General features: G+C 40.8%; 1 protein-coding gene and 1 long non-coding RNA gene across 3 annotated transcripts; both read right to left on the bottom strand.

Annotated features, from left to right (window-relative positions):
* Positions 1 to 27,429: 27,429 nt before the first annotated feature.
* Positions 27,430 to 30,591, bottom strand: LOC112847030 (uncharacterized). 2 transcript variants are annotated; one of them, XR_003220309.1, is made up of 9 exons: positions 30,499 to 30,591; positions 30,283 to 30,372; positions 30,075 to 30,194; positions 29,821 to 29,996; positions 29,456 to 29,527; positions 29,072 to 29,308; positions 28,851 to 28,957; positions 28,541 to 28,709; positions 27,430 to 27,582 (listed from the first exon to the last, which is right to left on the bottom strand). It is a non-coding gene; the product is annotated as an uncharacterized LOC112847030 (long non-coding RNA). The 2 variants fall into 2 exon arrangements; XR_003220310.1 differs by lacking the exon at positions 27,430 to 27,582 and adding an exon at positions 28,326 to 28,422.
* An 18,290-nt stretch (positions 30,592 to 48,881) lies between these two features.
* On the bottom strand, positions 48,882 to 55,211 carry LOC109202400 (C-type lectin domain family 4 member M-like). The gene is made up of 6 exons (XM_025908218.1): positions 54,545 to 55,211; positions 51,205 to 51,306; positions 50,602 to 51,123; positions 49,579 to 49,715; positions 49,355 to 49,455; positions 48,882 to 49,200 (listed from the first exon to the last, which is right to left on the bottom strand). The coding sequence occupies exons 1-6, from the start codon at positions 55,209 to 55,211 to the stop codon at positions 49,059 to 49,061; spliced, it is 1,671 nt and encodes a 556-aa protein (XP_025764003.1). The 3' UTR covers positions 48,882 to 49,058.
* Positions 55,212 to 72,089: the final 16,878 nt, after the last annotated feature.

Genomic DNA, 72,089 nt, shown 5'->3' with positions numbered 1-72,089 from the left:
GAAACTAATCAAAACTAAATTATTAGTATTATCCCACTCAAAATTAACAGCTAAAAAATCCACAACTACAGTAACTCTACAGCAAATTGTGTTTCCTGAAATTAGTCTTTTGTTTTATTCAGACAGTTTATATAAAATTCTCTGGTTTTTTTGTTGTTTTTTTATTTTTGTTTGTGCACAAAACTTCAGCAACATGTAATTGTAATATTTATAGATATGTTTGTGTTTTTTACCTGGGGGTGCAGGTCCAGTTGTTTTAAGTTGCACAGTTTGGATCGCTTCCTGATTCATATATATGTCTTCTGAAGTTCTATGCTCACTTTTGTACTTTCTGTGACAACCTAATACTTCCTCCGTATTCTCATAGACTGCATCCATGATTTTTACCTGTATTGCAGGTTCAGTTGGGTCTTTAAGTCTCTGAGGTGATCAGTGTTTTGTGAGAGTCTCTGAAGTTGTGTGTAGTAGCTCTGAACTACATGAAAATACATTGACACAAGCGGTTCTCTATTTAACAGGAAACTAGAGGACTGGGGGCATGCCTCAAGACTGTGTTTGTGTTATAACTCCATTCGTCTTTGCATTTGACTATGCACACAACACTCACTGCAGCGCTTTATTGAATTGAAAGAATTTATAATATATCATGCATGTAGTATGAATAGAAACAGTAGAGAAGGCCATCTTTTACATTATATATAAAATTAAATTACATCGTATATGTTATAATGTGTTTTTAAGTCCAAACGTCCTGTGGAACATTATTTTATCACATTACTGTAATACAATCTTTATGAGATCTGACACTCTTGTTCAGTTGCTTTGTCTTTGTACCTAAAAGCCTGCTAAATGTCTCATAGTTGTGAAAACTGTCACAACATTGTGTGTTTATGCACAAAACAAGGAGCATTCCTCATAGTTATGTGTCCTGGTTCCTGGGTTATTTGAGCCAGTGTATTGAGTTTCTTTGGGTTCATGATTTATTTCTGAATTTATTATATGTTCTACATTGTTTAGACCTTCATATTATTTTCATGTGAATATATGTCTCAGTGTCCCCTTGTCCATCGTTAAAGTCTTCTAGCTTTACAGTAATTGTGTGAATACTGTAAAGCATTCACACTATTTTGTTCCTGTTTTGTTTTTGTTTTTATCCTTCTTCTTTTTCTTTAAGTTGCCCTTTTACGTCTTTTGGCCTTTAACTACTTCTGCATACTTTGTTCTATTTTAACTATTCTGCTAGTTTTGTTCTCTCCAACTATATCTTCTGCTATTTCTTGCTATTTAACTTTTATACTTTTTAAAATATTCAACTTTTTGTGGATTTTCTGCTCCCATTGATGAATAGAAATGAAAAACTTCCAGAATTCTACCAACACTTTGTTGTTTTTGAAACTCAACTGCTTCCACATAGAAGCACCATTCAAACTAAGAAATGCTCTCAAACCACTGGGCTACTACTGTAAAATTCAGCTTTTTCATGCATTTTACCGTTTTCATAAAATCCCTACTTAAGTTTTTGTTGCATCATGATAATTTTTTGGGAAAATACATGCATTGCTTTGGTTGCAATGCAATTAAGACTGCATTAGTCTTAATTGCTCTAGCTTTCTGAATCTGTTCCTTATGTTCGAAGAAATTCTTCTTACATGATCAATTTCCCCTCTTCCTTCACAAATTATATACAAAAACGTAGGTTTCTATGTTTCTAGTCAGAAACTGTGACTGTCATTGATGTGGGAGTTACTGATTTCTGGTAAATCTCCCCAAAGCAATAAAAATTCTAAGCACTGGCAATAGAGAAGCAATTCAAATTTCACTTAAAACCAGAGCTAGAAGTCTCTAACTGGCCAGGTGTTCGAATCGCAAACGATGCGATGTAGAGACATGAGCCCTTTGCCAATATATCTTCAGATTCTCCTGACGCTCATAAATTTATTTGATACTTTTTACCGTTTTGCTATGAATTACATTTGTTTCAGAATAACAGATCTGTCCTTTCCTCAGATTGCTTCAGATGTCAAAATTTGGAAATGATACCATTTTTTTCTCACGTCCAGTATCCAAGATAGATTATTGTAGAGCCATCAAAATCGCCATCATTGTTCACCAAAACCTGCTGATGCCTGCGGTGGAAGAGTTATATCAATAGCCCAGATACTTTCAGAGTTAGGAAACATTTGAGAGTAAGTCGAAATAGTTTTCACTGTTCACTTTATTATTATTATGTGTGTGTGTGTGTGTGTGTGTGTGTGTGTGTGTGTGTGAGAGAGAGAGAGAGAGAGAGAGAGTTTAGATTCACAATGAGCTTATTTCAGGTCTTTTTCTCTCGTTCAACATTTGTTTCAGGTCTTCTTTATCTTGAGGAGCTTCAGCTCCAGGTTTTGCTTCCTTCTTTGTTTTTGTTTTGTTTTGTTTTGAAAAAAGAAATTTCACCAAAATGAAGCTCAGTTTAGGTACTACTCTATGCCACCAGCACGCTATGCACCCTCTAGTGTCCAGATGTGGAATGGCATTTTAATACCTGAAGCTACCATAATCCCACAAGAATGTTTAAATCATAAAAAAACAAAAACTCTGAACAAGTCTGAACATTTTAAACTGCAAGAAGTGTACTACTTTATTTTCTTAATGTACTGTAAGCTTTTATTTACAATGTTTTGTTAATTTAATCTGTCTTTCTTTTTTGTATGTACCCTTGCCAAAGAAAAAACTGGTGCTTCAGTGAATGCACCGCTTGATCATCTTACAAAGTGCAGTTTTTTTCAAACAGTAATTCAGTTTTATTGAGACAATAAGTTAAATACAAGAAAACCAAACTAAACCATTTCCTACCATTTCATGGTTGTTCGCTTGTACACATATTTGCATCTTCAGTTAATTGGCTTTCTGTCCTCTCCTGATGGCTGTAGGTGTAATCACAAACTAAGAACAGCTTCTAAACTGTGAAGGAGCAGGTGGCACAAATGTCTGTCAAGTGTATCACTAGAATAAATAAATTACAACAACAACAGCCCGACTTTTTTGATGAAAGTCAGAGTTAAGTACATCCATCCATCCATCCATCCATCCATTTTCTTCCGCTTATCCGGGGCCGGGTCGCAGGGGCAGCAGCCCAAGCAGAGAAGCCCAGACCTCCCTCTCCCCAGCCACCTCCTCCAGCTTTTCTGGGGGAACACCAAGGCGTTCCCAGGCCAGCCGAGAGACATAATCTCTCCAGCGTGTCCTGGGTCTGCCCCGGGGCCTCCCCCCGGTGGGACATGCCCAGAAAAAAGCGCCAAGGGGGGCATCCTTGTCAGATGCCCGAACCACCTCAACTGGCTCCTTTCGATGTGGAGGAGCAGCGGCTCTACTCTGAGCCCCTCCCGAATGGCCGAACTTCTCACCCTATCTCTAAGGGACAGGCCAGCCACCCTTCGGAGGAGACCCATTTCCGCCGCTTGTATTCGTGATCTCGTTCTTTCGGTCACTACCCACAGTTCGTGGCCATAGGTCAGGGTAGTGTCATAGATCGACCGGTAAATTGAGAGCTTCGCTTTTACGCTCAGCTCTCTCTTCACCACAACAGACCGGTACAGTGTCCGCATCACTGCAGCCGCTGCACCAATCCGTCTGTCAATCACCTGCTCCCTTCTCCTATCACTTGTGAACAAGACCTCGAGATACTTAAACTCCTCCACTTGGGGAAGGGTCTCGTCCCTGACCCGGAGTGGGCACTCCACCCTTTTCCGGCTGAGGGCCATGGCCTCAGATTTGGAGGTGCTGATTTTCATTCCCACCGCTTCACACTCGGCTGCGAACCATTCCAAGGCGAGCTGGAGGCCATCACCTGATGAAGCCAACAGGACCACATCATCTGCAAAAAGCAGAGATGAGATCCTGAGACCACCGAAGTGAAAGCCTTCCTCCACTTGGCTACGCCTAGAAATTCTGTCCATAAAAATTATGAACAGAATCGGTGACAAAGGGCAGCCCTGGCGGAGCCCATCACCCACCAGGAACGAGTCCGACTTATTGCCGGCTATGCGGACCAAGCTCTTGCAACGGTCGTATAAGGACTGAATGGCCCGTAGCAATGGGCCAGACACCCCATACTCCCGGAGCACCCCCCACAGGACCCCCCGAGGGACACGGTCGAATGCCTTCTCCAAGTCCACAAAACGCATGTAGACTGGTTGGGCAAACTCCCATGCGCCCTCGAGTATCCTCGAGAGGATAAAGAGCTGGTCCAGTGTTCCACGACCAGGAACGAAAACCGCATTGTTCCTCCTGTATCTGAGGTTCGACTAACAGACGAACTCTCCTCTCCAGCACCCTGGCATAGACTTTCCCAGGGAGGCTGAGGAGTGTGATTCCCCTGTAGTTGGAACACACCCTCCGGTCCCCTTTCTTAAAGATGGGGACCACCAGCCCGGTCTGCCAGTCCAGGGGTACTGCCCCTGATCTCCACGCAACATTGTAGAGGCGTGTCAACCAGGACAGCCCTACAACATCCAGAGCCTTCAGGAACTCGAGGCGGACCTCGTCCACCCCGGGGGCTCTGCCACCAAGGAGTTGTTTAACTGCCTCAGTGACCTCGCCCCCAGAGATTTTCGGGTCATCCCCTTCGTCCCCAGACTCTGCTTCCGCCACGGAGGACGTGCCAGTGGGATTGAGGAGGTCCTCGAAGTATTCCTTCCACCGCCTGACGATTTTCTCAGTCAACGTCAGCAGCACTCCACCCACACTATACACAGTGCAGGTAGAACACCGCTTTCCCCTCCTGAGTCGCCTGACGGTTTGCCAGAATCTCTTCGAGGCAGTCCGAAAGTCTTTTTCCATGGCCTCTCCGAACTCCTCCCACACCCGAGTTTTTGCTTCCGCCACCGCCCGCGCCGCATTCTGTTTGACTTGTCGGTACCTATCAGCTGCCTCCGGAGTCCCACAGGCTAACCAAGCCTGGTAGGACTCCTTCTTCAGCTTGGTGGCTCCCCTCACCTCAGGTGTCCACCATTTGGTTCGGGGGTTACCACCACAACAGGCACCAACTACCTTGCGGCCGCAGCTCCGTGCAGCGGCTTCGGCAATGGAGGTGCTGAACATGGTCCATTCGGATTCAATGTCCCCAGTCTCCCTCGGAATGCTGTTGAAGCTCTGCCGGAGGTGTGCATTGAAGATCTCGCGGACCGGGGCCTCTGCTAGACGTTCCCAGCACACCCTCACTGTACGTTTGGGTGTGCCAGGTCTGTCCACCGTCCTCCCTCGCCACCCGATCCAACTCACCACCAGGTGGTGATCAGTTGACAGCTCAGCCCCTCTCTTTACCCGAGTGTCTAAAACATATGGCCTCAGGTCTGGTGATACGATTACAAAATCGATCATCGAACTGTGGCCTAGAGTGTCCTGGTGCCACCTGCACTTATGGACACTCTTATGTTCGAACATGGTGTTCGCTATGGCCAAATTGTGGTTTGCACAGAAGTCCAATAACAAAACACCGCTCGGGTTCAGATCCGGGAGGCCGTTCCTCCCAATCACCCCCTTCCAGGTCTCACTGTCGTTGCCAACGTGAGCATTGAAGTCTCCCAGTAGGACAACAGAGTCCCCAGGAGGAGCACCCTCCAGTGCCCCACTCAGGGACTCCAAGAAGTCTGGGTACTCTGAACTGCCGCTCAGCGCATAAGCACAGACGACAGTCAGGACCTGTTCCCTGACCCGAAGGTGAAGGGAACAGACCCTGTCGTCCACTGGGAGAAACCCCAACATACCAGCAGCAAGCCGAGGGGATACCAAGATACCCACCCCAGCCCGACGCCTCTCACCAGGGGCAACTCCAGACTGAGACAGAGTCCAGCCCCTCTCCAGGAGACTGGTTCCGGAGCCCAGGCCATGCTCTCAACCTCACGCACTAGCTCAGGCTCCTTCCCCACCAGAGAGGTGACATTCCATGTCCCAATTGCCAGTACAGTTAAGTACAGTCAAAGCCTATAATACGATTCAGACCGGCCCTAGGAATTTAGTGGCCCTAATTGAGATTTTATATGTGGCCCAAAAACACAACACAACAAATCACATACACTGCTCATAACTGGTCATAATAATAACATGTCCAAATATGATATAAAAGATCCAATTAAAAATAGCTTGAAAGTTGTCTTTTTATATGTAGATAGAATTGGAATGGAAGATTGTGTGATTTTTGTTATGCTGACTTTTTCTTACTGCGTGCTAGCTAGCATGACGGGGTTTCTATACAGCTGGGTGGGTGCTATGTTACTGATGTTGAACTGTGATTCAATAGTGGTATCATTTCTTATTATGCTGTTATTCATTCTCTTTACAGTTTCATGTTTTATTTAGATTTATATTTTCCTCTCATATATTCTTCTTTTTCCCAGAGTTTTACAGGACAACTGGACAAAGTTTGGCCAAACATATTTTCTTTTCACCATAAAAAAACTGGACGGACAATGAAACATTATGTCAAAATCAGGGTGCGCACCTGGTGAAGATATCTAGTGTTGAGGAAAAGGTGAGCTGGCTTAATAATTTCGTTCTCTTGGACCTGCTGTAATACACTTATCTTATTTTACAAAACAAAACTGGATTAAAATGTTTTATTTCTACCCAAATATAAAAGTTAATTTCTTGAAAGCCCTTCAGAAAGCCTGAGGAACTAAAAATTACAAGAAAGGCTTGCTGGAAAAAAAAATATTGGTGCCTTGAGACAGTGTACGGCTGTGGTGACACACCAATAAGGACAGTAACACCAATGACGGTTTTCATGCAAATAGTTTTTTTTGTTTTAATTGTTGCTAGAGAGCATCAAATCACATGTTGTCAGCCATAAGCACAAGATTAAGTAACTAAATCCATTTTTATTCCTTTTTTAAATTTCCTAACAATAAAGTGACTTCACCTGAGAGCTTTGTATGAAGTTATGAGGTCAAAAAGAAAAATTCTGTCAGTGACGCTAATATAGGACCCAAACGCTGGATTCTCTGAATGAAGACAGTGCGTTTATTTACAGTGAAAATGACAACAAGGTGGAGGATATTTACGGTGCGTGCTGCAGGTGAGATTGTGTGTGTCCTCCTCCCGTGACATGGGTCTGTGTTCTGCTTCTTTGTTCAATGTTCACGGTGCTCCCGCTCTATTCCTCAGATTCTGTAATCCAACAGGAAATGAGAGACGTGTTACTAGGATTAACACACGTGATGACCAACACTTTCAATAATTAGCTGAGGCTGATCAGCTGCAGGTGCGTAATTGCCCTCCAGGTGTGGCAAGTCTCCATGGTGGGGACACCGCTCTCCGGACTTGGGGGAACCCTAAAATCAGTTGTAATGGCTGAGCGTATGGAAAAGAATCACAGCTCACAATCATTTCTATTGAGAGCTCCAGTAGATTTTCCTAATGTACAGGTTTTGATCAGCTGACCTGCTGCTCTTTGTGGATGTACACAGCTGAATTAAACCAAATGCAAACACATGTTTCATGAGTTGTCCTGGCTGATTTCCATCCTCTACACTGACAGTACACTGTTTATGCTGTCTTTGTATTGTACCCTATACAGTTGGTATGAAGGTGGAATTCAATTAATGAATCTAAGCATTATCAGCTAACATTCATATTACCCTCTGCTACGCTTCATGTAACACCACAGCCACTGTGCACCAGTCACACAGGCTTTAAATACATCACATTACAGCAAACTAACCTCTTTATCCTGCACTAACGTGTAACCTCAATAACACAGTCTGCCTAGCATCGACTTACACGTTAGTTTTTCCACTTTATCAAATAGGGTTGAGCAGTTCTTACCTTTAAACCTACCCCTGTCCAATCTTTCGTATCCTTCTCCATCTCTGAGTGACGTTAGCTCTCTTTCTTTGTTCCCTCCTTGAACTGCAGCAGCTGGACCTTTAGCTAACAACACACTTAACCAAAAACTGCACACAAACAGTTTGTGTGTTTGCTGATGTTTGCTGAGCTGATAGAAACATTGCATTTGAAATTACCTGCCACTTAAAAATCATTACTACCTTTATGCTCGCTCGTCTTTAGTAGGGCTAGCTAGATGCTGAAGTACCGCAACTGCAACTTACAGACGGTGTTGTCGCAAAAAAACAAAAAACAAAAACAAAAAAGAGCCCACTTACAAAGCCCTGACTATGCCACACATTTTTTTTCTTGCCTCTTTTTATGCAACATCCTCAGGTGATTACTACATAAGCAGTATTGCCTGTCATGTGTTACTATTTAGGCTCAAAATCAGTTTGATGTTTAAAGGCTCACAGTGACATAAAATAATAACCCCTTCAAATCTTAACCCAATAGGACAGATACCTGAAAATTCTACGTATGTACAATAACAAAGTATTTCTAGTTTGTTACTTCCCACCTCTGTTCCCTACAAGCTGCATGAGCACACAGCAAAGTTAATGGGAGGGGGCCAGTTGCATTAAAAGATTCCAATTCAGTGTCACTAATGAAAATGAGCGAATACGCTTCTGTCAGTGCTTGTATGGCTGGTGCACAACTGGCCCTTCAAGCCAGCCCATCAACCCAAAAGTGCCTAAAGCTTTCCAAAGTTGTATTTATATAATTCACACAAACCATCATTAATCTCAGCACATGATTATGAAGACATTGTTTTGCCCAGGATCGGTTCAAGGACTGTTGAATCTAGCCATAGCAGGGGCGGTCCTTGCCTGTTTGGTGTCCATGGGAGGGAAACACTCCCCTCTGACCCCCACCCCACCCCACACACATACACAAAACATATTAAGGATTGTACATTAACATATGTTATTGTGAAAACTGTTGTCAGAACTATACTGAATTTAAATTTAACTAGATAAATGTTTTACATAGTGAGAGAGAGAGAGTATGGAAATGGCCCACAAACAGCCATTATAATTCATCATACATTGTGAATAGCAGACAAATCAACAATACAACTCTTTCAATTAATGGCTAATTAATATTATGCTGAACACAGTCCAAAAGATTCAATAAGCTACATCAGTGTCTACTATCTTCTACTTTACTATCATAGCCAAGTGGCTAACAAAGGTAAACAGAAGTTTTCCCAATCCCTACTGATGAATGTTATCTTGTTTCAGGATACATAATACCCGCCATTATCCAAAGACACATCTGCTTACCTGTATCTTTTGCTCGTTTCTCTTCGTCTTTTCTCTTTTTTTCTAAACTGAGGACCTGATAGCTTGACCTTTTCTTGTCCATCTTCCATCAGTAATTTTTCACTCCAGTATCAAGGCCCAACCCCACAACATAGACTAATAGACCTCCACCTTTTATAGGGGTTTTTTTCTGGGATTTCACACAACCCAAGAAAAATTAATTGATACATATTGGGCTTGGATTGACAATATTATGAAGGAAATGTGCGCCATATAGAAGCAGCCTGCCCCCTTCCCTTTCGACAGGTTGTATGTGAGATTTCAAGCAACAAAAACAAGTCTCAGAATTCTTGTTCAAGTTCTTTTAATGTGTTCGTGCCCCTGCCTCACATCACCTTTTTTAAAAATTTTTGTTGTGACAACGGTTTATATCATAGCACAGAGCGAAAAGCTCATTTGCTCCTGCCTGATGTGGTGTTAAGGCGATATTTAGTTTTGCCAGTAGGTTCACCAGTAGGTGGCGAAATGAGACTAAATATAAAACTGCCATCTTGACTTCTCATTCACTATTTTAACTTCATGTTAGTCCCTCCTATCCCCTAGATAACACACAACTTCTTCCAACTGACCAGTCAATCCATCTTTCCAAAGTTGTATTTATATCATTCCCACAAACCTTCATTATACTCAGCACATGATTACGAAGACATTGTTTTGCTGTCTCCTATTTCACCACTAGATGTCACTGAAACAAAGCTTTGAATGAATGAACCTATTTTCAATACAATTAATGAAGTGGTTCAGTACTGGTTCATGGCTTCATATTCACATCACTACAGGGATTAAAAAAAACATTCTCTTTCTGTCCTTGATGATTGCTGCACCCAGCAGCACAGCAGAATATAAGCATTGTTTTGGGGAAAAAGTTGTGATAGTTCCTATGTAAAGTACGTATTAGTGATTGGACATGATCGCTACCGCTTATCGTGTCCTTGAGCAACGTGCACTTTAAGTCACGTGCAAAACCTCACAGATTAACAGGCTGACTGCTTCAGTTCCTCTACATTGACTTTTCTACACAGTGTGTTGTTTGTACAAGGGCACTCATTTACACTCTGCCCAACATGGATATACAAAAAATATGATGATCATTACGAGTGGTCATTGCTCTCTGGAATTGCTGCCAGGAGGATGTATCATCTATATAAAGTGCAGAGGATTGTCTCCTTGTCAGGAATAGGCCATTCCTCAGCTTCCAGGTTAGGAAAATGGCACAGAAGTCTTTTCTTGAGTAACAAGTAAGTTTATATTTGGTTTATTTAATTAATTATTGTTATCTAAACAAATAACATTATAACTTTTTGGATTGCAAAGCTGTTTATACAAGAAAAACACAGTACAGCAAATCAATAGTCTGATCACAGGCCCCCTCAGACTGCAAGCTGAAATATCCTTTAGCATGATACTAAACAACAAAATGTTTTAACTTATTTAACAATACCAAGGTTGTGAGTGAAAAGAATATCAGATAAAACTTCATGTTAAATGACAGCACATATTTAGTCACAGTTTTTGTCATGCACCTTTACCATATGAGAAAAAACTGTCACTTCTTCTGAGAGTTAAAGGAGGAACTGGGTAATACATACGTAACTCATTGGTGGCAGAGATTTAAGTGAGGGTGGTGCAAGAAATGTACAGTATAAGGACTGCATGAAAGTGGAGAGGTGTGGAGTAGGAGTGACAGGTAGGATTACATCAGGTATCTGCTCTGAGACTTCTGTGGACTATGATGTTCCCAGAGGACATTGTGATCGGTAGAGAGGTATGAGGTATGCAGTAGCGTGCTCTGGAAAGAAGAGGGATGAAAGGCAGTAGAAGCAAGACAGAATTCATGTGTGTGAATTAGAGGAAGAAAGATGTAACAATGAAGGTAGGTAAGTTTAGTTATCTGGGGTCATCCATCTACAGCATTAGACAGTGCACCAGAGAGGCAAAGAAGAGAGGCAGGCAGGGTGGAGTGGATGGAAACGAGTTTCAGGGGAGATTTCTGACAGAAGGACAGCAGGAAGAGTGAAAGGAAAGATTTCCAAGATGGCAGTGAGACCTGCTCTGATGGTTGGAGATGGAGAGCTCAAGAGTGTATATATCTATATCTATATATAGATATATCTACAGATAGATAGATAAATAGAAATATATATATAGTAAAGCGCTATACAAATACAGGCCATTTACCATTTATATATTTATATATTAATAGTGAGTGGCTTTTTAAAGCACAGGATTGCCTTTGATGTGCTTTGCATTGCATGCCTCTTTAAATGAGTAGGCAACTTTTTAATTAAATATAGTTTCCAATGTAATGTAATAACAAGTCACATTACAGCAGATCCCCAGCTGGTTAAAGATACTGGATATAGTAAAAAACAAAAAATGCTTTGATTTTAAAAGCAATTGCAAAAACCCCTTGTTTAAACTTGTTTCCATGTACAGTGGGTAAAATAAGTATTAAACACATTTCTAGGTAAATATATTTCTAGAGGTGCAATTGGCAGGAAATGTTAACCAGATGTCAGTAACAACCCTTCCAATCCACACATGTAAAGACATCAAACCATAGATATTCATAAATTACATAAGGTGTAATAATGAGAAATCAGACAGGGACAAAGTATTAAACACGCTTACTTAGATGTAATTAATACTTCATACAAAAACCTTTGTCTGGAATGATCACTTTAAGACGCCTTCTGTATGGAAAAACCAGTCGCTTGCATTGCTCAGGTGTGATTTTGGCCCAGTCTTCCACACAAACAGTCTTCAAATCCTGAAAGTTCTGTGGCTGCTTCTTGGAACTCTGAGCTTTAGTTCTTTCCATAGATATTCAGCTCGATTCAGGTCAGGTGATTGGCTGAGCTGTTCCAGCAGCTTTATTTTCTTTTTCTGAATATCTATGGAATTTTCTTTAGCCTTGTGTTTGGGATCATTGTCTTTCTGAAATGTCCACCATTGTTTGATCTTCATCATCCTGCTAGATAGCACCGTTTTGTTTTGTTTTTTTAATCAAAAATGTTTCGGTACATTTTTCCATTCATCTTTCCTTCAATTACATGAAGTGTGCTGAATGTTGAAAAATCACCTCACACTATGATGAACCCAGCTCAAAATTCATTGCTGGTGTGGTGTTTTTGGGGTGAAATGCCTTTTGAACTCCAAACAAGCTGTGTATTAACTTAAGGCACCTAAAGAGTTCAGTTTTGGTCTCATCTGACCAGACTACATTGTCATAGTATGTCACAGAATTGTGAAAATTATGCTCAGAAAACTCTATAGGCGCTTTAACATGCTTTTTCTTCACCAATGGAGTCTTGCATGGTGATCGTCCATACAGTTCATGGCAGTTGAGTGCATTACTTATTGTTTTCTTTGCAACGATTGTATCAGCTAATTTCAGGTTTCTGTAGCTCTCCACAAATGGTCCTTGGCCTTGAACATCTCTTTTAATAATTGTTTTCACTCCTCTGTCTAAATTCTTGTGGAAATCACCAGGTCTTGGTTGGTTTATGGTGAAGTGATGTTCTTTCCACTTCATTTTTTTTTTTTATCCCAACAGTGCTCACTAAAACATTCAGTATGTAGAGGTTCTTCTATTACCAATGCCATCAACATGTGTTGCAACAGTCTCAAGAGACCTCATTGGTTTTATCATGAGATATTTCTTATGTGAAACCTCGATAATGACATAGCTTTTTATAGGCTTAAGTAGAAGGATTGCTTTCTTATTACTGAAAGAGTTCAGCTGGTGGCCTGAATCTCCATGCATTTTTGCACCTTTTAATGTGTTTAATACTCTTTCCCTGTGTAATTTTTCATTATTACACAGGACTTTGTTTACAGACATCTAAGGCTTGATTTCTTTGTATGTGTGGACTAGATGGGTTGTTACTGACATATGGTGAGAATTTCATGTCAATAATTCCTTTAGAAATATGTTTACTCAGAAAATTGGTGACGTGTTCAATACTTATTTTTCCTACTGTAAGTGTCCACTGCTTTCTGTTCAGCTTCATTTCAGCAGTTCATCTCATGGCTCTGTGTTCTGCATTATTTGTTGGGCGTGGATGTTAAGTTATGGAGAAACTCTCTTCTCACATATCCAGAATTGTCTGTTCGAACATGGTGCATCATTCCAGCTGTCTTCTGAATTGTAATTATCTATCTCTCCACAATTTTGCTCTGTGCCACCATTTGGTTCACCATTCCTCCGATTCCAGTAGCTGTAATACAGATAAAATTATAAGAATTAAATTCAACAATTCAGTCAGTCTTTTGTTTTTAGTAACAAATTATTAACCAAATTAAGTTAGTTAATGTACTTAATGAAACAAGAAGATTTTATGGACAAGAGAGGAATTTCATTTGTATTTAAACCTTGTGCTCGATTGAGTCCCATCCACCCATTTCCATGTCCCCTCTGTCTCCAAGTCAGTCAGTCCAATCCACAAATGCTTCTTCAGCTGGTTTACAAAGTTCTTTTTCAGAAAGACAAAAACTAAATATAAACATGCAGAACCTAAAGTGATGCATCAGTGTATCCTGTTTTTTCATTCAGTTTCATTCAAATCTGTATTATGTTTGCACACATACAAACCTGTTCCTCTCGGCTGTTGATAATCATCAGGTCTGAACCTTTTTGAAGACAGTCTTGTCTGCTTTCTTGCCAGGACTTCTGCTCTGAAGAAACTTGGTACAAACTATCACTGAAGGCCACGCAATTTTCACGCCAATCTGTTTAAGAAAAACAGAATCATAATTTGGGCTTTCTGAGGGAAAGGTAGCATCCACATAATCCCAGTCACGAGCCATTCAAAACCATTGCTTTGGAGAAGTAATCAGTGGTATAAAATCAAACCACTTCAGTTAAAAATAAACAAAAACAAAAAACAAACAAACAAAAAGACTGCTTGCAATTCATCCAGTTTCATATAAATTCCTAATCCAAATTCTGTGAAGTTATATGCAATTAAAATCTGTGTACGTGAAAGATTTTTACATTTACATAAAAGTTAACTTTGTTAAAGTGTTAAAGACGCAAAAATTGCTGTTAGAGATAAAATGGCCATCAAGCACTAAGAAATAATTACATTGAAGCTTTCTCTGAAGTTCGTCTCTGTTTGTGGTCATGTTTTCCAATCTTTTCTGGAGCTGGTCTCTCTCTTTAACCAGATGGTTGTAACTGGTCTGTAACTGGTTTCTCTCGCTGGTCACGTTGTCGTAAAGCTTGTGTAGTATCACTGTCTCCGTTTTCCACTGAGATTTGCCTTGGGTGACTGTTGGACAAATCATCATAAAATAAATACATCACCTGTGAGGATTTTAGTATGCTAATTACATTTCTGTTGTACTCACAAAGAAAAACCACAGTTATGAGTCCAATCAGGAGGAAAACACACAGCAGACCCAGAAGAATCACAGCAGCTCTGCAAGAACTCTTCTTTACAAATTCAGCACCTGAAGGTAGAAGTCAATATCTGTTATATGTCTAAACATAACAAATGTTTATATCCTCATACATTATTATAACACATGATTGCTTTTTATTTTAATCTAACTTGTTAAGCCCCAACACCCCCGGGGATAATGGGGCTCAAGAGGTATGCAACCATCCATGATGTCAAGCCTTTTATGTAAATATCAACATGTGTAGAATCCACAGAAACCTTAGAATCATATACAATTTCTACAGCCACCAAACACAGCGAAGACAAGCAATGATTAAAAGAGCAGTTACGTAAATGTGCAAAAGTCTACTAAAGACACATGGATTACTGTAAAAAATAAAACTCACTGTATTTTAAAGAAAATACATTAAAAACAGATCATATTAGATTTATACTTCAAAAATGACAAAGTGCTGATTTATCAAATTCAAATTCAAATTTTATTTGTCACACACACACAACCATACACGGTATGACATAGGGGTGAAATGCTTGTAGCTGTACAATGCCCGACCATTAAATGACAGAAAAAAGTTTTACAGTATTTACAATTTACAGGTTACTACAAAATTTACAAATTAACTTAGAAATTTACAGTAAAAAATGTGCAAATAGGAGAAAGAGATTATAAAGATTATAATTATAGGAAATGTGTGGTGGTGCGTGTGTTAATGTGATGTGTGTGAGAGTCCAGTCTTATAGTGATGTGATGTGTGTGGGAGAGTCCAGTCCTACACCTGGTTCAGGGCCCGAATAGCCTGGGGGAAGAAGCTCCTCCTCATTCTCTCTGTTTTGGCCTTAAGGGAGCGGAAGCGCTTCCCAGACCTCAACAGTGAGAAAAGTCCATTGTTGGGATGGGAGAGGTCCATCATAATCTTCCTAGCTTTGGACTTGCACTGCTTGGTGTAGATGGACAGCAGGTCAGGGAGCTCTGATTGAATGATGCGTTCGGCCGAGCGCACCACTCTTTGCAGATCTCGTTTGCAGATCTCAGCAGCAAATTCATTGTATCTCTACAGTTTAAACATTTAATAAACTTTCTGCCTTGCACAGAGTAGAAAGTCAAACAAACTTAATCATTATAAATACATTATTTTATATCATGGCGAGCTGAGGAATCTTAACAGAAAACCGACACAGAGGTTAAGGCTTTTATTCCACCCCAAGCAGGAAGGGGGAGCTCTTTATTGAATAGTTCACACACTCTACAATAGGATAACCAACCATCCTCTTTTCCCCGGACATGTCCACTTTTCACGTTCTGTCCGGGGCATCCGGGGGGATTTTCGAGATTGATGGAATGTCTGGGTTTTCCTATAGGCCTACAGAGGACCCATATGTGTGACGTCATCACCGAGCTGCTGCTGTGTGGGTGGTTTTTCTGCACTCACAGACAGGACAGACAGCGCGCACTAGCGCGCCTGGTGATGTTTCAAATATGCCAAAGCACAAGTGCATCTTTTCAGAGGAACTGAAAAAGAAATTTCCATCGTACCGTCCCGGTCGGAATAAATGGGAGGCGGAGTGCACCGTGTGCAGAGCTGGCACATACATTTGTGTGTCTAACAAAGGTGCCGGAGATCTTGTCGCTCACATGGACACAGAAAAACATAAAAAGGCTGTGCGAGGCGAAACTTCATCTTGTAAGTTGACTGAGCTCTTTGTTGCACCTGGAAAAAACGAGGATGCTGCTGTATCACAATAGCTACAGATCCATGGATTGCACTAGTGTGTTGCTAAAAAGAGCATTTACAGACTCTAACACAGCTAAAAAGTTCTGCAGTGCTCGCACCAAGACTGAAGCTATTGTCAATGGTGTGATAGCACCACATTCAGTGGAAGTCACTCATGAAGCTCTTAATGAAATCCAGTACTGTGGCATTTCTACTGATGGAAGTAACCATGGAGCAGAGAAAATATTCCCAATCATAATTCAGTACTTTGACTGGAAAAATGGTGGCATGCAAACAAAATGAATTGAGGTTAGGAACACGCCAAATGAGACAGCAGAAACCATTGCACAATACCTCACTGAAACACTGGCAAAAAACAAATTGTCTGAAAAATGTGTTGCGTTTACTGGAGACAACTGCAACACAAATTTTGGAGGAATCCGACATGATGGAGGAAAGAATGTGTTTGCCAATTTAAAGAGGTTACTTCAGAACAAGAATCGGATTGGTGTGGCATGCCCAGCACACCTTTTGAATAACTGTGTTCATCATGGGGTAGACACAATAGACATTGACACTGAGAACATCATATTCAAAATCTATCAGTATTTCCACATTTACACAGTGCGCACTGAGAACCTGAAGGAGTACTGTGAATTTGTTGATACTGAATACAGAGCAGTGCTTTCTCACAGCAAGACGAGGTGGCTGTCATTGCTCCCAGGGATTGAAAAGATGATCCAGATGTTTCCAGCTTTAAAGGCATTCTTTCTCTCTCAGCAAAAGCCACCCATTGTGATCAAGAAGTTTTTGAAAATGACTTCAGTGAGATCTACCTCTGGCACATTCACTCACTCATGTCTGTGTTCCACACAAACATTCAAGAAATGGAAAACGAAAACCTGTCCATTATGTCATGTCCCTTAAAGTTAAGGGACTACTAGCACAAAAGTGTAAAGATGGACTTGGTAAAGAATGTGACCAGTTCTGTGCTGATGCTGATGCACTTTTGCTGTAACAAAACAAATTTCCCACCTGTGGGACTAATAAAGCTCATCTTATCTTATCTTATGTTCAAGGCCTGTACAGTGCATGTCTGGAGTATCTTGAGAAGTGGATGGCTCCCATGGAAGAGGGAGCCATCATTTATGTGGATGGATCTGAGTGAGCCACCAGACTGGAATGATGTTGAAGTCTGTATCAAGTACCTAGGAGAGAAGGGCGTAGAAATTGGTGATGTCAAATGCTTTGACCAGGTCACCAATCTGAAAAAATTCACAGAGAGGTGCATCAGCGATGAGGACTTCAGTGGACTACCAGTGAACCAGAAGTGGATCAAATATTTTGAGAAGGCCAAAAGCATCACATGTTGCTCAGAATTACTGAAGATTGCACAGTTTGTCTTTGCACTTCCCTCACACAACGCAAATGTTGAACGGGTTTTCTCACTAATGCAGAGCCAATGGACTAAGGAGAGGAACCAGCTTTCTGTCGAGTCACTAAAGGTGATTCTATTTGTGCAATATAATTTCGAAGATACTTCTCGCAAAGACTTTCATTCTTATTTGTTGAGCAACCAAAAACTGCTGAGAAAGATCTGCTCCAAAGACAAATATGGATGGCCAGAAAAGGAGGATGAAGAAAACAAATGACTTTTCTTCTTAAATAGATGTCATATGACTGCTGCTTTGTAATATTACTTTGAGAAGAAAGAACAGAATACTAGTGTTGAAAACATATTTCAGATTTTTGTTTGTTCAGTAAAACTTCAAAGGAGAAGGAAATATTTTGTTACTGGTAATTTTTCTTATAGAGATGAGGCATTATTTCTGTACCATTATTTAATTCCAAAGGTTTTTAAGTTATTTTTTTGCACACAGAAGGTATCATTTAAATATGTTAAAATTTTCTTTAAATAAACGGTATTATTAAAATTTTTCATGACTGCACCAAGTGTCCTCTTTTTTGGAAATCAATCAAGTGCTGAAAACCACTAACCCAGTGGTTCTCAGCAGCAGGTGCGTCTGCCTCCCCCGCAGCCAAGCCACAGACCATGCCCCGCCACAGCTCTGTAGTCAAAAACAGGCTCACTGCATCCACTAGGAGTGAATAGTATAAACCCTCACTAAATTATATATTTTTCATCTCTGTTCACAAGTTCCGGGATTTCTTTGTTTTTTATAAGACTAAGACTGAACTTTGTTTTTCCATGTTTGGCAATGTTCACATTCTGTCATTGTTTAATTTAGGTGGGGGTTGAAAATATTTCTTCCTGCCATGTGGGGAATGTAAAAAGTTTGAGAACACTGCACTAACCCATCACTCTGGGGGTGCAGTGCCGTCATCCAGGTCTTCTTGATACCCGGACACTGGCAGACTTCCTTGAGCACCGCAGCCTCGAAATTCTGGCCTTGGTCACTGTGTAGTTTCTCAGGGACCCCAAACCGACAGAACATCTCGTTGACTAGACACTCGGCGGAGGTAACAGCGCTCTGGTTGGGGACCGCATACGCTTCAGGCCCAGGATGTCCACCCCAACCTGCTCCGTAGGAGCCCCCACCTGATACTGTTGCAAGGGGGCATGAGAGCGATGTGAAGGTCCTTTCTGGGCTGTGCAGGCATCTTACTGATGGACATGGAGCTCACCTGGGCCAGTAGAATCGGGACCAAAGTCACCACAGAGTCTTGGTAACTCCAAATTTTTATTTATTTTTTAGAAACTAACGTTAGCCTACTGCAACTACCTTGTTTTAGTTGTGGTAGCTACCTGGGTTAAGTGCCACTAAAGTATCTTTGATGTACTATTGCTGTGTGATTTATTACTATTATTGAAGTAATATCTCAAAGTTTCTGGCTGGCGTCAACCAGTTGGTAGGCAGCTCTGAACACCACATCCAGAACACCCTGGATTTTGTTGAGAAGGTGAGAGATGCCATTATGGAGGCAGATATAACAATGGATTATCCACACTTAACGGATAAGGATCAGTATTTAAGGTTTGACTCTCATCATCCACTGGAGCATAAACTGGGTGTCATCAGGATGCTTCAACACAAAGCGAACACCATCCCCATAGACACAGCGGCCAGGGAGGCAGAGGAACATCACATCAAGAAGGCCCTGAGTAAATGTGGTTATCCCAGCTGGACATTTGTCAAAGCTGGGAAGACACCTAAAGAAAGCTCCAGCCGATCCAGGAGAAGGACAACTGCTGCCTAAGTGAGTATCGGAACAGTTGAGACGCATTTTTTCTAAATACCACGTCTCTGTGGCTTTTAAACCCCCAAAACACACTGCGCCAAAAATTGGTCCACCCGAAGGATGGGGTCCCCCGACACAAACAGAGTAACATAGTGTACGCTGTTAAGTGCCAGGAGGATGGAGATGATTTACACATCAGCGAAACCAAACAACCTCTGGTAAACACTAGTTTGAGCGGGTCAAGGAGGCCATTTACGTGAAAAGGGAAAGACCATCTCTGAATCGAGGAGGGGGCCTAAGGGTACATCTTTTGACATCTTACAATGCCATGAGTACCATTCTCTGTGAATGGTACTCATGGCCACTGATCAGTGGTCTTTGATCAAAGGACTTTGATCAGCAGTCGTTGAGCAATGGTCATGAGAATTTGCATAATTATGATGAAGGAATTGACCTCCCAGTCCATTGTTCATTCAGTGGTGTTAGTTTCAGTCATTGTGCAATCTACTGTTCATAAGATTGGGGAAACCTGCAGGCAGCTGAGACTGAAAAAGTCACTTGGATGAGTGACGAAACTTTTTTCCCACTAAAAAAGGCTACGTCCAGATGAACAGAATCAACTTTTTGGGATCACAAGTGTTAGCTATATTTTGATACCAAGACTGTTTACACAGAGTTTGTAATGTCAGAGAAATGCTCCATTCATTTTGGGCATGTCATTTTCAAACAGGAAATGACAGTGTTATGTGAGATTTTCTGCTCCTAAAAACAGCATCTGAAAATGGGTTTTGTTATCAGTGACACAAAATGCTGTTAGTCAAAAAGTATTAGATTGTATTATTTTCTCTTCTAAACTCCTTCCAGTCAGGCAAACACCAGCAATGGTGTAAACTTAAACTAACACTGAAACCAATTAAAACTAAAGTATATACAAAGATTATTAAACAATAAAAACTAAAGTGAAAAAACCCACACATTCTGGATATCAGCTGAGAGTAAACCAAGATAAAAAACAAAAAAAAAAACATTCTCTCAATCAAAATTAACAGCTAACTAAAAATCCACAACCACAGTAACTCTACAGCAAGTCAGACTCCAGATTACTTTTCCTCAGATTAGTCTTTTGTTTTCTTCAGACAGTTTATATAAAATTCTCAGTTTTATTTTTAGTTTTGTTTGTACACAAAACTCCAGCAACATGTAAATTGTAATATGTAAAATATGTTTGTGTTTTTTACCTGGGTGTGCAGGTCCAGTTGGTTCACGTTGCACAGTTTGAATCACTTCCTGATTCAAATAAATGTCTTCTGAAATCTGAGGCTCCCTTTTGAACTTTCTGTGACAACCTAATATTTCCACTGTATTCTCATAGACTTCATCCATGGTTTTTATCTGTATTGCAGGTTCAGTAGGGTATTTAAGTCTCTGAGGTGATCAGTACTTTGCAAGAGTTTCTGAATTTGTGTAGTAGCTCTGGATTGCATGAAAATACATGCGGTTTTCTATTTAACAGGAAACTGAGGGCTTGTGGCATGCCTCAGGACTATGTTTGGGTCATGACTGCATTCGTCTTTGCATTTGAATATGCACACAACACTTACTTTATCCACTTGAAAGAATTTAATATAAATATCATACATTGAGTATGAATAGAAACAGTAGAATAGGTCACTGCATGGTAATCTTAAAATATGTTATATATTACAATACGATTTTAAATAGTCAATACTTTCCAAGGGACATCCTTTTATCACATTACTGAAATACAGTCTCTATGAGATCTGTAACTCTTGTTCTGTTGCTTTGTTTTTGTACTTAAATGGCGGCTCAATGTTCAGTATCAAGTCTGAAATTGTCCCCTTGTCCACAGTTATGATCTCCATCTTACTGTGCATCTCACTTGTGTTTAAGTCTCATAGTTGATTATTCAATTCAGTATTATTTAAACAGTGCCAACTCACAACAACATTTGCCTAGAGGCACTTTTTTGTAAGGCAAACCCTACAATAATGCATACACAGAAAAAAACCCAACGATCATATGACCCCCTATGAGCAAGCACTTTGGCAACAGTGGGAATAAAAAAAAAACTGCCTTTCAACAGGAAGAAACCTCCGGCAGAACGAGGCTCAGGTGTCATGGCCCTGGGTCATGTGACCCAGTATTCTGAGTTTCTTGGTGTTTTGTTATTCTTTTTAGTCTAGTTTCATTTCAGCTTATCTAGTTACATTCTGCCATGTTTTGTGTCCAAGTTTTCTTTGTTTGTCAAGTTCAAGTCATGGCTGTGTCTCCTTATGTTTCCTGTTTTATTTTGAAAGAGCTTTGTGTTTTGTGTTTATTGTATTTAGTTTCACGTGTCCTGTCATTATGTTAATTGTTATCAGCTGTTTTCCCCATGTGATTCTACTTCCTTTGATCATTCCTTATGTGTATTTAGTCTGTGTGTTTCCACTCAGTCAGTGTCAGATCGTCTGTTAACCGTCTGTTTCATAGGTTTACTCCATTGTTTCTCTGTGTTTCCTAGTTTACTCAGTGTTCATAGTTTGTCATAGTTCTTCACTGAGTGTCACAGCCTTCTGTTAACAGTGTTCATAGCCTCCTTAGTTTCCCTAGTTCCATGTTTTTCTTCTGCAATCAGCCAATAAAGGCTCGCTTTATTTTTGAAACTACGTTTTTGTCTCCACCGTGTCTGCATCTGGGTCTACCTCTTTCCTCACACCGGCGCACCCCGCCGTGACATCAGGGAGGGGAGAAGAATATAAGGGGCACCTTTGTGGGCGGGAGGGGTGGGGATGGGGGGTATGCCCCCACACCCCCATCAGCGACCTCCAGAACTGGCACCTTTTGCACGTACGAGCACGCGCACATGCACACTAAAGCACGCGCATTCACTCATCCTAAAAAGTGGCACCTCTGGCCATCCGCCCCACAGCGCACTGTGGGATTTTTGGCCCATTTTGAGCCGATTTTTCAGTCGTGCGACCGTTTTGGTGATCGGCCCGAGTTTGGCCTTCATTGTGTGTCTTACATTCTGTAGTATACGTGGGATAACGAGAAGCGATGTGAGGAAAGAGGTAGACCCAGATGCAGACACGGTGGAGACAAAAACGTAGTTTCAAAAATAAAGCGATTAACACCTCACGACACCTCTTCTGCTCAAACTGTACGATTGACTCGCAGGGGTTATAAGTTCGTAGGTCACGATGCAGGGTCTCACACTATACGGCCTGATGCTCTGATGCGACCTGAGTGCTCACACTGTGCGTCCATAAAATGAAGGTTATAACAGAAAATCTGTCGCTCGCTCTCCCTCTCTGTCTTTCACTCACACTGACACGCACACCACCACCATCAACTTTGCTAAATTGCTAATGAAAAACATCACGATGGTCGGGAGGATTTCAAACGGGTTTGAAATCCTCCCGACCAAGCGATTGATGATCGGGAGCTGGTCGTGAGGTGTTAATCGCTTCTCGTTACCCCACGTATACTACACGATGCACGACGCACGATGAAGGCCAAACTCGGGCCGATCACCAAAACGGTCGCACGACTCAAAAATCGGCTCAAAATGGGCCAAAAATCGCACAGTGTAAGCCCATTTTGCGTTTTAATCAGATTTATCTGTTTTATAAAGTGATATTTCAGTGTGAATTTTACATAAGCCTGGAATTACTTTATCTTTTTATCCAAACACTATAGAAAGACTCTGTTTTTAGACAGTCGATCTGAAACAGCAAATTGCGTGTGTTTTTCACAAGCAGATTTTCATGGGTTATTTAACCCGAATTTGTGGCTTATAGGGCGTCTGGCCAACCCCCCCCACCATCTGGGGGGAGAAGAAGTGGGGGGGGGTTGTCTATCTTTGAGGGTGGGGGAAGAGGCATAAAGGTTGATAAAAGCCAGCGAACTCTTTCCTTGGCCTGACACCTACGCACATTTTCATTAGTTTGTGTATGTGACCGTCTAAATTTCAAATTGTTTAGACAAAATACGCATTGACTTTCCATGCCATCTTTAAAACATACATGTGCAATACAAATGTTTAATTTTGTTTATCAACCGTGTGCGTTTTCGTTTTCAGTGTGAGTTTATACAAACAGGAGTTACTTTTGTAAATGCAGGATCAAATTTTATTTTAATGGTGCTTTTTAGACACTGATCTGAAAGATAAATGTTTGTGTTAGAAGCAGCTTTGCTGGATTTGTTTTTAACTTGGTGAAACATAGTGTGAAACTTTTCTTAATTCAGTGTTTTTACAGGTTTAAACTGTGTGGTCTTTCTGGAAAATGCAGGCCAACTTGTGAAATGAGAGCGTGCACCACTCTTCAGAACTGACAGCTTTGCTCGTTTCATGTGTCCTCTTTTGATAAAACTGATTTTTTATGGATCTTAATGTTTAGAGAAAATAGCGAGGTACTGCCCTGTGTGTCTCTTTAAAATGTAGATGTTTAATTCTAATTGGCTACATATTATTTATCTCCCTCTGAGTCTGCTTGGCATATGCTATGTGTAAAGGCTCTGGACCTTTCCAAAATGACGTAGACGGCTGTAGCGTGATGAATTTATTACAATTTCAGTTTCTGGGAAGTTTTCAGTTTTCCCTCCTGTGTCTATGAACAGTATGACTGCTGCAAGTTTTTTGTTTATTTGTGAAACGGAGCGTGGTTGTGGACAATTCCGACTGCACTGTTTGATTTGAGTTTCGTGTTGGATCACTTTCTTTAATTGTTAATTCTCTGCGAGCAGTGAAGACCCAAACTAGGACTTAAAAGTTTTGCCATGCCCCAGTGGCCAGTACGAGGTTGTTCTGCAGATCCGAGCATGAAAGCTGAGGGACCAGCCAGCCGGTGGCAAGACCAGTTGATGCCTGGACATGCGTTGGAGCCGACTTTGCTACCCGCACAGAGCGTTTCTGACAGTCGGGCGTTGCTTATTGTAGTGGCTATCTTTGTTTCTTCTTGGAGTTCTCTATTTTTTTTATATCTAAAATAAGACTCTGGATGGACAAGAGACTGTTTTACGCGTCGGTTTGTGCAACAACGACGGTAAAACCATCGTGTCGCTCCGCCATTCGCTTGTTTATTTTTTCACAAACATTTCACAATAAAAGCACCATATCCTTTTCAGGCTTTTCAAAATAAAACATGTAATAACTATAAATGGCGCTAACATTCCGGCCCCTAATTGTTACTGCTAAGGCATAACAATTACATATTAACCAGTGATGGGAATAACGGTGTTCTGACAAAACGTCCTACCTGTAGGAAAATTTTACGGTGTCCTCTGATAAACAGTCCTACTTTGGCAAACCGTCCTACCAGTAGGATAATTTTACGCTGCCTTATGACAAACTGCCCTACTTTGGCAAAATGTCCTACTGTACGTAATTTATGCACATTTCTGCTGCCACACAATAATTCCAGCACAAATTTAAGTAGGTATGACGGTTTGCCACTTAACTTTGTCCATCAGAGTATGTTTGTAGCTGATATTCATAAAGCCAGTATACACTTCTTTTTACCCATTAAAGTGTGCTTGTAGGTCACATTCACAAAGGTAGCATGGTTTGGCACATAATTCTTCCCGTCAGAGTATGCTTCTACTCTATAATAACAAAAGTAGCATGTTTTGGCACGTAATTCTTCCCGTCAGAGTATGCTTCTACTTTGACGGGAAGAATTACGTGCCAAAACATGCTACCGTTGTTATTATAGAGTATGCTTCTACTTTATAATAACAACGGTAGCATGTTTTGGCACGTAATTCTTCCCGTCAGAATTATGCTTCTTGCTCTTATTAACAAAAGTAGCATGTTTTGGCACGTAATTCTTCCCGTCAGAGTATGCTTCTACTTTATAATAACAACGGTAGCATGTTTTGGCACGTAATTCTTCCCGTCAGAATTATGCTTCTTGCTCTTATTAACAAAGGTAGCATGGTTTGGCACTTGTTTGTAGAAGCAGTCTGCATGCCAAGGTGCTTAAGTTATACAGCTGTCACCATTGAAGTGATTGGAACACCTGACTATATAAACTTTGACAATGAACTCACTCCATTATAGTTACAGTATGTATTTACTGAAAATATTTACATATATATATATTTGATATTTACAGATCCAACAGAACACAGGGAGAAAGAAGTGGAAAAGAAACAGTATTCATAACAAATTATGCACATTTGTTACACAAGTACTTGACCAGGCTGCTCTCATATTGAGCACATCCAAAATGTGCCCATCTGAGACAAAACTCACACTGCACCTGAAGAGGGAGAAGGGGGGGTGTAAGTGTGTTAACCAACATTACGAATTTCATGAGAAAATAATTACTACAGTGGCTTGCAAAAGTATTCGGCCCCCTTGAACTTTTCCACATTTTGTCAGATTGCATTCACAAACATGAATCAATTTTATTGGAATTCCACGTGAAAGACCAATGTCTCTACCTGGTAGAGGCATACCCTAAAGGTCTGGCAGCTGTAATTGCAGATAAAGGTGGTTCTACAAAGTATTGACTCAGGGGGCTGAATAATTACGCACACCCCACTTTTCAGTTATTCATTTGTAAAAATTGTTTGGAATCATGTACAATTGTCGTTCCGCTTCTCACGTGTACACCACTTTGTATTGGTCTTTCACGTGGAATTACAATTAAAATTGATTCGTGTTTGTGGCTGTAATGTGACAGAATGTGGAAAAGTTCAAGGGGGCCGAATAATGTTGCAAGCAACTGTATATTGCATTTGTGGTTTATTTGTTTTACCATTTCAATCATACTGGACTCAGGATCGGCTTCCAGCATGGAACAAACCACACAGTAGTCATCAGCATTACCTAGAAACACACCGGCGTTCAACATAACAGTTTTTAAACAAAACTGAAAATGCTATTGCAATACAAAAGCACATGACTCAGCTTACTTTGATGTTCTAGCAGTTCGCAAGCAATTTCTGTGCGTTGCAGCCCAATGGCTTCTGGATTGGACAGCACCCTAGTAACCTCTCCACTCATAAGGTAGTGTTCGGCAAACTGTAAAATATGTTACAGTAATTGCAATTGATTAACTTAATTCTAGTTAAATACAATAAATACAATTAAATACAATGGCTTATTAAATACCTTCAACACTAAAACTCGACAACTGCTGGAGTCCATCTGCTTGCTGTGTGGCAGAGTCTCCATTTTCCAATCCACTCGGGACTCTTCCTTTCCTTTCATCTTCAGAAAATTCCTAATAAAAATAAAACAAGTTTTTAAAATGTAGCCAGCATTTTGCTCCAAATATAAAAAAACCCACAAACCAAACAACCCAAAACAGAATTAATGAATGATGAATACCTCCAGTTACGCATAATTTTCCTTTCATAACAACCTTCATTTCCAAGAGGGTCTAACAGCAGTACAGATCGTGAGGAGATTTTGACAACCTAAAATAAAAATTGTATTTAGTAGAATATGTGTAGTACACTAACTTAAGTAAACATAATCAGTTGTAAGCATTTTCAAAATAAGAATATGCTGCTAAAAAGAACAATGTACCACAAGGATCCAGTGTGCACTGAAGTTCAGTGGGCACAACCAAATGTCCTCAGCCGGAAACAACATCTGTGGAATATTTTTAAGTTTATAAAGGTTTAGATTCATTTACATAACATGCACTATATGACCTATATAACATCTACATTACCTTGCTGACACATTTAAACTTCCCAGAAAACAGAGAGGTTGCAACAACACAAGACAACTGATACACGGGTTCCTGAAAAATGCAAGAATTTTTTTGTAAAAGATTACAAAATTGTATAAAATGCTTTTGTGAAATAACCGGCATACGTTCTTACTTGCCTTTTGTTTCCTAATGAGGCAGTGCAGGTATGCATCAATGACCTGTTTGGATTAAAAGAAGATTATTTTTTACAGACCACCACTAGGACCAAAAATGATTACTTCACTTACCTCATCAGAAAGCCACCCACTGTCCTCCAGTGTGCGAAAAGAAGAGTCATACAATTTGTATGGCCCAACGACTGTCTCCACACGCCCGGTGTCTTTTGCAGCCCAAAGCCACTTCACTAAAAAAAAAAAAAAAGTTTCTTTAGTAATAACAGTTGCCATTTGAAAATCACGGTCAATGGCCAACGGGCCACAAACAGACAAGGGCCAACGGGCCAACAAAATAACCATGCCAGAGGGGAGAAATTAGCCAAAATTGGACCAACAGGTCAAAATTAGCAAGAGGGGAGAAAAAAAAACAAAACCATTCTATCCATTCGACTAGCCAAACTGGCAACAATTGACCAACCGGTCAGAATGAGATTTTTAGCTATGCCACCTTTTTCTTGCGTGCTGGGTTTCTGGGGGGTCACTGGTACAAGCTCTTCTGGTGCTTGGACTGATTTTACCTGAGCTATTTTTGGTGCAAACTGTATGACAGAGGGTCTGTTATTTTGCAGCGCTTCATGATGATGCTGAGGACTGCAAGGCTGCATCTCAGAAGATGGGCTACTCTCAACAGGTTCAGTTGGAGTTGAGACTTGGACAGGGTGGCTTGTTCTATATGGTTTAATGTGGTCAATACTGTATAGACTTTTTAAAGTATTTCCCTCAGCGTTTTTCAGTCTAACACATTTTCCACTGATGTCATCAATTGTGTAGGGACCTGAAAAATCCGGTTCAAGTCTTCCTCCTTTTCGCCCACGTTTCCTCATATTTAGAAGCAGAATTTGATCCCCTACATTGTACACAACATTTTTGTACTTTTTCAGGACCCGCTTGGCGTATGCAACCTTTTGCTTGTCTTGTGACTTCACAATGTTTTCTTGTGCAGTTTCTTTAACTGCATGTTGTGCTTCACTTTCAGACTGTACATAGTCACTGTACCTTTTGTCGTCTGGCAGAATGATGTTGGAAATCTAAAATTTTGTAGATATTAGCAATTAAAACAAGATGATATCATATTCATAAAGACATTACTGGGTTTTTTACTTAAATTCTTAGTTCTAACATAGTAAGAATTTGACAAACACTCACCGGCACTTGAGCAGGCACTTCTGATGGAAATACTGCCTCTCTTCCATACATCAGAAAAAAAGGTGAGTATTTTGTTGTGGTGTGTACTTTTGACCGCAGTGAAAACAGGGTGGGATCTAGATACAGATCCCAGTTATTCTGCTGGTCATTCACCAGTTTTCGGAGGGCTCTAAATGCAGGCATCGAAATATGTAAAGACAGTAATGAAAGTTTAATTAGAAGTAAAGAAATAATAAATTATTAAGTAACAATTAAGTTTGAATAACATAAGTAATGTTATTAAAAACTGATAGATAAAAATTAGGCATACCTTTTTATGTTGTCATTGGTCTTTTCATCTAGACCATTGGTCTGTGGATGGTATGCTGCTGTGACACTTCTTTCAATTTGCAATAACTTGCAAAGATCAGAGTTGAGCTTCAACAGATAAGGACAAGGTTCTTATACTTCTTATACAAGCACACAAGAAAAAATCTTTGACCCCAGTGAAGTAAAGTTAAAAAATGTAACTGAAAATTATTTAACACTTACTTCATTCACAAACTCTCTGCCTTGGTCTGACAAAATCCTTTTGGGGCAGCCATGTCTATATATATAATGGAGCACAAGTGCTGGGCTACCTCAGATGCAGATTTCGTTTTTAATGGGAAAGCTTCAACCCATTTTGAAAAGTAGTCAGTTGCAGTCAGTATATACTGGAAAGCCGCTTGACGTTTTAGGAAGAGGTCCAGTAAGATCTATACCAATAAGTTCCCACACTTCAGACACCTATCAAGGACAAATTAATAATTTGAATAACAATTTGTATAATGTACACATTAACATCGATGGTTAAAATTAGTTGGCAAACCCTCCTGCCTTCATGAATATGAGCTAGAAGCATAGTTTGATGGGTAAAAGGGGCATAATATTTACCTGAATACACTGCAACGGTTGCACAGCAGTCAGTGGTTTCCCAACTTTTTGACACTGGTCACATTCCAGAATCTTTAAGGTAAAAATATTTATGGAATTCACGTAAATGTTCAACATTCTCATTTATAAAAAAAAAAAAAAAAAAAAAATCATTGATATATTCTCTAACGAACAAACAATTTAGCAACAAAACTTTGTGTGTGTCTTCAAATCTCTGCCAGGCCTACAGGTTATTACTGTAATATCACTAATTAACCATATTTATTTATATTTTGCAAGTGTACAGTTTCTCTTTTAACTGATATTAAAAAAAAAATTCTTATTCTAAACGGCATTTAACAACAATGCAAACAGTTAATACATACCCATGTTTTAATGTCAACTGTCATACCAAACCAGTAAAATCTGGAACACACTGCATTTAGCGTTTTGTGTGTGCCAGTGTGTCCTCCAATTGGAGATGAATGAAACTCATGAAATATCTTCCTGGCATCATCCATGGTTTTTACTACTTTTCTGGTTCCAACAAAGAGTTCTCCATCTGCAGTAGAACAATATATATTTATAAATTAATTTAACCACATATATGAGTTGTTAGTATTAACAATAAATTACTGACCCTTTTGTTGGAATTTTGAGGCATATCTTCTGAGGTTTTGCCTCTGAGCCTTGTCATATCCTGAAGGGTAGGAGCCCACAGAAATAAACGCGTAAATCTCTTCCCACTTCTTCTCCATATCTACGAATGTAAGTAAACATTTTCTTCTGAGCTTCAATATGTGCAGTTAACAATGCAAATAATGTAACTTATTAAATAACGACATTACCGAAACAGCCTTAAAACACCGAAGCTGCGGATTCAGAAGTGTTGTGCAAATACCACGTGTCCAGTAACTTGACAGCAGACTTCACCGAAGCTGCAAATTCGACAGTTTTGTGCAGAAAGCAGATAGCGACTTTACTTTAATATTGACAAACAATCACAAAGGCTTAAAAAAATCAAGTATCAACGTCAATAAAAAGTACTAATACTTACTACTTACCTATTTTCCTGCAAATATGACAACGGAGTAGCATTAAATCACAGCCGGATGCGCTTTGCTTCCCTTTATGTGTTGTGCGCATGCGCGCACATACTCAGGAACAATGGGTAGGACGGTTTGCGGGGTAGGAGAAATTCCCAGAACAACCGCATTACAAGTAACGGCGTTACTTTTTTCAGTAACGAGTAATCTAAGTAATTACTATTTCTATCGTCACAACGCTGTTACCGTTACTAACAAGAAAATGCGGTGCGGTCATGTTACTTTTTTTCAACAAACAGACGGTTGAAGCTGTGTTCAGCTTACCGCAGTTTATATCAGTTTCACGGAAGTAGCTGTCTACGTAAGTAATCTGGGCGCTACAGCTTTAAGCAGCTGCGCGCGCTCCCGTGGATGGCAATCACTTTCTGCCCGACGATCACTTTTTGGCACAACACCTGGAGCTCAGGGGGGCAAAACAATCGCATGAGTGCTGCTGTTTGACTGAGGAAGAATATAGCAGTCGTGGTAAGCCAATCACACGACCACTTCAAGATGACAAAGCAACAAGGTGATATATACCAGTTTTTAAATTGTGTCGATAGGCCACGTAAAACCAGAGTAATGATAAACAATATATATGCGGTGTTTTTTCCTGAATAGTTTCGTCACGTTTACTGTCTAAGGACAGTGCTAGCAAGCACTCTCTGCTTATGACCAAAAAACCCCAAAACAAAACAAAAAGAAGTTTTTGGAGTGACGGCGAGAGAGAGAGAGAGAGAGAGAAAGACAACAGAAAAAGAGAGAGAGCGAGTTTTGAGACGTGAGAGATTTGTGATGTTTAGCATGTTTGTAGCGTGTAGTTAATGTGTAGTCTTGTGTAGTTAGTGTGTAGTGTTGTGGATAGTTTTGTGTTGTGTGTCAGAACAATAAGGTGACTGCTGTCTCCAGGTAGAGAACAGGAGTGATACACCTGCTGCTGTCAGACCTGCAGGTATCAGGCCGTGATGTTCTCCTTTATAGTGGACAGAAATTTTGGGAGTGGCACAAATAATTTGTGGCATCTTATTGAATGCAGAACAGCTGATTGTTCTGTAAATAGTTTGAAATGGTTATTTAAAAAGGGGTAAAAGGTAAATGGCTGCAAATAACTTTGTTGTTTGCAAAACTTGTGCATAGGATTTTAAAATTGACAATTTATATTTGAATTACATTTATGAAATATGATTCATTAAACATGTTTGTGGTTGTTACAGTAACAAATATAACTTTCTACTCGGATTTTGTGGGGGGGTTTTTCTGATTTTAGATCAATTGTGTTAATGCAGTATGTCAAAATGAAAACATAACTGTAAATTCAGACACGTTAGGTTGTGCTGAAAAGAATGATACCAAACAAGGCAAATAAACAGTTTTTAAAGGTGAAATGTGGAGGTAAAATCAAAAGTAGTTAAAAATGGCCAATTATACCCTGGACCTCAGAGGGTTAAACATTTTTTTTTTTAAAGTAACAAAATAGTTACTTTTCCAAGTAATTAATTACTTTTAGAATCTTGTAACTCAGTTACTTTTTTGAAGAAGTAACTAGTAACTATAACTAATTACTTTTTCAAAGTAACTTGCCCAACACTGATATTAACACAATAACTCATTTAATATCAACACTCAGAATCTAACTGGCTTAACCAAACATTATATGAAACATAAACTGTTGCCTTCATTTCAAGCAATAAACATAACTTGTCGATAGGCCTCTCCAAAACGCTAGTTGACAAACACACGTCTGACAAGTCCATGTGAGTCTGGCACTGTTCTCTCAACCTTTCCCATTAACCAGGAACCTCTTGGTGCACTGTCATCAACTATGAGATGACATCTCCTGGTCTCAGATTTCCCCTAGTCACTAACCACTTCTGTCTTTCTTGCAGAAGCGGCAAATATTCTTTAGTCCAACGCTTCCAATAAATGTCTGACAGGTACTGCACCTGTCTCCACCTTTTTTTTGCATACAAGTCCTCTCTTTGAAACAATCCAGGTGGCAGTACTGGCTGCCCTTTAAGAAGAAGTAGATGATTGGGTGTAAGTGCGTCTAAATTATTGGGGTCATTAGACGCTCTTGTTATTGGCCTGCCGTTGACAATTGCCTCAACTTCACATAGCAATGTCAGCAAGCATTCATCATCCAGAGGTTGCTGCTTTAGGATCTGGTTAAGAATTCTCCTAACTGAGCGAATTTGCCTCTCCCAGATTCCTCCAAAATGTGACCCTGCTGGGGGGGTTAAATATCCAGGTGATACCTTTTTGCATGAGCATTTCTGAGATTTTTGAATGATTCCATCCCTTGATTGCTTCACGCATTTCCTTTTCTGCACCCACAAGGTTAGTGCCATTGTCTGATCTCATGACAGACACTTGACCTCGTCTAGCAATAAACCTCCTGAATGCATTTATGCAAGAATCAGTCTCAAGTGAGTGGGCAACTTCTATGTGTATTGCTCTAACAGTAAGACATGTAAAGAATACACCATATCGCTTAACTCTGCTACGCCCATGTTTGACCTCAAAAGGTCCAAAATAGTCTATGCCCACATTTGTAAATGGAGGTTTGTCAGGCATCAGGTGATCTTGTGGCAAGTTTGCCATTCTTTGTTCACCAGGTTTTGCAGATGTCCTTCTACATGTTACACACTTTGACAGGATCTTTCTTATTTCTGAATTTACCTGTGGAATCCAGAATCTTTCTCTCAGCCTGAATAATGTGTAATTCCTTCCTCCATGACCCGTTTCTTATTGAATGTGTCTCAGAATCAAAGTAGAAACATGATGACCTTTAGGAAGAATCACTGGATGCTTAACATCGGCTGGTAGTGCAGACTCATTCAACCTACCGCCAACCCTTAAAACTCCATCCTGGACAAAAGGATCCAGCTTCGCAATGTGACTGCTCCTTTTAAGCTTGTCACCTTTATGAAGACTTGCAATTTCTTCTGCGAAGCTTTGATTTTGACAAAACTTAACAATCTCAGTTTCTCCCTTTGCAACATCTGCAGTAGTTAGTGAAGATCCCTTAATACATGTTTTGAACTGCTGCATTTGACCTGCAACCTTTTCAGCTTTCCTTTTGCTGCTTTCACAGCCACTTCCTTGCGACATGAGAAGTTTCCGATGTGCACTTAACCTGCGAAGCAGCTGCTTGAACATGAGTATCCAGGAAACCGCGTTTTTTAGACGGTGCCAGACTGAATAGTGAGAGATCAGTTTGTTTACTGGATTTTCATGTATTTTTGTAACATCCACACTCATCACCTCTTTGACTTCGACATCATTTTTTGGTGTTTCTTTAATGTCTGGTGGAATTGGCCAGGTTTTTTTTTAATCTTTTGTCAAAAACTCTGGCCCAGCAATCCAGTTTGAACACTTCATGAATGTGTCTGTGTTCATTCCTCTTGAAGCGTGGTCAGCAGGGTTTAATTCAGAGTTCACATACATCCACTGACTTGGTTTTGTGTTGTCTCTAATAAGTGACACTCTATTTGCTACAAATGTCTTAAATCTGATGTTCTCGCTGGAGATGTACTTTAAAACAGTGGTACTGTCAGACCAAAACACAGATTCTTCTTGTGGCATTTGCAGCTCCTTTCTCATGAGCTTGTCCATTTTTACAGCAACTGCAGCTGCTGTCAGCTCGAGACATGGAATTGTTATCTGCTTCAGAGGAGACACTCTGGACTTGACAATGATGAATGAGCAGTGAGTTTCTCTTTTCTGGTTTGTGATACGGAGGTAAGTAACGACTCCATAACCTCTCTCACTGGCATCAGCGAAGTGGTGCAAGTGTGTAGTTATGACCACTCCAAATCCAGCAGGTTTCAAACACCTGTTGACGATAAAGCCATGAAGTTTTGAAAGCTCTGAATGCCAAACTTGTGACCTTTGAGCCAGTTCAGCTGGGATTTCCTCATCGCATGAGATCTTCCTGCCACATAGCTCTCACAGGATGATTTTTGCTGGCAGAATGACAGGAGACAAAAAGCCCAGTGGGTCATATATTGCACTTACAAATGAGAGGATGCCTCGCCTAGTCTTTGGCATAGGTTTTTCATTTATCCTGATCTTGAATACATCTGTCTCTGTGCACCAGTTCACTCCTAGGACTCTTTCATCCGGTAGTGCATCATGTCTCAAATCCAAATCTTTAATCTCTTTTGCTCTTTCCTTTTTCAAAATGGAAGCAAGGATAACTCTGCTGTTGCTCATCCACTTCGTTAAGTGAAATCCTCCACTCTCACACAATGCAGTCAGGTCCCTGACCATAGTACATGCCTCTGTTTCATCTGAAACTGACAGAAGACAATCATCTACATAAAAGTTGTTCAGAACAGCGTTAACTACTGCTAGTGGCATTTTTTCTTTAGTGTCTTCTACTGCTTTTTTTAGTGCATAGTTTGCACAGCTTGGGGAGGATGTTGCCGGAAACAAGTGCACCATCCTTTTGTATTCTTGCAGAGGTTCATTCAAGTTCCCATTTGGCCACCAGAGAAAACGCAAAAGATCACTGTCTTCTGAAGGTACTCGCGCCTGGTGATACATAGCTTCTATGTCTGACATTAAGGCAATGTGATCCCACCTAAACCTTGTTAGTACTCCAATCAGTGTTTTCGTTAGGTCTGGCCCTTGCAAGAGTTCTTCATTCAGTGATTTCCCTTGAAAGGATGCTGCACAGTCAAAAACCACACGGAGTTTTCTTTTCTGGGGGTGATACACCCCATGGTGTAGTATGTACCAAACTCTCTCAATTTCAGGGGTAGTCTTTGTGTTTGGTACCTGAACTGCATAGCCTTTATTCAGCAAATCAGACATGAGGCTCTGATACTCCCTGTGAAACTCTGTGTTTCGGATTAATTTTCTTTTCAGATTCTCTGCCCTCTATATTACCGTACTTCGGTTGTTTGGCATTTTGACAGCTTTGTTTCTTAAAGGAAGACCTATACTATAATGTCTAGGGATGGGTATCGCTTAGGTTTTATCCGATACCGGTGCCAAACCGGTACTTTTGAAACGGTGCCAGTGCTTAAACGGTGCTCAAACCGGTGCTTAAAGAATGGAGAACACAAAATTGGTCCAAAAACCTCTCATGTTCAGCTGGCTTTTTTGTAAAAAGATAACAATGTTAGCCTTTTCTGCAGCTATAGGGCATATATGGTCTCACTCTTGGCTAGAAGCAGTGCTTAAACAATGGAAAAAACACAAACTTTGTCCAAAAACCTCTCATGTTTAACTGTTTTCCACTTTTTCTTTGGTCATTTTAGACTTTTTGGCCAGGGTGAAGGGAGTATCTGCCATCAAACAAGAAGACAGCCGCATGTAACTACGATCGTGTTTGCTAGTTCACCTTACATGCATTAATGTAATAATGTGGTTAGTGTACTCAACGTTAATTACACACGAACAACATGAAGCTACTCACGCAGAGGAGAACGGCTGCTGTTGCCATCATCATCCCTCATCATTTCTGCTACGCTGGCAGGGCTAGGGGCCAGGACTCTCCTCTTCGGGTTTTTGGGGGATGTTGCTAACTCCGGGTCCGATAACAGGCACCACACCTGCAGTAGATGTGCACGGTGTGAGGTCTCGCAGCAAGCTATCAAACACGGTGCATTTCTCGGCTTTAAAAAAAACGCTATGCATCGCCAGGTGTTTCATCAGATTTGAGGTGTTACCTCCTTTGACAGTATCACAGTATCAGCTTAAAGCACTTGTTGCAGGCTGCTGAGTTTGCATCTTTTGCTGTGAAGTACAGCCAGACTTTGACCGCTTCGCCTTGGGCATCTTTAATCTGTAGCTCTGCTCTAAAAGAACGTATGTACCTGGCCCCGCCTACTATCCTTGGAAACGTAAAATGATTGGCTAGAATTGGCTCAGGAAAAAAAAAAGCACCGAAATAAAGCACCGAAATAAAGCACCGAAATGTGCGCTGCTTTTCGGTCTGGTTACTACCGTTTATGTCAGAACCGGTGCCATAATGGCACCGGACAGCGGTACCCATCCCTAATAATGTCCATTAATCCTTTTAACTGTGCCATTGACAGAATCCATAAACATGGTGTCTTCTCATGACATTTCCTGTTTTTCCTCAGAAGCTTTTTCTGGAAAATCATAGTTGAGCTGTTGCATCAAAAGATTCTCAACATTAGTGACAGAGATGCGATTTACTTAAACACTCGGCTCTCTGTCAGAAGGAGTAGAGCAAGAATCTCTCTTCAGAGGGCCATTGATAACCTAACCCGGGACTGTTCGAACAGCATATGGACCGTTATCTTTACTATGAATAATCTCCCATGGTTCCATAGCCTTGTGCACATCACATCCTATCAAAAGCCCATTGTCTGCATCTGAATGTGGGAACTTGATTTGCCGAAGATGTGGCCACCTTTTTAAGTCATCCTGTGTAGGGATGTTCTCTCTAGACACTGGAATGTCTGCATGAGTGTAAATATCAGGAAGACCTATATAGGTGTTCTCATTTAAACCACACACTTCTAATCCTCTCAGGTGGTAACTTGTCACCAACTTTTCCTGTCTCATTGTGTAAAGCATGAATTTTGTCTTCTTACCTTCTACACCAAGTTGTCTCATCAGCTTTTCTGAACAAAACGTGGCTTGGCTCCCATTGTCCATGAATGCATAAGTCTCAATTAACTTATTGCCTTTCTTTAACTTAACCCACACGGGAACGATCGATAACACATGAATGTCTTTTCCGGCCCCTGTGGCTCCACAAATTCTGCCTGAAATGTGTGTTTCATCACTTGTCATAGGAATGTCAGAGACATTTCTCTGGATGCAATCATCTGCCTTACTGTCCTCCTCCCTTGTCTGATGAAGCATACTTTGAGTACTGCTCTAAGAGACATCCAACAATGATCTTTTCTTACAGTCCTTACTCAGGTGACCTTGTGTCAGACATGCAAAGTACAGACCCTTTGCTTTAAGGAACTCTAGTCTTTCTTTGTAAGGCTGGTTTCTGATCTTTTGACATTCTGCCAGTGTATGCAGTTTTTCGCAGTATATGCAAGGCTTCTGGAGGCCATTGCTAGTGTGACAAGAAGCACTTTTATTAATTTCAGGTGACCTCTCACTTGTAGCATGTGTTACACTTGTAGCAAATGTGCTTCCCCTTTGCCTGGATGATCTAGTCATTCTCACATTTGCAGACGACTTTGCTTTATCTTCAGCATCCTTAATGTCACCAAACAAAGGATCTGCAGCTATTTTTGCTTGTCTGTTTATGAATCTGACCAGATCTGAGAACTTTGCTCTCCTTCCACTTGTTTCTTGAATGTCAAAAGCAAAGACTCTCCACATTTCTCTCATTTTGTATGTCAGTTTAGAGACAATAACTCTGAGGTTCGTGGGGATCTCCATTTCTTGGAGTTGACTGATGTCTTGCATTGCATTGTTACAACCGGTGAGAAACAGTGAAGAGCTATGAAGAGCCTTTGCATCATCTGTTTTGATTTGTGGCCAATCGAATGCTCTGTTCATGTAGGCAGTTGCAATTCTCAGTTCATTACCATAATGACAAAGCAACAACTTCCTTGCCTCACTGTAGCCTTGTTGAGGATTCATGTGTTGACAACTTCTTATCAAATCTCTGGGTTCACCTCTGGTGAACTGTTCAATATAACCTGTCACTCTCACTGTCAGTTTTGTCATGAATTGTATGGTCAAAGGCTCTTATGAATGGTATGAACTCAAGTGGATCACCACTAAAGATGGGAATGTCTCTTTGAGGCAAATGTGACAGTCTATATTGTTTGACTAACATCTCAGTGATATCATTTTGTTTCAACATGACTTCACATAGACTCACTGGAATAACACTGGCATCAGTTTGGTGTAAGTCATCTTCTTGTTTTACATCGTGACCATTTACCTTTGACTACCCATCATGTTCACCGTGTACCTTTGGCTCTTGGAAGCTGAACTGTTGAACAACTGATTCACACTGTTCCACATAATTTTTACAGCTGTCATATTCACAGTCCTCTAACACTTTTATTTTAGCTGTAGAAGCAGCAATAGCTGTCTTGATCTCAAGCTGTTCTCTTCTTGCCTTTAACTTACATTCTTCAATGTTCAAGGCTTGTCTCTGTTCCAAGGATGCGGCTCGTGCGAGCAGAGCAGCGCGCTCTGCTTCCTCTTTCTGCCACCATGCACAATACAATAATACATACACAGAAAAACCCAGCAATCATATGACATATGACCTATGAGCAAGGACATTGGTGACAGTGGGATTAAAAAACTCCCTTTTAACAGGAGGAAACCTCTGGCAGAACCAGGCTCAGAGAGCTGCGGCCATCTGCTGTGACTGGTTGGGCTGAGAGAAGGAAGACAGGGCAAAAGACATGCCGTGGAAGAGAGACAGGGATTAAAAACAACTAATAATTCAATGCGGAGAGGCCTATTAACACATACTGAATGTGAAAGGTGACTGTAGAAGAAATACTCACTGCATCATGGGAATCCCCCATCAGCCTACACCTATTGCAGCATAACTAAAGGAGGATTCTGGGTCGCCTGATCCAGCCCTGACTATATCCTTTAGCAAAAAGGAAAGTTTTAAGCCTAATCTTAAAAGCAGAAGCCAAACTGGAAGCTGGTTCCACCGAAGAGGGGCCTGAAAACTGAAGGCTCTCCCTCCCATTCTACTTGAATACAAATTGTGTCAGTTCAACCCCACAAACTGGTTAAAAACCAGAGCAACTTAGGACTCAGCAGCTCTCTGTGCATCTGAATATTGGACTTCCTGAGCGACAGACCGCAGAACATCAGGATGGGAGAGCACACCACCGCCACCCTTATTCTGAACGTAGGCGTTCCACAGGTGTGTGTCCTCAGTCCCCTCTTATACTCACTTTTTACCCACGACTTTTCTCCAATTCACACCAGTAACACCATTATAAATCAACTTGTACCGCTCCACCATTGAGAGCCAAATAGACTCAATAAAGGTTTCTACTCACAGGCTGTCAAACATGCCCTACCTCCACCCTGGTTGAAGGTTAACTGTGCTCTTAACATTTATGGACATTTACACTGTATTTATAAACCTTATTTATTATAGTATAATGTAACCAACATTTCTACCCCTTACTCAACGTGCAATACCACCAATCACATTGCTCCTTACATTGCACCTGATCCTTTATTCCAGCCAGCCGCCAAACTCTGATTCATTTTTCTTGTAACAGTGACGATAAAGATCTATTCTATTTGATTAATTCACTTTCTTTCCCCACCTGGTGGCTGTAGGTGTAATCACAAACTTAGAACAGTGAAGGAGAGGTGATGCAAATGTCTGTCAAGTGTATCACTAAAATACATAAATTACAATAACAGCCCAACTTTTTTGATAAAAGTCAGAGTTAAGTACAGTCAAAGCCTATAATGCGATTCAGACTGGCCCTAGGATTTTGGTGGCCCTAATTGAGATTTTATATGTAGCCCAAAAACACAACCACCAAATCACACGCACTGCTCATGACTGGTCATAATAATATGTCCAAATATGATATAAAAGGTCCAATTAAACATAGCTAGAAAGTTCTCTTTTTTATATGTAGATAGAATTGTAATGGAAGATTATGTGAAAACAATCAATAGTGGTATCGTCTTGAGGCATGTAAGTAAATCTTCAAATCAGCAAAAGTTGATTCTGTTCATCTGGACGTAGCGTTTTTGGTGGGAGAAACGTTTCGTCACTCATTCAAGTGACTTCTTCAGTCTCAGCTGACTGCAGGTTTCCTCAATATTATAAACAGTACATTTGCATAATGACTGAACTAGCACCACTGAAGGAACAATGGGCTGGGAGGTCAGTTCCTTTATCATAATTATGCAAATTCTCATGACCATTGATCAACAACTACTGATCAATGTCCTTTGATCAAAGACCACTGATGAATGGCTATGAGTACCATTTACAGAGAGTTGGGGAATGGCTGCAATCTCAGCATCATAAAATGGCGAAAGATGTACCCTTAGGCCCCCTCCTCGATTCAAAGATGGTCTTTCCCTTTTCACATAAATAGCGGTATAATTTCTTATTATGCTGTTATTTATTCTTTTTATAGTTTCATGTTTTAATTAGATTTATATTTTCCTCTCATATAATCTTTTTCTCAGTCTTACAGGACAACTGGACAAAGTTTGGCAAAACTTATTTTCTTTTCACCTTAAAAAAAACTGGACGGACAATGAAACATTATGTCAAAATCAGGTTGCGCACCTGGTGAAGATATCTAGTGTTGAGGACCAGGTGAGCTGGCTTAATAATTTTGTTCTCTTGGACCTGCTGTAATTCAAATACACGTATCTTATTTTACAAAACAAAACAACTGGATTAAAATGTTTTATTTCTACCCAAATATAAAACTTCATTTCTTGAAAGCCCTTCAGAAAGCCTGAGGAACTAAAAATTACAAAAACGGCTTGCTGGAAAACAAAATATTGGTTCCTTGAGACAGTGTACGGCTGTGGTGACACACCAATAAGGACAGTAACACCAGTGATGGTTTTCATGCAAATTGTTTGGGTTTTTTGTGTTGTTGTTGTTTTAAAATTGTTGCTAGAGAGCATCATATCACATGTTGTCAGTCATAAGCACAAGATTAAGTAACTAAATCCATTTTTATTCCTTTTTTAAATTTCCTAACAATAAAGTGACTTCACCTGAGAGCTTTATGAGGTCAAAAAGAAAAATTCTGGCAGTGACGCTGATATAGGACCCAAACGCTGGATTCTCTGGTTGAAGACGGTGTGTTTATTTACAGTGAAAATGACAACAAGGCGGAGTAAGTAAGTAAGTAAGTAAAACTTTATTTATATAGCACCTTTCAAGATAAAAATCACAAAGTGCTTCACAGAAGCTAAAACCTAAAAATAAAAATCAACCAAAAGCAATTTTAAAAAGATGAGTTTTTAGCTGTTTTTTAAAAGCGACCACTGAGTCCACAGATCTCAGGCTCAAAGGGAGAGAGTTCCACAATCTGGGGGCCACAGTTACAAAAGCTTTGTCGCCTTTTGTTTTCAGCCTCGTGTGTTGGACAGCAAGCAAGCCCTGGTCACATGACCTCAGGGACCTACTGGGAATGTATGGATGTAAAAGTTCACTTATATATGTTGGTGCTTGTCAATGCAGAGCCCTGAAAGTCAAGGTCAAAACCTTAAACTGGATTCTGAATTTAACAGGGAGCCAGTGCAGCTGAATCAGCAGGGGTGTGACATGGGAAAACTTGGAGGACTTGGTCAGAAGCTTTGCAGCAGCATTCTGAACAACTTGCAGATGCTCCAAAGAGGCTTTACATAAACAAGTAAACAAAGAATTACAATAGTCCAGACGAGATGAAACAAATGCATGAATGACAATTTCTAATTCGGAGCGCGATACAATGGGACTCAGCTTAGCGATGTTTCTCAAGTGATAAAAACAGGAGCGAACCAGAGATTTTACATGGGCATCCAAAGTCAGAGCTGAGTCAATACTAACACCAAGGCTCCTGATAGACGGTCTTGCAAATGTAGCAAGTGGACCCAAGTTTTCCAAAACACTAGGTACAAAATTTTTAGGAGCACAAACAAGAACTTCAGTCTTCTCCTCATTTAGTTGAAGAAAGTTTCCAGCCATCCAACATCTAATGGACTCTGCACCTATGCAAAATCTGTAGCTTGGAAACATCATGGGGCTTAAAGGAGATATATAACTGAATATCATATGATATTCAGTTATATATGATATTTACGGTGCGTGCTGCAGGTGAGAGTGTGTGTGTCCTCCTCCCGTGACATTGGTCCGTGTTGCACTCTCCGGACCTGCAGAGAAACCAGAACACCACACACATGCACAAATGGGGAAACAGGGAACATGAGGACACACACCACCATGGCAGATCACCCAGCGTAGAGGGTGAATTTGCCTGTACACAGGAAAATGACACAAAGTCAGAGTTACAGTGACATTCACCAGGTGGGGGAACCCTAAAATCAGTTGTAATGGCTGAGCGTATGGAAAATAATCACAACTCACAATAATTTCTATTGCCCACATAGCAAAATTGGTATGGCCCCGATCTGGCCCACACAATGTGCTTACACATGGCCCACATACAGCAAAGAATGAAAGCAGCCCATTGGTGGCCCAGATCTCGTTTGCCAGAGGTGGCCCACACATGGCCCAGCACAAGGTCAGTTGCAGACACACTGCTGGCCCTGTGCTGGCCCAGATGTCAGCCTAATGTGTACCGTAATCAAGCCATGTAATAACAACATGTGCCGGAACATAATAGTACAAAGTAACATTACAAAACTCCTTTCAGACAGTGAATGGACTGATTCTTTTACAGCACTTCTCTACTCTCCCAGATTACTCAAAGTGCTCTATACAACATGCCATATTCACCCAATCACACACTTTCTCTAAACTGAGTGCTTCCTAACTACATTCATACACTTGACCTGCAGACTGGAGGAGCCAGGGATCAAACCACTAACCTTCCGATCAGTAGGTGACCTGAGCTACAGCCACCCACTGGCAAAGATGAGTAAACTGTCACTAGGTATGTACACTCACAAACCTGTCAAATCTGCATTTGAAACGTTGGCTACCATAGCAGTATAGTAATTTAACATGGCATTTGGGTTTTCTAACTAAAATAGTAAAATAGGAACATAAATAGTGCCATCACTGCCAGACCTGGCCCATATCTGGTTGACATACACTCTGCCATGACACTGGTCAGTCAGAAGTGCCAGCTTGATGCCGAATCTGGGCCAGACCTGGGGCCTGTTCTTCGTACCTCGCTAAGTAAGTTAGCCGGATTTGAATGTTGACGATTTCGCGTGATCTTGGATCGTTCGGTTCTCCGAAGCTCATCTGGGACTTGCTGTCATAGCAACAGATCCGTAAGCGTAAACCTGCTCGGGAGCAGGTTTACTTTATGTAAACAGGATTAGATCGCGGCCACTCAGGTATGTCCGCTGCAGTTATATGAAAGCAAGAGCGATATTTCGCCACTGTTTTACCATAAATAAATATTAGCAATGTAACTAAAGATAATGTATTTGATTCTTTTATTGATTTCATACAGATACATACAGGTCATTTCCGAAAAAAAGGGAAATGTACTATTAATCATTCTATTACATGTAGTAGATCATGTCAGATGTAATTCATATTTTAGAGTAGTAATAGTAAATTACTACGTGCAATCAAGATGACAGACCACGGCTAAAAAAGCGAAGGTGGATTTGGGAAGTCTGTCGCAGCCATGTAGTGTCCGTTTGTACGCGAGCAAGGAAGGTGCAAGATTGATAAGGAGAGTTTACAGAATTTAGCGTATATTGCGGGATAGACGGGATCCTTTAGCTCGGCGCGACGGTGTGCTCATAGAGAGATATCGATTCTCCCGTGAGGGTATTATTTACTCTCTCTCTCTCTCTCTCTCTCCCTATATATATATATATATACTTACTGTACTGTATATACTTACTCCCGACTTACTGTGCATGCTTCAGTCACCCCTTGCATGGGAACAGGTAAAAGTGATGGAGTGTTATGTCAAACTACACACAAAAAAACCCACAATGTCAATAAATGTCACAGTACAAAAAGGGGTGTGACGAGGGGGTGCAGGACCACCACCTGTCTTTATTTGCTCTGCCCTTTTCTTGGTTGCTGTTATAAACAAACAAACAGATTATTCCAGGGTCTCTTGTCATAGACTAAAAGCAATATAAGTGATAAATATTACCATTCTGTAGAATATTCTTATATTTCACTTTTACTTTTTCCCATGTTCTAGTGGGTCCTGTTGTGGCTCTAATGTGAAAGAGGATATGATGTAATATAATATACTGTGGTATAATATAATATCACATGATATAATGTAATATCATGGATCACTTACGAGTTTAATTTGTCAGCAACTTTCTGCCAGCCCTCTCTCCTTGCTTTTGCAGCCTTTGCAGTGTTCCCCTGCGTTTTAATTAAACTCTGAAACTCCTGCTATCCCTCAATCAAGAGTTCTTGGTCTGCTGCCGTGAGATACTGCGCGCGCTCCTTCGACATCTTCGCCGACCAATCACAGGGTTGCCGATCAATGTTTCTACTATCGATGCGTAGCCCCTTTTACGCCACCCAGTGATCTCAGATTACTTCAGCCAGCTATACTAATCGTCAACAACAGGTGCGTTCGGAGAACCGGATTAGCGAGCTCAAAGTTAGCGCGATGATTTGATCTTGGATGTGTCATTTGATCTTGGATGTAGTAAGCGAGGTACGAAGAACAGGCCCCTGTTCTCTATGAGCCTGGGCCACATACACCAAACCACAATCGGGCCAGATATGGCATGCCATCACATAGACAGGGCCATTTATGCCAGGCCTGGTCCATATCTGGATGACATACATCTTATCATGCCAGAAGTCAACCAGCAGTGCCGGCTTGTTGCCAGATCCGGGCCAGACCTGCTTGCTATGTGGCCGAGAGCTCCACTCGATTTTCCTGTGGTCAGGTGACCTGGTGCTCTTTGTGGATGTACACAGCTTAATTAAACCAGGGGTCCGTTCTTCGTACCTCGCTTACTACATCCAAGATCAAATCATCGCGCCAACTTTGAGCTCGCTAATCCGTTTCTCCGAACACACCTGTTGTTGATGATTAGTACAGCTGGATGAAGTAATCTGAGATCACTGGGTGGCTTAAAAGGGGCTACGCATCGATAGTAGAAACATTGATCGGCAACCCTTTGATTGGTCGGCGAAGATGTCGAAGGAGCGCGCTCAGTATTTTTCGGCAGCAGAGCAAGAACTCTTGATTGAGGGATTTCAGGAGTTTCAGAGTTTAATTAAAACGCAAGGGAACACTGCAAAGGCTGCAAAAGCAAGGAGAGAGGGCTGGCAGAAAGTTGCTGACAAATTAAACTCGTAAGTAATTTATTATATTATATTACATTATATCCTCTTTCACATTAGAGCCACAACAGGACCCACTAGAACATGGGAACAAGTAAAAGTGAAATATAAGAATATTCTACAGAATGGTAATATTTATCACTTATATTGCTTTTAGTCTCTTGAAAAGAGACCCTGAAATAATCTGTTTGTTTGTTTATAACAGCAACCAAGAAAAGGGCAGAGCAAATAAAGACAGGTGGTGGTCCTGCACCCCCTCGTCACACCCCTTTTTGTACTGTGACATTTATTGACATTGTGGGTTTTTTTGTGTGTAGTTTTACATAACACTCCATCACTTTTACCTTTTCCCATGCAAGGGGTGACTGAAGCATGCACAGTAAGTTGGGAGATATATATATATATATATATATATATATATATATATATATATATACATACATAGAGAGAGAGAGAGAGAGAGAGAGAGAGATATAGAGAGAGAGAGAGAGAGAGTGAGTGTGTGTGTGTTAAGTAAATAATACCCTCACGGGAAAATCGATATCTCTCTATGAGCACACTGTCGCGCTGAGCTAAAGGATCCTGTCTATCCCGCAATATCCGCTGAATTCTGAAAACTCTCCTTATCAATCTTGCACCTTCCGCAATGGGTTGCTCGCGTACAAACGGAAAGGACATGGCTGCGAGTCTGCGACAGACTTCCCAAATCCACCTTCGCTTTTATAGCCGTGGTCTCTCATCTTGATTACACGAAGTGTTTTACTATTACTACTCTAAAATATGAATTACATCTGAAATAATCAAATACATGAAATAGAATGATTAATAGTACATTTCCCTTTTTTTCGGAAATGACCTGTATGTATCTGTATGAAATCAATAAAAGAATCAAATACTGCATTATCTTTAGTTACATTGATAATATTTATTTATGGAAAAACACTGGAGAAATATCGCTGTTGCTTTCGTATAAATGCAGCGGACATACCTGAGTGGCCGAGATCTAATCCTGTTTACATAAAGTAAGCCTGCTCCCAAGCAGGTTTACGCTTACGGATCTGTTGCTATGTCCCGGATGAGCTTCGGAGAACCGAATGATCCAAGATCACGCGAAATCGTCAACAATCAAATCCACCTAACTTACTTAGCGAGGTACGAAGAACGGACCCCTGTACTATGAAGTATGTTCAGTAAAACCAGAGTACTACTGAAAACCCAGCATTAATCCTGAAGTTAATGCTTTAGCTTAAGCTTCCTGTATGCACAATTTTTGTTTTTACTAAATTGTTATCCTGGAAAAAATTCTCTTTCTGTATTTTTAATTTTAATTTATTTATTTTTTAACTTTGGCTGAAGTACAGTCAAAAGCTTTCATTTCACTATCATTAAATTTCTTCCCTCCTGCATGTCACAATAAGTGGTATTACTGCAGCTTGGAAGCAATCAGAAACCACTGCAGCTCAGCTTTTATTATCATTATGGTAACGTAGCATGCTGCTATCAAAATTATTAAATAGTTTTTCACTCATGCCGTCTACTGTCTGCTCCACAACTGTGTGTGAAGAGTAAAAAAAAACAAAAAAACACTGTGACTGCAAATAACAGTTTGTATTCCAATGACTCTCACTTTGATCCAAAATAAAACCAATGCAGATAAATCAGATGACTAACACTACTGCTTTAATTGTCTCAACTGTGTTTATCACTGAATTATATAAGTTTACTGAATATACTTGGATGTATTTATTGATTGTTGGGTACTTGGAAGAAAAAAGATTGAATAGGGATAAAGTTGATGAACCATACCATCTTTAAGCTAGGTTAAGCAGCAACGTGATGATTGGTGAGCAGGAGTATGGCTTTATGCCGAGAAAAAGCACTACAGGCTGATGTTTGCTGTGAGAGTGCTTCTCTCAGTATAGAGAAAGTCAGAAGAGGTGCACTGCATCTTTTGTGAATTTAGAAAAAACATTAGAGGAGCTGTGGTATTGCACGAAGTCAGAAGTGGCAGAGAAGAACAAAGGGTAATGTGGGACATGCCTGAGGTCAGTGAGATAGTCGTGAGGCGTAGAATGGGAGTGACAGATGGGTTAAAGGTGGGTGTGGAGGACATCAGAGATCTACTCTGAGCCCCTTCTTGTTTGCGGATGTGATGGACAAGTTGACAAATGAGGTCAGGCAGAAGTCTCTGTGAACTATGATGTTTGCAGACGACACTTATCTGTAGTGAGAGCAGGACCAGGTGGAAGAGACTATTGAGAGATGGAGCCATGCTCTAGAGAGAAGAGGAATGAAAGTAAGACAGAATGAGTGAGGATAGAAAGAGTAGAGGTCATAAAGGTAGATGAGTTTAAATACCTGGGTTTAACAATTCAGAGTGAGTGGAGATTAGTGTCAGGTGGGATTTGGGACAGATGGATAGCAGGAAGCATGAAAGGAAGGTTTACAAGATGGCAGCAGGCCTACTGTGATGTATGGTTTAGGTTATGGTTTTTGCACTAACAAAAACATGGGAGGCAGAGCTGTATATGTTAAGATTTTCACTAGGACTAGGATGAACAATATTAGAAATGAAAACATGAGAGCGAAAACTTGGGTTGGGTTTTGCATTTTTGCACAGCACACTGAGAGGATTTCTTCCAAAATCTTCAGTCTTTCTTCAATAAATGAGTCAGGTGGAGTAAAACAAGTCCAAATTGTCAACATTTTAATAATTAAATTGTAAATACAGATGGAAAGTTAATGATAACAGAATATTTTTCTATAAGATGAGAATTTTTGAGCATGGGATTGTTGAGCAAGTTTTTTAATCTAACACGTCTTAAAATTGTCATGAAAAGTCACACCAAAGCAGATCGCCGGCTGATTAAAGATCCTGGATATAGTAACAAAAGACATTCTTGACTTAGAAAGCAAAGTAAAAACCCTTTGAACTTGTTTCCATCTAAGACTATGTTCACACGTACACGGGTATTTTTGTAAGTGGAGATTTTCCGTTTTGTTTTTGTTTTTTAAATGTCGTCCACACGTGCATTTTTGTAAAATATCTCCGTGATAAAATCCTGTGTAGAAATGTTGGCCAATCAAAAGTCTAGAAGCCTGGGAGGGAAAGCATAAACAAAGATGGCGCATAGAAGCAGAAATGAGTCCTATGTGTGGACAGTGAGATGGAATTATTCCTTAATATTACACTTAGGTTGTGAGAGCATCTGTGTTGAATGTAAAAGCCACATCCGAAGTTCACTCTGATGCCTCTGTCTTTCTAAATGGAGGGACAGTAACTGCGTGTGTTTATGTAAGCGTGTAAAAACTGCAGATCTGACGTTAAAAAAGGCGCACACCTTTGACGTTGCGTGGCTAAATCTCCATTTAGCTCGTCCACATGTAAATGCGTTTTCGATAATCTCCACCCTGGCAGGAGTTTTTAAAAATCTCAGTTTTCAGTGGACAAAAGGCCCAAACGCATAGAAAAAGCTGTGTTTTCAAAAATACCCGTGTATGTGTGGACGTAGCCTAAGTGTCCACTGTTTTCTGTTCAGCTTCATTTCAGGAGTTCATCTCATGGCTCTGTGTTCTGCACTATTTGTTGGGCATGGATGGTAATTTATGGAGAAACTCTCTTCTCACATATCCAGAAGTGTTTCTTGGAACATGTTTCATCATTCCAGCTGTTTTGCGAGTCATAAGCCTTTATCTGTCCACAATTTTCCGTTCTGCCACCATTTGGTTCCCCACTATTCCAGTAGCTGAAATACAGATAAAATTATACGGGTTAAACTCAACAGATCAGTCAGTCTTTTGTTTTTAGTAACAAGATATGAATTAAATTAAGTTAGTTAATGTACTTGATGACATAAGAAGACTTTATGGACAAGAGAGGAATTTAATTTTTGTTTCAACCTTGTGGTCATGCTAGTCCCATCCACCCATTTCCATGTCCCCTCTGTCAGTGAGTCAGTCAGTCCAATCCACAAATACTTCTTGAACTGGTTAGTAAAATTCTAGTTGAAAGACAAGTAAGTGTAAATATACAGAACATAAAGTGATGTGTCAGTGCATTCTCTGATTTCATTCAGTGTTTTATTCTGAACATAATACGTTTCATTATGTTTGCACACACACACCTGTTCTTCTCGGCTATTGATAATCATCAGGTGTGCACCTTTTTGAAGACAGTCTTGTCTGCTTTCTTCCCAGGATTTCTGCTCTGAAGAAACTTGGTACAAACTATCACTGAAGGCCACCCAGTTTTCTCTGCAATCTGTTTAAGAAAAGCAGAATAATAATTCAGGGTTCATTGGGATTTATTCTTATCTTTATGGCTAATATCTCATAATTAGCATCACATATTTGTTCTTTGTTACACAAAGTGTCAGTAGTACAAATACAAAAAGCTTTAACATATGAAAGAAAAGAAAACACTGTCCCATTGTTGCACAATATATCCAGTTTTACATCAAATAAAAAAGTTTGGTTTTGTGTTTTAAAAGTACAGAAAAAAATTTATCATTTTTTGTGCATTCAGAAGGAGTGTGTGGGAAATATATATTTTATCTAATGATTTTGCTTGAATCAGCAACTGTTAGTGACCACTGAAAATAAGGAGAAACTTGAGGTTTTGTCCAAAGTCCACTTCTCAGAAGGCTTCATGGTGCTTTAGTAATTTCTAGCATAACACACACTGTGAACTGAAACTGCGGTATTAAAATTTCTGTCGTTGGTTCGGTGTCTTTCACAACTAAATATGGAAATAAAAAACAGCTGAGACATACTGGTTGAAGTTAAAGATAAAGATGAAGAGAATTTTTTTTTCTTGTCTACATGGATTAAAGCACCAGTATGAACTATATCTAAATAGACTTATAACGTATGAAATATTCATATATTCACATTAAGCTCAATTTATATTTAATTCTAGGTTTCACTGAACCTTTCTGTTTCAATAGTATGGACCTGTCCAGATGTTGTTATGGTGGAAGGGATACTGAATTTCACTTTTCAAGTCTTAGCCAGTATCGTTAACGCTGTGTTTCAATAATGCATTAAATGAGAAAAAAACAACAACAACACTGTCATGTACTTGAGTGTTAACTTCAAATGTAGAGACAAAAATTTCTGTACAAGATAAAATGGAAACAAATAGTTACCTTGAAGAATTCTCTGAAGATCGTCTCTATTTTTGGTCATGTCTTCAAATCTTGTCTGGAGCTGGTCTCTCTCTTTAACTGTGTTGTTGTAACTGGTCAGCAATTGGTTCTTTTCAGTTTTCAAGTTGTTGTAACTGGTCAGTAACTGTTCTCGTTCGGTTGTCAGGTTGTTGTAACTGGTCAGCAATTGGTTCTTTTCAGTTTTCAAGTTGTTGTAACTGGTCAGTAACTGTTCTCGTTCGGTTGTCAGGTTGTTGTAACTGGTCAGCAATTGGTTCTTTTCAGTTTTCAAGTTGTTGTAACTGGTCAGTAACTGTTCTCGTTCGGTTGTCAGGTTGTTGTAACCGGTCAGCAATTGGTCCTTTTCAGTTTTCAAGTTGTTGTAACTGGTCAGTAACTGTTCTCGTTTGGTTGTCAGGTTGTTGTAACTGGTCAGTAACTGGTTTCTCTCGCTGGTCAAGTTGTTGTAAAGCCTGTGTAGCAACACGGTCTCCATTTCCCACTGAGATTTGCCTTGGGTGACTGTAGGACATGCCAATATCAATTAAAAAAACATTGCCTGTGAGGTTTTTAGCATGCTAATTACATATTTCTTGTACTCACAGAGAAAAACCACAGTTATAGATCCAATCAGGAGGAAAAGACACAGCAGGCCCAGAAGAATCACAGCAGCTCTGCAGTAACTCTTCTTTACAAATTCAGCCTCTGCAGGTAGAAGTTTATATTTGTTATAGAGATGGCACGATACCACTTTTTTATGTCCGATACCAATATCATAAATTTGGATATCTGCCGATACCGATATGAATCCGATATAGTGTGTTTTTTAATCAATAAAACTGTTTTTTTTAATATCTTGCTGCATTTTGTATAAGTTCATCCTCAAGTTTAAATAAACAACAACACTAAAGCTTTTCTGTTATACCTGTATGTAAAAAATACACTGCACCCAAAATATTTCATAGTTCAGCAATACTGATCAATCTAATAAACTTAAACCTACTCCATCCTCCCTATTCTGGTATTTTAAAGTGTACTTAGCAGAAATATTAAACAACCTAACTAACAGGGTTGCAAACTCCCAGCAAAAAAAAAAATAGGGAACCACCCCCCACCCTCCACCTCATGATGCTTAATCGACATAATCAACTTTAATTTGATGCAGTGTGAAAAAAAAAAAAATGCACAAAAATCAATTATTTTTCAAGAATAATTAAATAGATTCAACATCTTTCTTCAACAGAATTGCAGACTGCACAGATGGTATCTTCCCAAAGGAAAAAGTACTATAGCTTACTAGGGTATATTAGACTTAACAGTTACTATATACAGTAATGGACTTCTATACATTTTACATCAGATTAAAACTTTGGGTGTAAGATTCAGATAATTATTTATTAAAAGCTAGACATTTTAAATGAGAATAAGAAAGAAAAGTATGTCTTTGTGCCCCCTTTCCCCTGTTAATGCCCTATCGGCCCCCCTGGCTAAACTTTGCTAGATCCGCCCCTGCACAATTACCAGCTGTCAGCTACGTAGAAAAGGATCCTGGTGTAGAAAGTAATATTAAATAAATTCTAACAACAGCTTATCAAGGTTAAACGTGCTGCTGTTGTTCAGCCGCTGGTTTCCTCTTTCTGGTGCAAAGTGGGCCAAAAACAAAGAAGAGAGACGGACTCGCGACAGAAAAGCCGATCAGCTGATCATTAAACAGTTTCACGATTGAAGTAGCAGCAGGAGAGAGAGAGAGAGAGAGAAGAGGCAGTCGCTCCATATATCGGTTGTTAAGCTTAACGCGGGTATGCTTTACAAACATTCAGAGATGAACTTACACACTTGCTTTACTTCTCTCTGGGATAACTTCCTCGGAGATGAAATGCCGGATTGCTAGTGAGGCTACAAATACACACAGCCGCTCTATCACGTGAGCACACTGCTCCTACATGCTACGGTTATGAGCGAGTTACGCCTTGTTGCAAGTTTTGTGAGGTGCTTTTTTGATATTTAATGGATCGGATTACATTTTTTATTTCTCTCCGATATCCGATCCAGTAATTTACGTCAGTATCGGACCGATACCGATACTAATATCAGATCGGTCCATCTCTAATATATATAGATGGACCGATCCGATATGACGTATCGGTCCGATACTGACCTAAATTACTGGATCGGATATCGGTGAGAAATTAAAAATGTAATCCGATCCATTAAATATAAAAAAAAAAAAACACCTCACAAAACTTGCGACATGGCGTAACTCGCCTCATAACCGTCGGAGCAGTGCGCTCACGTTATAGAGCGGCTGTGTGTATTTGTCTCCTCGCTACCAAACCAGCATTTCATATCCGAGGAAGTTATCCCAGAGAGAAGTAAAGCAAGTGTGTAAGTTCATCTCTGAATGTATGTAAAGCATTCCCATGTTAAGCTTAACAACCGATATATGGAGCGACTGCCTCTCATTCTCTCTCCCTCACCTTCCTGCCGCTACTTCATGAAACTGCTTAATGATCAGCTGATCGGCTTTTCTGTCGCCAGTCCGTGTCTCTTCTTTGTTTTTGGTCCACTTTGCACCAGAAAGAGGAAACCAGCGGCTGAACAACAGCAGCACGTTTAAGCTTGATAAGCTGTTGTTAGAATTTATTTAATATTACTTTCTACACCAGGATCCTTTTCTACGTAGCTGATGGCTGGTAACTGTGCAGGGGCGGATCTAGCAAAGTTTAGCCAGGGGGGCCGATGGGGCATGAACAGGGAAAAGGGGGCACAGAGACATACTTTTCTTTCTTATTCTCATTTAAAATGTCTAGCTTTTAATAAATAATTATCTGAATCTTACACCCAAAGTTTTAATCTGATGTAAAATATATAGAAGTCCATTACTGTATATAGTAACTGTTAAGTCTAATATACCCTAGTAAGCTATAGTACTTTTTCCTTTGGGAAAGTACCATCTGTGCACTCTGCAATTCTGTTGAAGAAAGATGTTGAATCTATTTAATTATTCTTGAAAAATAATTTAATTCTGTGCAATTTTTTTTTTTCACCCTGCATCAAATTAAAGTTGATTACGTCGATTAAGCATCATGAGGTGGAGGGTGGGGGGTGGTTCCCTATTTTTTTTTTGCTGGGAGTTTGCAACCCTATTAGTTAGGTTGCTTAATATTTCTGCTAAGTACTCTTTAAAATACCAGAATAGGGAGGATGGAGTAGGTTTAAGTTTATTAGATTGATCAGTGTTGCTGAACTATGAAATATTTTGGGTGCAGTGTATTTTTTACATACAGGTATAACAGAATAGCTTTAGTGTTGTTGTTTATTTAAACTTGAGGATGAACTTATACAAAATGCAGCAAGATATTAAAAAAACAGTTTTATTGATTAAAAAACACACTATATCGGATTCATATCGGTATCGGCAGATATCCAAATTTATGATATCGGTATCGGACATAAAAAAGTGGTATCGTGCCATCTCATATATATATATATGTATGTATATGTATGTATGCATTTATGTACATACATATATAAAAGCTTAAAACCAAATTTGAAGAAGTGCTTCTGCTATGACAATTTTAACATAAACCAGTGACACACTCCGGGGCTGATCAACCCTGGCAGGGCCTCCTTGGATGAGGGTGTCTAGTGATAATGGCCGAAACACCCGATGAATCCAAGGTCCACTACTGACGATGTGTCCTAAATCTTAATATGATAATTTAGATCAGATCTCTAATCCCTAAACCTAAGCTAACCAAGGAACAATGGCAGATTCACTTAACCTCTCCGCTAAACAGCCACAAAACAAAAGAAAAACCCAGTTCAATAGTCCAACCCCCGGTCCAGTGGCACAGTTCTGGCGGCCGACCAGGAGGACGGCAAGACCAGCGGGACCTGCCGTGGGTCAGGCAGTGGCGGCAAAACAGTTCAGGCGGCCTACCTCTAACCCCTTGGCGAAAGCGCTGCAGCTCCGGCGGGCGGCCACGGGTCCAGCAGCAGTGGCGAAACGGCTTGCCCCGGGTCCGACGGCAACTGCGCTGCCCCTCCGGCGGCTGGCCCCAGGTCCGACGGCGGCGGCGGCGGCGCTGCTGCTTCTCCGGCGGCTTGCCCTGGGTCCAGTGGCGGCGGCGGCGGCGCTGCTGCTCCTCCGCCGGCTTGCCCTGGGTCCAGTGGCGGCGGCGCTGCTGCTCCTCCGGTGGCTTGCCCCGGGTCCAGTGGAGGCGGCGGCGGCGCTGCTGCTCCGGCGGCCTGCCCCGGGTCCAGTGGAGGCGGCGGCGGCGGCGGCGCAGCTCCGATGCGCAACAGTGAGGCGTGGTACCGGATCTACGATGTGCCGGTTGTGGCTGTGCTGGTCGTGAACGTGCTGGTCGCGGATGTGCTGGTCCCTCTGGCTCGCAGAGGTCTTCAGCAGCCAGCGCGGCCTCGTCCCGCTCTCCAAACTCCCCTGCTGGCGATGCACGCTCCTCCCGTTCGACGAGCTCCTGCTCTGGCTCGCAGAGCCCCTCAGCTGGCGATGCACGCTCCTCCCGTTCTCTGAGCTCCTGCTCCGGGTCGCTGAGCTCCTCAGCTGGTGGCACGCGCTCCGGCTCGCTTGTGTTATTTTGCATGTCTGCACTTGGATCCACTTTCTTCACTTCTTATAGTCTGTCTCAGGCTACGTCCACACGTACCCGGGTATTTTTGAAAACGCAGATTTTTCTATGCGTTTGCACCTTTCGTCCACACGTAAACGGCGTTTTCGGTCACTGAAAACTGAGATTTTTAAAAACGCCTGCCAGGGTGGATATTTTCGAAAACTCAGTTTTTGCATTTACGTGTGGACGAGGAAAACGGAGAAAACGCAACGTCAAGGGTGTGCGCCTTTTTGACGTCACACTGTGCGCCACGTTATTGTTTCGGTGAAATGAATTTCTACAATACTGTTACTGTTAATTGTACTCTCTGCAGTGTTTAAATGCTTACATATACACACACAGTTAATGTCCCTCCACACATACACATATCGCCACCTCTTGCTTTGGCATGTTCCTAGCAGCGTTTCCTTCATTTCCGCGTTTACGTGTGGACGGGATTATTTTTTAAAACGAAAACGGAAAATCTCCGTTTTCAAAAATACCCGTGTACGTGTGGACGTAGCCTCAGCCAGACTGTGATAGAACGCTCAGACCATGACCGACCCAGCGACACGCAGCCCCCCCAGACGAGCTCAAGGAGAGGTTAATTCACACTGTCGAGGATTGATGCAGCGCGTGATGGGAGCTTTCGGGAAAAGAGGCCCGGGAAGAAAAGGTTTATCAGCTGCAGGGATGTTTTGAGGCATTTCCCTGGTTATGGGAGGCAGTACGCCCTCTGATAGCCGACTTTCTCCACACACCAAAGCACCAGCTGGCCAGTGTGCAGGCTGAATCTTCCCAGCCCTGCGGTGATGCAGCTCTCCCTTTGCCGGCCACAGGAGTAAAGGTCGGCGCTTTCAGACTGTCGTCTGTCTCCATGCCCATGTTGCCGCAGCAGCGGACAAGTGTTGCATTTTCCTCACCGCAACTGGAGGCTGCTTCCACCTCAGCTCTAATGGCGCCTGCCTCCACAACCACGGCATCCAGGAGGAGGCGGGGTCCATATCGCCACCGCGGCTTACAGCAGCGTGAGGTGGGTGACTATATTTTTTGCTCGTCACGTTTTCTCTATGGAGGGCATTCAAACGGATCCTGATTTGCTGGTTTATGGGCCCAGCTATGAAAACAATGTTCACGATTATGAAATATATAAGACTGAAAATACTCCTGTCAAAACACACGGTAACAAAATGACTGTCGGTGGGGCAGCCAGCGGTAATCCCACTAGCAGAGGTGCAGTCATTAAGCCACCAAAGACCCCTTCCTCAGACTGTCTTATTCCTCTTTACAATTATTTGGCGTCTCTGTGTGTTGCTCATGCTAAAGACTGTCCTACCATGAAGAATACTAGTTTTACTCTTCCCTTGACTACCTCTGTTTCTGAACCCAGGCCAACTGAGGCTCCGCTTTGTCCTTCACCTGTATCTGTTCTTCTGCTGAGACAGCTGATGTCCAGCAACCGCCTGCAAGCCCAGTCACTGAGTCTGGTACTACTGATTTTTTTTTTTTCTCTTCCTTGTGGGATGTGGAACCAAATGTACTTTTTGAGACTGAATCTATGAACATTAATCCTGTGACTAGCTCCAGTGTTAATGGCCTTGATTATGAACTGCTAGGCAATGTTACCATGGACAATGATATTATGAGCATTTTTCATGTACCTGAGCTAACTCATTCAAAGTCTGAAACTCCGCCAGGGTCACGTGTTGACTTTGAAGGAACTGTGCTTAGCCATTCAGAAGGGGCAGCTAAGGACAACATGGACTGTGTTAATGACTCTGAAGGAACTGAGACTGTTTCTAGTGTTGCTCCTCGAGTGGCTAATGTTCAGGACACTACTCTTGCTGCCAGGGCAGCTGAGGCGCCGCTTGACCTTGCACCCGCATCTGATCTCTGGGTGGAGGCGGCAGTCGTCCAGCCAGCACCTGTGTTAGCCTTGGCTCCTAGGATCAGAGCAGCCGTGGCCATCTTCTGCACCCGTACTAAGACCTCGGGTGGGAGTAGCTGGCGTCCGGTCTGTCCCTGCATTAACGCCGGTCTCTGAGGTGAGGCCCGCCATGAGACAGCCGACCTCCATACCTGTACCTACTCCTTGGGTGGGAGTGGCTAGTGTCGGGTAGGTGCCTGCACCAGTGCCTTTGCCAGCCGAGGAGCACGTCCAGCCTCATGCCTCGTCAGCTGGGGGGTCCGGGGGCCCGTCCAGCCATTAGTGCCGCCATCAGCGCCGCCATCAGCAGCTTCTACTCTGTCACCTCCTGCACCGCCATCTGCTCCTGTGGCTGCGACGCCAGCGAAAGGTTTATGGACTGTTTCCTGAGCTCTGGTGCCTTTCCTAGACTTTTGTTTTGGACTGTTTCATAAGCTCCAGGTTTTCTGGTAAAACTTTTGCTCTGGCTTTTCAGTTTCATGTGTCTTGTGACTGCCTGTAGGGGAGAGCTGCTTTTTGTTTTGTGATCCCAGCCTTCACACCTGACTGCAATCAAGTCACTGGCATTTAAGACCAGTACTCACAACAGACCGCTGCCGGTCTGAGTTTCTCGCATTGTCATCATGAGTCACTGTAAATCAAACACTGTATTCACATCAGTTTTGCCTCCATCCATTTCTACACTTGAGTCCACACACAGCCTGGCTCTTTTGGCCGTAACAGTAGGTTGTATATTTTGTTTTCTTTGGAGTTAGGTAAGTTGTTTTTGTGCGGGTTTGTGTGGGGGTGTTTTTGTTTGTTTGTTTGTTTTTGTTTGTTTGTTTTTTAATTTGATGTTTTGTTTATGTTGCCCTTAGCTCTCCTTAGCTCTCCCTGAAAGTTAAATGTAAGTCTGAACTAGAACTTTAAAAACTAGCAGGAAAAAAACCTTTAAAAACTGCCATCTTGACTACTCATTCACTATTTTAACTTTATGTTAGTCTCTCCTATCCCCTACGTAACACACAACTTCTTCCAACTGACCAGTCAATCCATCTGTCCAAAGTTGTGTTTATATCATTCCCACAAACCTTCATTACACTCAGATCAACACTCTCAAGGGCTCACTACTTCAGGCAGCTGCTGGGAATGCCTCATCGCTGGATTATTGTGTAACCCTCGTCAGTGTTTCCTGTAGTCATCAGCTTTCTTCAAGTTTCTCTTTGAAGCGCTATTCTAATACCAATCTCCTCTTTTCATGCTAGACTCTGCATGCCCCGCCTGAGGACCTGCTGCTGATCTGTTGTGAGTGCGGTGTGAGCGCGAAGAGGAATCCCCGGGAGGAGAAGTCCTGTGTGTGAATTACCCGCATGTGTTTTCCCCTCACTGCCCTCGTGACCCCTGGAGACCCCAAATCCCTTTCCTTCATCTGTACATAGGGGCACTCGGTGTGAAGAAAATAAACTAACTGATTTCTGTGATTCTAGTCTGCGTCTGAGTCCCTCCTGTGCTCGTGACACTAATCATAACTAGTAATTTCTCTCTAATAATGTTGTTTGAGTCAGCAACTGTCACTGAAAACCACAGGCCTTAAGAATTCAAATTAAGTAAAGTTAGAGAGAAATTAACTTTTCTCTTTTTGTCCAATTCTCGTTTTGAAGCGTTGATGGTGTAAGCATAAAAAAAGCATTTCTAGCATAAAACACCCTTAACTTAAACCACAGTATTAACACATCTATTGTCAGCTGTGTAAGAAATGTAGAACTGAAGAAGGCTGCAGATATAATTGGAGCTAAGAAAAAGTTTTTTTATTTGTCTATGCAGGTTAAACTATTATAAACAGTCTAAATAAACTTATATGAACATATAGAATATTCATATTTTCACTCACATTAAGCTTAGTTTAAATTTACATTACATTTACAACTTTACTTTTCAAAGGCCTTTCTCAAGATCTGTCCATCCATTCTATAGTGCTTATCTTGGTCACGGGGGGGCTGGCATAGCTGCAGGGGCAGATTGGCAGTCTGACGCAGGGGTAACAGAGAGACAGACAACCAAGTAACTTCAGGTCACTGCAACAAGCCCAGGTACAGTTTACCGACGGATGAGTACAGGACCTTGAAATGCACCGTGTAGAACGAAAGACCATCGTACGTATCATAAGTTTACCAGTCTCACAAATCGTCTTCATAAACACACATTCGTTAACCGTTTATTAATAGGACCTTTGAGCTCAACGGTAATTAATTAGTAGTGGAAATAATTTCTGGTACGCATTACAGAAATGTAGCAGTGACAATAATATTGTATGCTGTTATCGTACTGGGCAATTAGTGATCCAAAAAATCTGTTTTATCCTGTGAATAAAAGTATATGTTTTTGTCAATGTACCGTGGTAATGACAGAAGCGAAACGCAATATTCTGTCAGGACAATTCACTATTTATGCACAATAAACAAAGGAGCATAGCGCAACGATTTCTGTTCAGCGCCAGACTTGCTTGTAACCTATATCACCAATTATGTTATGAAAAATGACGTATTAACTAAAACAGAAGACGTACCTTTGTGGAAATGCTTGGAGCAGACTAACATGTGAGCTGGAGTGTTCTGGGACGTTATATTTGGTCTTCGAATGGCTGCAATCCAGGCCATCCGTCGGCTCTTTGTTACTTCGGAAACATGGCTTGAACAATTTCTCTTCAACAACGTAATCCGATAACAACCGATCTCTTTACCCGTCGGCTTCCCGTGGCTGTCATGCGACCGGCTATTGCAGTTAATAATACAACAGCTTCTTGCCATTTTTTGTGTTTCTTTTTATCGCTGTGTGACTGATTTCAATTGAAAGCCTGCGTGCGCTAGTACCTTTTGCCACGAGTTCCCAGAATCCTTTGCGGTTTTATCCCTGAATGACGTAACATTTTCAATCTCTATTGGCGTCTGTCTTGTGTCAGTGACGTAAAAGACGGATTTAATGCGACATGACCGTTTAAACAGCAGTCGCTTTCTAAAACATCGGATATGTATCGGATTCAGTACCACATACGAAATTGACCCAGATCGGATTTGAAAATATCGGATTTGTGCCGTTCACACAGTCATACCATGATCGGATATGGGTCGCATAGGATCAAAAAAATCGGATTTGATGCGCTTTCGCCTGCAGTGTGAACGTAGCCCACACCATCACAGCAGCATCACTGAGAGTTAAAAACTGTCTAAATCAGGGGTGTCCAAAGTCCGGCCATTTTTAATTGGCCCTCAAGTAATTTTATAAATAGAATAGAAAATGGCCCGCACTTCAACTTTTGCTTGAGTGTATTGCACTTCTTAGTTTTAACAGCAGGGGGAGCTACTGTTGATCAAGGCAGTTGCTCTATCAAAAAGGACAATCACAGAAGAAATTTACCCCAAGTTACCAAACATGGCAGAACCAAAGAAGCGAAAGGTAGAAAGTGAGTGCAGAAAATTTCAGACACGGTGGGAGAGTGAATATTTCTTCAAAGAATTAAAGGGGAAGTGTGTCTGTTTGATCTGCACTGAAACTGTGGCAGTTATGAAAGAGTATAATGTACGACGTCATTATGAAATCAAACATCAGGCCTATGCATCCTACACTGGTGCTGAGCGAGAGCAGAAATTAAAGCAAAGGGTAGCTATCCTGCGGGGTCAGCAACAGTATTTTTTTCGTGTACAAATTGTCCAGAAAAAGGCTACAATAGCAGCTATGAGGTCGCCCAACTCATCGCAAGACATGGCAAGCCTTTTTCAGATGGAGACCTCATAAAATGCTGCTTCGTTAAAGTCACCGAAATAATGTGCCCGAAAAAAGTGCAGGACTTCAACAACGTCAGCATGTTCAGAAATACAGTTGTGCCACGCACTGAAGACTGTCAGCCAACATTAAACTGCAACTGTCTGATAAAGCTGTGCTTTTGATTTTTACTCCATCGCATGCGATCCGAGCACTGATGCCACAGACACCGCACAGCTGCTAATTTTTTTTTTTTTGCGGGGAGAGGATGAGAGCACGAGCACTTTAGGTGAGTAAAAAATATATTCCACAGTACCCGTGTGTTAATATGCATACATGTGCAGGTACACATGCTTCAAATATCAATAATGCGCATCAATTCTGTCACTACCCTGCTTTTGCGCACCACTTTCTTATATGCATTTTTCTTGTTAACACACAGAGTACACACCGCTGTGCACAGCGCACGCACACGCAAAGTCAGCGTGATGCAGATCTGCTCCTTGATCAAGTGACATTTGTCCGGATTTTTGGCACAAGTGGCGTACGATCAGCACCACAGCTGGATGGCCCGATTTACATACCCAGCGCAGCTGATACTCACCAGAATAATTTACTAATACTCCTGTTATTAAGTCCAGTTCAGTCTGTTAATGTTGATAACCGTTTCAAACGAACGTTAACAGGTGCGTTGCTAAGTCTAAGAACTTAAATAACAAGCTTGAAATTTACCCGTCCCATTTTCCCCTTTATTGTTTTTTCTCTGTGCTGTAAATCTTCTGTCCAAGAAGAAATCTGCTGCTGTTCTGAGAATGAGCTACCAAAGCTTTTTCTGAATAAATCAATAAAGATCCATTTATGGTCTTAATTTTTTTTTCTCCCATGTCCCCTGCGGGGCTCCGTAAGGATGTGTGTTTTAGGATTATTTTTAAAATTCAAGGATCCCCTCTATGGTGTGGTGTATAGTAAAGGAGATTCACATATGTACTACCTCCTGTTACCCTTGTACCATTTTGGGCCCCATTGACTCCCATTATAATCACATATTTTCAATATACTGTAATCCTGACATGTGATAATGCTTTTCTCGTGAATACCTAATGGATCTAAGCCTCTGCCTTCAAAATAAAGGAAAAATATGTTTTGGATCAAAGGAGCACAATATTAGGCACAGCACCACCATAGACATTTTCAGTGGTTTTGAATGCAGGACAAGGTTATCTTACTATGCAAAATACATGGTAATAAAACAGCTGACCACCATAAAATAGTCTTGATGTAGTGGAACTGATATAAGAGAGTGGTGTGAATGTGATTGAGAATATATATATACTGTGTGTGTGTGTGTGTGTGTGTCGGTCGCAAACCAAACCGCCCATAGCGCCGCCTCCATGAAGTAAACAATGGCAGCCTGCTCTGTTTTTTTCCCTTTCTCTAAATCTCTCTAAATCTTTTTTTTTGCTTCATTTTGCACATGAGCCTTGCATTTGCTCTCAGCAAGCGAGGGGAGGGGTGCAAAAGCAGCCATGTGTTTGTTGAGCAGAGGGGGGAGGGGTGGAAAAACAGCCACCTGTTTGCTGAGCAGATGGGGAAGGGGCAGTCTTTACTCTCCCAGTGGCACGTCAAAAGAGCAGGGGGGAGAGACAGAGAGAGATCATTTTCTATCTTTTTGGATTCAAGTGCACATTTGAAGTCTGTGAGAATAGTTTGCACCCTGGTCTTACAAGGCATTTCTGCACAGACGCCACGAAATGCACAGACGCGCGCACGCACAACACGAAGCGCACGGTCAATTTAGGGGAGCTTGGAAGCTGTGCTCATCGTGCAAACAGTGCGTTATTATCGTAACTGCTGCAAATGGTAGAATATGTCCTGTCTGCAAAATCCATCCATCTAGAGGTTCGTGCTGTAAAATGTAAATTACATCTTTGTTCAGTGGCACAGGAACAGAACAGGAGGGAGAGACAGAAAAAGAACATCGTCTATCCAATAAGATAGAAGATGATCTTTTTTTTTTTAAATTCAGGTGCACCTTTGAAGTCTGTGAGAATAGTTTGCAGCCTTGTCTTACTAGTCATTTCTGCACAGACGCCACAAAATGCACAGACGCGGGCACGCACAACACGAAGCGCACGGTCAATTTAGGGCAGGCTTTTGCTGAGAAAGAGCAGCGTTCCAAAAAGCGGAAGCAGTGCTCATCGTGCAAACAGCACATTATTATCGTAACTGCTGCAAATGTTAGATATATGTAAGATATGTCCTGTCTGCAAAATCTACCCATCTTGTGGTTCATGCTATAAAATGTAAATTACATCTTTGTTTATTTTGTTGTTGAGTTTGTTCAGGTTCAGGTCAGTTCAGTTTGTTTTTTTGCAATAAAGTGTTATTGTTCCAAAAATAATAATGCATCCAAATCAGTGTTGTTATGAATTAATTACCTATTCAAGGCTGTAATAACTTCATGCCAAATATTTCTATTTGCAACTCATTTCTTTAAAATATTGCATATTATGGGTTTTTCACCCCCCAAAAACAGGGGGTTTTATGACAATACAGCCATAAAAACCTAAAAAATATTTTTAAAAAATTATGAAAAACTTGATATCTGTGGTTAGGTCTGAAGTTGTTTAAAAGATCTGATGTGAAAAAAAATGAAAAAAAAATTCATATATGATATTGCTATATCACGTTTTGTCAGGGGACCATTTTGGGTACGAAGGGCAAAGGATGGGTGTAAATTTTAAGGGATGCTCAAGGGTTAATTATATTCAACAATATAACACATTTGACCACTTTTAAATGATTTTTCTAACTTTAATACACTACAGTTAAGGTTATATACCTAATTTCTAGTAAGTGGCCCAGCCCCTCCTATATTTTTATGTATGTGGCCCTCAGTGAAAAAAGTTTGGACACCCCTGGTCTAAATCCTTTCATCTGTAATAAAATAATCAGCATTGCTGCTCTACCAGGTGTAACAATGAAGTTTAACATTCAGGCATCCATGAAAACAGAATTTATCACATTTAACGGAGTTAGAAGTTAGCAGGAAGTTAGCAGAGGTTAGCTCGCTAGTTTTGCTAGTTACCTAAGCATGATATACCATGTTCTGACTGAGAGATTTCTGAAAAAATTAGAACTTACAGCTCTGCTATCACTTTCGACATAAATGAAGACAGAAAACTAAACAGCAGTGACGTTTGTAGGGTTACTGAAGTTTAGTTAGCTGGTATATATTGATGTGCTACGTGATCGCTTACGACACAGCTATGTTAGCATAATATAAACAGTGAAGCTGGAAGATGAACGCTAACTTTTTTCCATTTGATATCTTCAGTCGGGAGAGCAACTGAGATAATCCATCCACAATACCAGGTTAGCCATTAATATACTGCTGCATGGGGTGGGCTGTAGTTACATTGTAAGGTTTTAAAAGCTAAGCTTTAAGATGAATAGTAATAAAACCCAAGAGAGGCAGACAATGACTGTTTTAAGGAGCTTGTTGAAATTAAATAGAACAAGATACAAAGCGTTAAAACATGTAAACAAAACACACAAGCCTTATTCAACGCAGAGTCATTTGGGCCCGGAAGCAGGATTCAGCACGTCATCATCACAAACTACCACTGAAACTAATCAAAGCTAAAGTAAATACAAACATTATTAAACAATAAAAACTAAACTGAGAAAACCCACACATTGTGTAAAACAACTGAGAGTAAACCAAGATAAAAACAAAACTGTATATCTCAATCAAAATTGACAGCCAACAAAAAATCCAAAACTACAGTAACTCTACAGCAAGCCAGACTCTAGAATACTTTTTCCTGAATTAAGTCTGTTTTCTTCACACAGTTTGTATAGAATTCTCAGTTTTATTTTTATTTTTGTCTGTGCACAAAACTTTAGCAACATGTCATTGTAATATTTATAGATAGGTTTGTGGTTTTTACCTGGGGGTGAAGGTCCAGTTGTTTTACGTTGTACAGTTTGAATCCCTTCTTGATTCATATAAACGCCTTCCACAGTTTTATGCTCCCTTTGATACTTTCTGCGACAACCTAATACTTCCTCCGCATTTGCATAGACTTCATCCATGATTTTTATCTGTATTGGATGTTTAGTTGGATCTTTAAGTCTCTGAGGTGATCAGTGTTTTGCGAGTGTCTCTGAAGTTGTGTGTAGCAGCTCTGACCTGTGTGAAAATATATTGACACAAGCAGTTCTCTTTTTAACAGGAAACTGAGATCTGATGGCACTCCTCAGGGCTGTATTTGGGGTTATGAATGCATTTGTCTTTGTATCTGAATATGCACACAATACTTGCTGCAGCACTTTTTCCACTTGAAAGAATTTAATATATATCATGCATTATAAATAAAAACAGGAGAGAAGGCCACTGCATGTTAATATTATAGCCTGTTATATATTAGAATATGTTTTTAAAAAGTGAATACTTTCCATGGGACACAGAGAGTTGGGGAATGGTTGCAGTCACAGCATTGTAAAATGGTAAGAGACAGAGGTGGGACCAAGTCATTGTTTTGCAAGTCTCAAGTAAGTCCCAAGTCTTTATCCTCAAGTCACAAGTCAAGTCTCAAGTAAAGTCAAGCAAGTCAGAGTCAAGTCGCAAGTCAAGACAGACAACTTTCAAGTCAAGTCCCAAGTCCGAAACTTTGAATTTCAAGTCCTTTCAAGTCTTTTTTTTTAACCCTCTGGGGTCCCGGGTATAATTGGCCGTTCTTGACTACTTTTGATTTTACTTCCATATTTCACTTTTAAAATATGTTTTTCTTGCCTTGTTTGGTATCATTATTTACAGCACAACCTCAAATATCTGAAATTTGAGTTATTTTTTTCATTTTGGTATACTATATTAGCACAGTTGATCTAAATTCAGACAAAAAATTCAGAATCCGAGTAGAAAAAAGTTATATTTTTTTACATGTTTAACGAATCATTTTCATAACTTGAAATGCAAATAGAAATTGTACATTTCTAAAAATTATGCACAAGTTTTGCAAACAACAAAGTTATATGGTACTATTTACCTAAAAATGCAGCCAAGGCCTCAGGCGTTTTTTATATAACCATTTAAATCTATTTACAGAACAATCAGGTGTGCTGCATCAAATAAGAAGGCACACAAATTATTTGTGCCAGTCCAAAAAATGTAGTTTGTGTTCAGTATAAGACAGAGGAGAACAGCACAGGCCTAAACCCTGCAGGTCTGACAACTGGAGGTGCAACAGTCCAGTTTTCTATGTGGAGACAGCGTTTACACTGGAATCTGCCTTTGACAGCTTTTTTAGATCAAATATGAAATTCAGCAGTCTAACCGACACACAATACAAAACAATAACTACACAACAAACTAACTACAGCCTCCAAACACGCTAAACGTCACTAATGTCTCACATATGAAAACTCTCTCTCTCTCTTTCTTTCGCTCGCCCGCTTTCCGTCGCGGGTGTCACTCCTAAAAACTTCCCCTTCTCCCTAAACAACCAAATGTCACATGTTGCCTTATCATTTTTTTGATTGGCTGACATGGTAAACTCTAACACCAATAGGGAAGGGGTGTTTTTTCTTTTTCTTTTTTCACTCGCAAGTGGAGAGCGTATGCTAGGCTGTCTGTAGAAAACGCCGTTTTTGTCTAGCATCCCTGTTGAGAATAACCTTTGCAAATAAACAACAGCTAATAATATAAGATCAAAGTATTTTATTTGATGTATTGACATAAATGACAGAAGAAAAAGGCCATGTATAGCAGGACTACTCAATTACACACTAAGGTGGGCCAGATTTTCTAACCCCAAAAAAATTTTTTCCCTGGCTCAGACATGCAAAAGTTAAACACGACCATACACTAATTGCAAATTAAACACAGTGATTTTGAATTGTGATGTGATGGTAAAATAAATATTTGTCAGTCTAAACTGGGTTAAATCTACGGGGTTAATGATGGGGAGGAGACGGAGAGAGACTGAGTACAGCTACAGAACCCACTTTCTGAAACGGACCCTGCTCACCATTCACCGACAATTCTGAGCTAACAAGTTGCATGTTATTTTTGGATGCGCTTGCAGGACTGGATTTAAAATAGCATGACAAACATATCATACCTGTTAAAGCCAAACAGTATCATCAACGTAGCCCGAGGAACATTTGCTAATAAGATGAAGTTAGCTAAGTCAGCTGTCAAAGGAGTTTGCAAAGAAAAGCGTCTGGACTTCTTTAAGTTGCTTGAAGACGTTTCACCTCTCATCCGAGAAGCTTCTTCAGTTCTAAGGTCAAATGGCCGAGAGTCCCAGATTTAAACCCAGTGGGAGTATCCCCCCAAGGAGGGACAAAGGACCCCCTGGTGATCCTCTAATCACATGCGCCAAGGTGTGAAAGCGGGTGTGGGACCTAATCAGCCAGGGTTTCGGGTGAGCCCATTGTGAAACCTGGCCCCACCTTGTCATGTGAATTCCTGAGGTCAGATGGCCCAGGATGTGAGTGGGCGTTAAGGCGTCTGGGGAGGGAACTCAAAACTGGATTATAGATGGCAGACAGTTGGTGTCGTAAACCACCGCCTCTGTTCAAAGATGGTCGCTCACAGTGGACATAAATGGCCTCTTTCACTCCTCTTTCAAACCATCTGTCCTCTCTGTCCAATATGTGAACATTGGCATCCTCGAAAGAGTGACCTTTATCCTTAAGATGCAGATGGACTGCTGAGTCTTGTCCTGTGGAGGTGGCTCTTCTATGTTGTGCCATGCGCTTGTGAAGTGGCTGTTTGGTCTCTCCAATGTAGAGGTCCGGGCATTCCTCGCTGCACTGTACAGCATACACCACGTTGTTCAGTCTGTGTTTTGGAGTTTTGTCTTTCGGGTGAACCAGTTTGTGTCTGAGTGTGTTGCTGGGTCTGAAGTACACTGGGATGTCGTGCTTGGAGAAAACTCTCCTGAGTTTCTCTGATACACCGGCTACATAGGGGATGACAATGTTGTTGCGTCTGTCTTTCTTATCCTCCCTCGCTGGTGTCTGGTCTTCTTTTCTGTGCCTCTTTGCTGACTTTATGAATGCCCAGTTAGGATAACCGCATGTTTTCAGTGCTCCCTTTACATGTGTGTGTTCCTTCTTTTTTCCCTGAGGCTTAGAGGGAACATGTTCTGCCCGGTGGTGTAGGGTCCTAATTACTCCAAGTTTGTGTTCCAGAGGGTGATGGGAGTCAAAGAGGAGGTACTGGTCCGTGTGTGTGGGCTTCCGGTAAACTTCAATGTTGAGGTTGCCATTCTCTTCAATGTGCACAGCGCAGTCCAGGAAAGGCAAACAGTTATCCTTTGTGTCTTCCCTGGTGAACTTGATGTTTTTGTCCACGGCGTTAATGTGCGCAGTGAAGGATTCCACTTCTTGTGTCTTGATTTTGACCCAGGTGTCGTCTACATATCTGTACCAGTGGCTGGGTACTCTCCCTTTAAAAGAGCCAAGAGCCTTTCTTTCCACTTCCTCCATGTAAAGGTAGGAATACAAATACAACGAAGGCTTCTACAGACAAAAACATGGCTGTGCCATGGGCTCCCCTGTGTCACCTATTGTAGCCAACCTTCAAGTCACAAGTCTTACAACCTTTTTTCAAGTCAAGTCTAAAGTCATAAAATTAATGACTCGAGTCTGACTCGAGTCCAAGTCATGTGACTCGAGTCCACACCTCTGGTAAGAGATATACCCTTAGGCCCCCTCCTAGATTCAGAGATGGTCTTTCCCACTCAACCAGTGTTCCTCCCTCTCCAGGATGTGTGCATCCTCATCATTGAATGGCTGTGTCCCAATCCAGCGACCGCATGCTTCGGAGTATGCATTTTGAGACCTATTACGTCACAGCGACGCGACGACGGCTGTCTCAATCCAAAGTGTACTCCAAATGCGGTCTCCAATTTTGAAGTGTGGTCCGGTGTAGACTTCGTGGTCCCATATATCCCACAATTCATAGCACGGCGGTGGGTGTGGATAATTTTGCCGAAAAAAACGGCCTGAAGCAGAGCAGCCGAAGAGTAAACTTTCAAAAGTAAGTACTGAATATTATGTCACTTATTTATGTGCGAATGTTTAATAATGAAGAACATTAAAACATTACTGTTGGCCACATGTTGGCAAAGTTATGTGACATTAGTGATGTTTGTACTAACTTGGTTTTAAAGCCTTTACTTTAAAATATACACCGTTCAATAGTCGACCTTAATCTTACAGAGAATGTGATTTTATGCATAATTAAAGTCAGTCATATATCCACAAACACAACAAGCTGAAAGTCAGTGATGCTGCTTGGTTTGCAGTCCTGAAAATAACGGCACCAGCATTCACTGCACTGTTAATGTTAGCTATGTTATATTGCTGCCTCTGTTCGGTGGTGTCGAGCCAAACGGACTTTAATGTGTGTTTGAACGAGCTGACGGTTCACTCGTTAAGCTGAAAGAAAGATGCTTTAATCACAGGAGTCACACATGTGTCCACTGGACCATCTGGAACTCTTCTTGTTTAGCACTCGTAATAACACAAACACTAAATCCTCCTTCTCTTGTGCTGTTTTGTAGCAGTGTGTACACCTGAGACTGTCACCTGTCTGTCTGTCCTGCACTCTCTCTCTGTTTCTTTCTCTCTGATTGTGGAATAAAAGTATGAACATGTATTTATAAGTTACACTTGTGTTTGAATCCTGCAGCTTATCACACATTTGATTTCCATGTGTGACAACTGCAAGTGTCCAGAGTGAGGACAGACTGAGGGACCCACTGCTGCACATCATCTGTGAGGCTTTGCACCCCTGATGATCCACCAGGACAAACTCAGCAGTGTGTGAGGAAGAGGAGGAGGAAGAGCCAGCAGCAGCTGACAGATGGAGAGAATAGACAGACTGTTCCCTGTTTGTGAAGGACTGCTAGAAAAGTTTAAAAGAACTAATTGTCTGTCCTGAATCAGTCTTATTAGGTAATGTTCAAATAATTTTATCATTCCAGTGTTTTCGGTGTGGGAGAAAGTACTCAGGGCCTTCAAGTTACACACTATGAGAGGCAGAAACAAGTTTAATATTCAGAAACCTAAAGTATGTATCAGCAGCAGAATGGAGCTAAAAATAAATGTTTGTTTCAGTTCTATGAAGCTTTGAGTATTTTGGATTAGTAGTACTGCTGTGTTTGTTGCATCATATTGCTGTAATTATGTTTTATATGTTCTGAGGTAAGTTGATCTATAGTGTTACATCATATTCTATAAGGATGTTATGTGTTTGTATACTTTCTGCTCAGTTTGACCCATTTAGCAGAAGTCAGACTGTTTAAGGCTCTGATATCTATTCTGTGTGACTTAAAGCAGTTATGACATGCTCTGATTTTCTCACCCAATAAAGGAATATTTAATATATCAGTCTACAGCACTACCTTTTTTTGTGTAAGGTTACCTTTAACAACAGGCGTTGTCCCATGTGAGAAATCCAAAATATCTTTTTCTGTGTTTTCTTTGCTACAAGCCACATATAAAGAACGTATTGGAAACATTAAACTTCTAGTGTTGTAATAATAGCTTTGATGCAGAGAATGCTAAGCAAGTTGGAAATTGTTTATTATAGCAACTGTGATGTGAAGTGAAAGCAAACTGTGACAGTAAATCGGCTTGAACAACAGGACCTTGAAACTAACACAGCTAAATAAGAACTGTACTGTACTTTCTTTACCAAGACAGTAAAATAAATGACAGCAATAATGAAAACTACCTAATGTCTCTTTGAAATCTGGATGTTTGACACCACATTAAAGGATTATTTCTTGATTCATATTGGCTTATTAAGAGAAGGAAGGTGAATGCAAATGGGTTAATGGACAAAAAGGTCACCAACATGTAAGATATTATTTATTTGTTTATTTGCCTTTCCCATTTGGTTCTTTAGCCATCAGAATTATTGTATGAAAGCCAAGAAACATCCCCCATGGATTTACTTTACCAAGTGGATCATCATGGCCTTGCTATTTTATTTTATTGTATTGTAATGTATTTTATTTCATTTAATTTTATTTTCAGTTGTTACAGACGGGACAGACATGACTGGGGAATAGGAAAGAGAGAAAGAAAGAGGGTGAGAGAGAAAGAAAGGGAGGGTGAGAAAGAAAGTGAGAGAAAGAAAGGGAGGGTGAGAAAGAAAGTGAGAGAAAGAAAGGGAGGGTGAGAAAGAAAGAAAGGGAGGGTGAGAAAGAAAGAGACGTTTAACAAATGCATTTATTCATATCAAAATTCAATAATACAAACAAACGCTCACAAAGTCAAAGGAAACATCACAAAAACATCACCCAAAAACCACACACACTTAGATCCACGTGTAGCTAGCAAAACAAATACACTGAATAATAATATTACTCTAAAAATGCAAAACAAGTGCACCATCCTCCCTCAATGACCATAAAAAATTTCGAATACACCACAAATCTGTAAACATCTGTAGATTACAAGTAACACTATAAAAAGCATGCTCAACTTTCAATGTCGATGCAACTAACCCCTTAAAACTAAGTGCTGCATCAGTCCAACCCTGTCCAAGCATTTTATTCTTCCTTGTTTTCCAAATTGCTAACTTAGCCATACCAAGAAGGAAATTGATTAAGACATGAGCCTTCTTTTTCGAAGCTCTGTACTTAAGACTAAAAACAAAAACAGCCATAGAAAAACGCTCACCCAGGGCTTCCACCCATTCCTGAAATAAACTAAACAGGCTTTTTAACCTTACACAGGACAAAAACAAGTGTTCCAGCGACTCTTGTTGTTCACAAAAAAGACATCCACCCCTAGTAGTCGGGTCAAAGTGAGCTCTGTGTCTGTTTGTAGCTATCAACCCATGTATAATCCTCCACTGGAGGTCACCCACCCATTTCTCAACAGGTGGCTTATACAGGACCCTCCATCTGCCCTTCGGGGCAAGGTCTGAACCAAAAACCTGTGTCCACCTTGACTGCCTGATCCCTGCTAGAGAGTAGAGATGGACCGATCCGATATTACGTATCGGTATCGGTCCGATACTGACGTAAATTACTGGATCGGATATCGGAGGGAAATAAAAAATGTAATCGATCCATTAAATATCAAAAAAGCACCTCACAAAACTTGCGACATGGCGTAACTCGGCTCATAACCCTAGCATGTCGGAGCAGTATGAGTCACGTGATAGAGCGGCTGTG

This window comes from Oreochromis niloticus, linkage group LG6 (genome assembly GCF_001858045.2).
Source record: "Oreochromis niloticus isolate F11D_XX linkage group LG6, O_niloticus_UMD_NMBU, whole genome shotgun sequence".
NCBI lineage: Eukaryota > Metazoa > Chordata > Actinopteri > Cichliformes > Cichlidae > Oreochromis > Oreochromis niloticus.
This window is presented reverse-complemented; position numbering and strand designations above follow the sequence as displayed.

Bases quoted from the DNA above. Each gene is read 5' to 3' on its own strand.
- LOC109202400 (XM_025908218.1), bottom strand. From the start codon at position 55,211: ATGCAAAATAACACAAGCGAGCCGGAGCGCGTGCCACCAGCTGAGGAG. The intron at 51,307-54,544 runs GTAGGCCGCCTG...TTCTACCTGCAG, and splicing joins CTTTCGCCAAGGGGTTAGAG to AGGCTGAATTTGTAAAGAAG. The intron at 49,716-50,601 runs GTAACTATTTGT...TTTCTTAAACAG, and splicing joins TCTTCAGAGAATTCTTCAAG to ATTGCAGAGAAAACTGGGTG.